This window comes from Buteo buteo, chromosome 26 (genome assembly GCF_964188355.1).
Source record: "Buteo buteo chromosome 26, bButBut1.hap1.1, whole genome shotgun sequence".
NCBI lineage: Eukaryota > Metazoa > Chordata > Aves > Accipitriformes > Accipitridae > Buteo > Buteo buteo.
In genome coordinates this window covers 5364857-5436945 of record NC_134196.1, presented here as the reverse complement: position 1 = coordinate 5436945, position 72089 = coordinate 5364857, and the positions used below count along the sequence as shown (strand labels likewise).

At 39.9% G+C, this 72089-nt stretch overlaps 1 long non-coding RNA gene across 1 annotated transcript; it reads right to left on the bottom strand.

The window, feature by feature from the left end:
• Positions 1-34620: 34620 nt before the first annotated feature.
• On the bottom strand, positions 34621-46279 carry LOC142045048 (uncharacterized). Its single transcript, XR_012654509.1, has 3 exons — positions 46161-46279; positions 43890-43994; positions 34621-35331 (listed from the first exon to the last, which is right to left on the bottom strand). It is a non-coding gene; the product is annotated as an uncharacterized LOC142045048 (long non-coding RNA).
• Positions 46280-72089: the final 25810 nt, after the last annotated feature.

Below are 72089 nucleotides of genomic sequence, written 5' to 3'. Positions count from 1 at the left end.
TGCATATTGATGTAGTCTCAGAGCACCTAAACCAGAATCCTTTAGGACAAAACTAAACCAGAAGCACCCAGCACTCTACTCTATGCCAACTGGTACTGGGTATTCACTCCATGGGAAAAACTAACCCAAAGTAAAATCCCTGTATCCCACACAGTATGGGCATTGGTTCCTCTGTATCTCTGTTTCACTCTGTAGGTTGAGATCCATGCTCCTCCTACTCCATGCACCATACTACTTGTAAATGTAAATATAGCCTCTGCAATATAAAGAGCACAGGCCTGAATCTCAACTGCTGTTAAGTCCAGGTTCTTTCTTTAACATCAGTGAAGCTGCACTGATTTATATCACTTAAGGGTCAGGGTCTAGTGAAATGTTTTTGAATGAACTTGAAAGATATCTCAGGAAAAAGATGTTACAGACATTGAGATGGCCATTTCTGTTTTTTTACTAGGCATTTCTTACTCTTCAGATAGCTGAAGAGTAACTCCAATGAAAGCTGCAAAGCAGGTGCTGATCACCTCCTCAAAAGCCTTCACTGTGCTTCAGTAATTGCAGGGCTTCTTGCTAATCTGAAGCTGTGAACCTTGAGGATTTAAAGGCTGAAAGTAAAAAAATAAAACAGATCAAAGCCATGTACAGATAATGAAAACAAAAGGTTATCTAAAAAATTTACATTATTATCTAGAGCAAGGCCTTGGCCATGCCGAAAGACCTTGGCTTCCTAAATCCACGAGTTGGGCTTTCTTCCATTTTATCATCAGACCCATCAAATACAGGGTCAGCTGGCATCTGCATGCATAGTTTTAATTTAAACACTACTGAAAATGTAGTTTAATGTAACCACCAGATTTCATACAGAACCACTGCTGAGTTCCTGAGAAGAATGAAATGAAAGGAAATCAAGTATATTTCACTTGCTCCTGGTATTATTCATTATTGTTATTATTAGCGAGTAGCTTGGGGTTGCGGAATGAATGCAAAAAGATTCATATTCTCCTTGTTAGTGATGAATGACTCTGTTATGTAGGAAGCCATTAAACTCCTTCCACTCTATAGTTCACATTTGCTTCCTAAGCAAGCAGGACATGGATCCTCCTAAATCCTTGCCATTTTGTTTTGGAGATCAAAGTGAGTGATTACAGTGCACCTTCCAGCTTTCAGATAAGTTACTTGTTTGTATTACAACACCATCAAGACAAAACCCACTGTGCCAGGTCCAGTAAAAGACACATGATAAGAGACAGTCTTTGCCCCTGGAGGACTCACCATCTAAAGAAATATATTCATTTTGTACTGTAGAACTCAGCAGAGAATTCCCCTGAGGCTAAGCACAAAATAGTCTGAAATACAATTATTGTGAATTGTTAAATAAAACAGCACTGGATGAATGTGAAGTGTCACCGTGATTCAGGTATGTTTTGTAAGGCTTCTTTTTAATTTGTCTCTTCTCGTGCACCACTTGCGTTTTCCAAGCCATTAAAATACCCCTGGCACAGCCTATTAGTGTTGCAGAATGAAATGTGTATTTTCTCTTCAGCATTATTCTTTTACAAACATGGGTTTCCTACCAGCTATGTGAACTGGATAGACATTAAGTACTGACATATTTTCCCCTATATCTCCTAATTTGGAACCAGAACTGACTAGGTCCTTGTCAGTCAATGTGATGGACTTGTATCACTAAAGTGTTAGAAAGGGCTTTGAAATGGGTAAACAAGCAGGATATGTAACTCTAAAACTGATGGTGTCCATCAACTTCTCCCGTAAGGCATTTTTTCCATATATTAGACTCATTTATTGACCTTTCACGCTGTGTGTTCCATGCTCCTGCCAACTAATGCCAGCCAAAATTTTCAATTAGAAATGCAGACCATCTGAAGAAAAGGCTGTTTCTTTTCACTTACATTTCTTCCTCATTTAATTTTGTATTTATTCAAGGACTCTGGAGAACTGCAAAGACTACATTATGCCCAGCTAATTTACAGCCCTCATTTTTATTGGGTTACTGTGAATTCCAGTTTTTAAATCAGCATCGCTATGTCACAAAAAGACATGTGTGTACATCTTGTATGCAGGGCTAATTTTGTATGAAAGTAAGTGCTAGGATGAGGTGCTAGAATGCTAATAGCATATTTGTAAGTTATATAGCAGCAGAGCTGACAGGCAAACAGATTCTGGCATGCCATTTCAGACTATTTTGTCACAAAATTAGCTTTGTGAAAATGTTGTTTAGCGCTTTGGGGTTTTTTGTTTTGTTTTGTTTTGCTTCTATTATTTTCCTGAAGTCTTCTAAATTGAAATTCAGTATGCTAAATTTTCAAGTTCTAATGAATCCAAATCACTTTTTCTTAGTTTCACAATTGTTTCCTAAGTGTGAAGGACTTGGGAGGCCAAGGGAGGTCAAATTCACAATACAAGATATTTGATGTACTAATTTGTTGATCATTTATACCTAATTTCTGCTTTGATTGTGCCTAGTCTCCAGCTTTTTTTTTTTTTAGCTTTCTCTCTGGAAGATCCCTTTACTTTCTCTCTATGCAATACATGATGACTAGTCCTTAAGCAACCATAAAGTTTTGGTCCGGTTATTAATTAATTTTTTATCTATTATGAAGTCCAACCCAGAGTCACCTTGTATTGGATAAAATACTTTTTGTCCAACAAAAACCAGACAGGCATTTCACAGACATATTAGCCTGGAGCCTGGACGAGCACAAAAGGTTGCATAAAAGCAAGTCTCCTCAGCTGCATCGTGCAGCTCTCTGGGGTCACTGAGGAGTTGTATCCACAAGCTTATTCTCTCTTTAAATTGCTGAAAGCACGTCGGGAATTATTTGGAAAAGTTGTAAGTGAAGACAGAGCAGCCAGCACAATTACATTCCGTTTCAGAGCAAGGAGCAGAGCCCAGTGTCCTCTTGAAGCTAATAGGGAATCTCATGTTGCCTTCAAGAGGGCTCTGATGTCTCCCTTGGTCACCTACTTCTCTTCCCATTGCATTCCTCCCTTCCACTGGACCATTCTACTTCCTCCAAAAGGTCATGGGATCCCCTTGATTCGCCCCAGCCAAATGTTTGATTTTAATCAGGTCTGGGCAAAGGATTCAGGCTTGGTTGGTTTGTTTATCCTGTATCATTTTACTCAACCCTGGTCAAGCACAAAACTGAAAATTAAATAGCTGACATGTAGCCCTTATTCTTCCAACCCATCAGTTACCATAATATTAGCAAAGTTACCATAATATTAGCAAAGTTGCCTGAAGCTGTAGTTCTGAAGCGGCGATGGGGACAAGCAGCTCAGATGAGGGAAGCAAACTGGTCGACAACTTTACCAAATGGCTTCTCCTCCCTCATCTGTGTGCCATGGACTGGCCCTTGCAGGAGAGTTGAACTGTGCCTAGTGAAAGAAAACATTATGCATGCATAAAAAATGAATAACAGGCCCAGGATATTACCAATGAGATAATAAAGTAAGAAAAAAGAATTTTATGACAGCCTCACAGAAAAACATATTGCATAGGAACAAGGTCTGACCTCTTCAGGGCACATTATCAATATTTCATGAAAGTGTGATGAAAGGAAACATTTAGCAACACAGAGTTAAATTTCTGTCTGACAATATATACCCATGGCAGGCAACAGAAATATTAGCTTGGACTCTGAATCTGTGTAGTTTTTCAAGGAATTCAGAAATTACCTGTGTGAAACTTACAGAAAATTGAGACAGAAAATGTAGCATTTAAAGTTACTGAGTGGAGTTCTATTAAATAAAAATTCTTCAGTAATGGCTTAAAAAAATATTCACTTCAATAGCTTTCTGACAAGGAGTGTGCACAATGTGCTAAGAAATATTATAAGTATCTCTAAGTTTAACCAAATGAAATGTGTCTGGGACTTGAGCATTTCCCTCCAGGAAGAAAAGATTGAGCAATATGCTTTCAGATTTAGCAAAATACTGAACAGGGGTGATTAAAAAAATGAGGCAAAGTGTTTCCATTGGAAAACACAATTTCATTGAAATGGAAATATTTTGAGTGAATAAATCAGTTCTACTGAAATCCGCTGGGGTAAATCTTTCCAAGGAGCTGTTCTGATAACATAAAAATACTTTATTTTTACTTCTAACTTCTTTTGTTTAGACTTTTCAGTCATATTAATATATCATACTCTATACAATATACCGCAATATATCATGTACTCCATAAATTAAGATGACTGCTTTTTCCTGGAAAATAAATGCTTCAGTAATCCTTAGTCAGTATTTATTTTTGAAATTCATATTCTTCTGGAAGTTTCTGATGAGGAGTAAGGTATATACGGAAACATTAAAATTTCCCAGAGAATTCTATTTCGTGACTCCCACTGTCTTTGATTCCACATTCAGTCTTTCCTTAGTACTCTAAGTGACATGTTATCCAGGATGAAGCCTGCTGATTTTTACAGTAAATGACTCTTTGAAGATACCTAACCACATTTAAGGACCTTTTCATCATTAATGGGAGAGGAGAAGAGATTGGAGAGAATGAGGACTCAGCCAACTGAGATCTTTATTTGCCTGGGAACATAATTAAACAAACACGTTGCTCATGACAGTGGATGGATTAACAGCCTCTTAGCCTGAATGTATTATGTCTGAAGAGGTACTTTGCCATAAAAAATTCACCACGCTACCCTTATAATGTGGTCTGGAAAACCACCCTCAGGGCTAAAGGAGCTGGTCAGTTTTTATCTCACCACAAATTGCCCCCTCTGCCAAGGTTACAGGATAGGTTAGAGGAGTGAATCTGCGATGGGAGCAGTGGGCCACCAAAAAAATGTTTAAAAGCAGTAGCCTGTTTCATATAGATTACTACAAACTCCCAGGCATTCGGCTGCAGGGATTCGTAGTTGCTGCCAGCCAAGAGCAGTCAGGGTGGCGACTTCAAGCCCTGCACCGTGCGGTTTTCCAGGAGAGCGCTCTGCCAAAGAGGAGTGGCACTCTTATCAGTAGTTTGGGATTTTTTTTCCCGTCTGCATGTATTTTCATAGCTTTTGCTTAATTTGCATTTCTTAAAAGCCTATTTCACAAATATACTGCATCTGCAGTGATGAGTGAAAATGCCTCATTTGTTCCTGAAAGTGGATTGTGGGATCCCATCTAGCAAAAATGCTAATGAAGAACAAATACTTCCTTTTTTCCTGAGGGCAAATTTAATCATGGAAGTGTAGCACTTCTAAGTGCATTAACACCTGTAGTACAGTAAAGAGAAGTCGGTGGTATCCAATATTGCCTTCTAATCAGTCATGCAGAGGTGTTTTCATTACAGGGAAATACTGGCTGCATTTACCAAAATCAATAAAGTATATTCTGATTAGAACTGAGTGAAGTATGTGTGTATATATTCATATATATGTATTTGTGTGTATATGTATGACTGAAGTATATATGTATATTCGTATTATGTATATGCGTGTATATAATCATATGCTCACTCTCATGTGCTCTCTCTCTCTCGTATAGATAGAGTAGGTAATAAGACCATACAATATCTTCCTATTCAGGTGTCCCAGTGTTAATTTTTCACAATTACTTTGCATGTAATCAGTTCATGCAAAGGGCTTCAAAACCTTGAACTGGTTCCTGTCAGAATCAAAATCAACTTGGACTGCTATAATACAACTTCAGCTTTTACTGCTGAAGTCCAGGAAGAAGTTCTGTAAGCGTCAGTGCTGCTGGATTTTTCATGCTTAAAGGGGTCTTGTGGTTATTAAAGAAATTCTACTTTGACAGGAAAACAGAAACTGTAAGACAATCTAGATGGACCTGGGGGAGGAATTAAAGAGGGAAAACAGGAGTCAATGTAATAGAATTAACAAGGGCTTGTAAAACACTTGTCTTTAAAAAGATAACTTTGGCCACAATAGATAATATAGAAAATTGGAAAGTAGTGAATGGAATAAATGCTGTGACTAAAGCTGCAGATCCACAAAGGGGATGAATTCTTAACCACAGAAGAATTTGATTTGGGTCAGGAAACTATCAAGGCCAGATATATGTATGGATAAAAATGTTAAAAAGTGTTTTTTAGGAATGTAGCTGAATTCGCAGAAATTCACAGGTGGGCTAAGTATCTCATTCCCACTGATTTCCTCAGTGGAGACAATCTTTGACGTCTTAACATTATGTCGTTTAGAACATGGTCTAATTCCCTTTGAAGCCAGTGGGAGAGTAGAGGGAAATAATCACAGTCTGGACAAACAGCAGCACTGATACAAAGGCCCAAAGTGGGAGAAAGTAACCGAAGGGAAAGAAAGGGTAGCAATCTTCCCAGCTCCAGAGACAAATTAACTCTCGCTTTGAATCATGTCAGTGTGGAATCACAGAACGGTTGAGGTTGGCAGTCACCTCTGGAGATCATCTACTCCACCTCCCTGCTCGAAGCAGGGGCAGCTGGAGCAGGTTGCCCAGGACTGTGTCCAGCTGAGCTTTGAGCATCTCCAAGGATGGAGACACCACAACCTCTCTGGCAACCTGGTCCAGTGTTTGACCACCACCACACTGATTATTTTTCTTTTTTTTCCCTCTGTTTATGTGGCATTTCCCATATTTCCATTTGTGCCCATTGCCTCTTGTCCTCTCATTGGGAACCACTGAGAAGAATTTGACTCCATCTTCTCTGCTCTCCCCCATCAGGTATTTATGCACACTGGCAAGATCCTCCAGGCTGAACAGTGCCAGCTCTCTCAGCCTCTCCTCATACGTCAGATACTCCAGTCCCTTAATCATCTTTGTGCAACATTACTTGTGGTAGACTGGATGGATGCTCTGAATGTGATCCATGCCAGTTTTCTAGGATCTACAGATGTAAATCTGTAGTTGAAATCTGGCCATTTGTACTCATGGATCTCAGCTCTCCTCACTGCAGCTCAGGTGTCCACCTGGGTTGGACATTGCCGTGACTACGGCATTGAGCTCCCTGGAGAATAACCAGTTAAGGGAACAATATACGGAAGAGTACTTTGTGCTGCCCTTCCAAATACGATACTTGGTCCACCACTGTGAGCAAAGTCAATAACTAGTATTTTTAAACAGCCACCACTAAGCATCTGAGCTTTCATCCTCTGGCAGTGCTATCCACACTTCTTGGAGATGTCAATTCTTGGAGTCTAAAATCTTGAAACTGTCATGTTGGTGAGCTACAAAGTACACTGACAAAGTTTTCTCCACAACCGGAACAGTTAGAGACAAAAATCTGGCATTAGCAGTTCCCATGTCATTTTAATGGAAGATAGAGACATGCAATTGAACATTTTGAACAACCTGGCTATCACAGCATACTCAGTTTCAAAATTTCATGAGCTGCACTAAGTGGCCATATGCATATGCTTAACCAGTCCCCTTGTGAAGCAAAATGTGATCAGCTAAACTTCAACAGAGGTGGTTTAAGCTGATGCATATTCCTTTGCAATTGTGACAGCTATGGCATATACAGGGTTTATTATACCAGTTTATTAAGCTGCCAAACCCTATAGGTTTTATTTCCCTATATGCTGAAATCCTGGTATTTTTACTAATATAGCTTGACTAGGATGGGCATAGTTCAGTACCATAAATATGCTTACTCCAGTAGTTTATTCCCCTCCCAGTATAGGAATATCTTTTAGTGATAAGTATGTAAACACACATTTAATCGTGTTCACATACCTCAGTGCCGCTGTAACCCTGCCCAGACTGGGAAGGGCTGCTGCATTACTTCAGTTCTATCAGTATATCACTCTAATTTTTGCCCCCTCTGGTTCTTTTTGTAAGAAAATGGTGAGGAGAATGAGAAAATGCCAGCAACCTAAACCACTGTCTAATAGGCCAAATTGAGACCAGTCCGTTCATGATTAATAACTGGTGACTGATAGAAGAGAAGTGGATTCAATCTATGCCTTTGGCAGCTATATTAATTCATATATGTTCTCCATATGTGAGGACATGCGGCTGTTTCCCAAAACTCCACTGCATCCAGCCCACGAACGGCAAACCGTCGTCATAATATTTCCACAAGAGGGACCAAACGTTTATACGGAGAATAAATATTTTGTGAAGGTGGTAAATGGCTGGTGCATGGGGAGCTGCTGTCACAGCGCGGCCATGGGAGAGGACCGTGTAGTGTGCAGTTGTAACTGCAGAGCACAGACCCCGTCCTCTGTGAGTAGTGGTACGGCGAGGAGAAGGGACAACCTCACTTCTCATCAGCGCTTCTGGGCTGGGACGGGTGCATGGGAAGTCCATGAGAAATTCAATGGTAACTAAAATGAAATTATGGATCAGTAATTTAAAACAAAGAGAACAACATGCTTTCAATTTCCTTGCCGCAGAAGGTATCAACATGTACTTACAAAAGAGTGAAGTAGGAAAGGGCAGAGGAGAAATAACAATCAGAAAGTAATGAGCTTTTTCAGAGAAATTTCTCTTAAATATACATTTCTTGCCTTACTCGTATTTGTTTAGTAACATGAATTATGCTAACTGCTTGTATCAAATGACTTCATATGAAAGCACCACCTTTTGCATAATGCCCTTAAGCTCTGATTGTGCAAAGATTTATGTATGTATTTAACTTAATGTACCCTGGGCCTTATTCCTAGTTAAACTGAGGCCTTTTTACATCATTGTAATGAATGTAAATGTACTTGATGACTGCTTTCAGACCAATCTTGCTACCAGACCACTTTAGAGAAACCACAGAGTAAATAAGTCATAGACCCTGTGAGTAGGCCCATTGATTTCAATTATGCCATTCACAATGGTTGTGTGTGTCCGTGTGCCTGTGCGTGTGAGTATTTACACATACACATCTCTTTGCAGAATCAGGTTACTCTCACATGTCTGACCTCTATTATTGGCTGAACCTAAGTGAGAACTCTTGGTAATTAAATCCTCCAACCCTTCATATTAACCATTGTATAATGAGTTGTTACTCCCCTTCCTTAGTTATTAGGGATTATTATTGTCTTTGCATTGCATGATGAGATGATTACTTTTTATTCTGAAATCTGTAATGTATGGTCATTACATGTAGTATGAAAAGCCCTGGTAGTCTACCTCTGAGTATGGATTATCTCTTTCTGTGCCTAGATAACTACAAAAGTTGAAGGTAATTCTCCTCATATGTAACCCTTTGCAAAACACTGAATACACCTTTTCATCTGCATTTCCAGTACAGTTAATCACATCATGGAAGAGATTACACTAAATATATTATCAAGACCAAACCATTAAGCAAATGTCACTCAGATGTGTCAGTAAACAAAGGGTGGAATCCAGAGATGATGAGTTTAATAGACTTTGAGCTTTCAAGTCAATAGTTACTCTGATTCTTCCATCCATCAATATGGGCAAATGCTATATTTCCAAACAAAGCTCAGATCTGACAGCTCAATATTTGTATGTGATCAGAATTGTAATTATTTTAATTTGAATGTTAATTAATTTATTTGTTAACTGCCTCTTGGGCTGGTGCTCCATCTGGCCCGGTTTCATGTCTCTTGATAACATTTATTTGTGGTCTGATGATGAACACAAGGTGTGTTTATATACTTTGAAATAATACCGTCTAATGATGGGAGATGATATTCTTCAGAATTCCTGAGGCAGACTGCCAGGTATTTAATTGTGAATCTATTAATTTCATCATCTGAATCTGCATCTCTGTCATTCTTTTCATATGCAGTGAAAATCTGAGTCAAGAAAGTTTCCCATGGATACTAGCACACATAGGTTTTTAAAATGCATCATGGGTCAGACTCGGATTATTACATTTTACTGTTTGCGCAGGCATTTAAAGAAAGCAAAGCATATGTGTATTAGTTTAAATAGATAAAATTCAGTACAAAGGAAATGGACTCCTGGGAGGAACAGTCTGAACTACTCGCACATGGCTGACTGTTAAATTAATGGCAAGCACTCGGGAGAAGTTCTGGAGTCATTGTGGGCAGCTCAATAGAAACATCTGCTCAGGCACAGCACGGGCAAAATAACCGAACAAACGATCATTCAGGCCAGCTCCCCACCTTTCTGAAGTTGCGGAATCGAAATGGGATTCAGCTCACTAACCTCAGCAATTTAAAAGTTAGACATCTAGTGGGAAGTAGTTACTGAAGCTCTTTCTGTGGTCAATGGAGGGAGACTAACCTCTGGAGGACAATCCAGCTAGGTAAAGTATGTCTGAAGAAAGTGGAATTAAGTGCCCTTTTGAGGTGTCATCTTTTCCACCAGCCGTAGAGAGGCAAAGCAGTTGCTTTACGCTAGAGGCCGAGCTTTCAAATAGATAAAGCTCTGCAGAACGTTACCGCCTCCAGGCTTTGCCCTCAGCCCTTGATATTGCATTTATTTTCCGGAAAAACTGTGGGGCTTGGCTGATAAGGTTCTTGGCAGGTACAAACAGGTCAGAGCATGGTCTCCACATGGCTGTTACGGATACTGCACTTATCAGACTTTCCCTCCCAGAAACTGTAGAAGGAGCCAAGACTTTGTTGTTGTCAACCCCACCAGCTTGGACTCTCCTGGCCGAGAGGCTCGTGGCCACGGTACGCCAGCACTGCTTTCCTCCGTCAGTTGGCATTCCTGGTTCTGCCACGTTTTCATAGTTTAATCAGTGGAAAACCTGAGGGCTGACTTGTATTTAAGTGGTTCAGTTTATTATTTGGGTTAGTTGTGTTCCTAGCTCCTCATCTGATCTGGTGGATGAACCTAGTAGTAATTCACAGGTACAGTATGCAATTTCGTAAGCAGGGAAGAAGAGTGCACTTGGTATAAGACTATGTTAACAGAGAAACTCTCACAAAATCCGCTCATAATATGGATTATGAATTGAGTCTCCTATAGGTCATTCCTCAGTGAAAGTTTCAGTCAGGATCAGTGGGAGCTCCTTCCCCCAGTGGCGATGGTTTCTCAGTGGTGTCCTAGCAATGAGCACAGAGTATTCTCCTGTTTTCATTTTGAATATACACTATTTAGAAGCAGCTTTGTAAAACTTTGAAGTAGGTGCCTGGAAAAAACTTATACAGGAAGCAAACTTCTTGGTTTCTGGCTTGCCCATTCCCACTACAGACAAAAAGATTTACAAGACTCATGGGAAAAGAGATTAATAAGTATTTTTTAAAATCTTAGGTATCTTTAGCTGTTAACAAATGTGATTTGAAGCTCCTTACTTTTAACATGATTTGTGAATATACTACATGAACATAACCAGTGGCACACCTTGTACATTTTTAAACCTAAAACAAATAAGCCCAGTGCCCTGTGAATATTGACAAAGGATCAGGCTATTTGTTCTAGTTAAGCTGTAAAAACTGTTACACAGTACAGTGGTTTGCATTGTTCTTCCAGCTGCTAATGGCTGGTTTGTCTTCAAAAGGTTCTGCATGCAGCCTGTAAGGATGGATAAATACACAACTCCGCAAATTCTGTCTGGGTATTTTCAATAAATTGGAGGGTAAATGCAAATAGGAATGTGAATATTGTACCTCCTGATGTCCTTTATGAAGAAACACCAGACTGTTCATTTGCATACATTTTCATTCATTTGCAGAAGGCCTTATAAGTACCCACATGCTTGCTTTAAAGTTACAGTGTAATGCAAAAAAAACCAATCAAAAAACCCAAAAACCCTCAAAGAAGAGAGATAAATTCTATGTAGTTATGGGTTTGGGGACTATTTATGATAAATGCCATATAACTAGGTATGATTCCGATACAAGGAGAGGAAATTTTCATGAAATGTATACAGTTTCACTCCCATGATAGCAGGATACATACTGCATACTGGCAGTTCTCAGCTAAACAGGACAAAGAAATAGAAATGTCTGGTCAGATGAATTCTAATATAAACTGAAAAAAGATATAGGACAGCAACACTACAGAGTTTCATAGATAAAAATTAGCTTATTTTGTCTTCTCTGCAGTGGAATTTGCTTGCTATCTTCAGAGAACAGCTTAATCAGCTCTGAAGTAGCTCCAGAATAGTCTCATAGCAAAATTAAAATAAAAATAAATTTAAATTAGAATTATGTCTCACAAGGGAATCTGTATTGAATAATCTAGAAATAAAGTAAATAAGAAGAACGTCTAAATAGCTCTGCCGTCAGACTGCTTTTCAGTACCTTCTTGTAGAATGGCAGAACAAACTTGCTTACTTTCATCCTCTGCAGAAGACCCTGGAAATTCAGATTGACCACCTCATATGTCATTGTCAATTCTTCTTTTTAAGGCCAGGATTAGTAAATATGGACGTAAAGACTGACTGCTTGTGCAAATCCTAGATCACACTTATTCACACCCAAAATCTGATTCACCAAGAGCCACCACGCCTTTGTTGTGAATTTTAAGCAAAATCATCCTTCCTTTAGAAGAAAGACTACAAGCTGGACATGAAAAACAATTCTTCTTTAAGCACAAAAGCAGATTAATTCTGGAAAATCCAGGTGAGCTTTATGGCTAGCACATTTGTGTTTTCACTCATGGCTGTAACTATGAATGAGGTTTGAAGGAAGAGCATTCTGCCTCGTCAACACTGTGGGCAGCACAAGGGAATCCTCGCTTTTTTGATATTGCTGGTCCTGACTCCAGAGGCGAAGATGTCTTTCACAGCAGTTATCTTGCATTGCACTGTTTTTATAGTCAGAGGTGATTAAACCTTTGGTCTTCTGAAAATGAAGTAGTTAATTTTCTGGAACACTGGAAAATAATGTGGAAATATTTTAACAGTGTATGTTGTGGCCTTGAAATGTTTATTTTACTCAACAGAAATGCAGTTTCACCCAAGGACTCATCTCCAATGTGCAGTATTCTTTGTTCAATTCATATGGATGTTCTCGCAGGTAGCAATGTCAGTCGTGAGACAAAGGTAACGTCACATAGCAGGAGATGACACATTGTGCAGGATGAATAACCATGGCAAAGTGTCAGTGATATAGCCAAAAAAAATAGTTCACAAGCGTGTCCTAAGTTCAGATTTGGCCACAAGTGAACTGCTTGGCAAATTGATTTTTTCACTTGCACAAATGTGAATCGAGTTGCTGAAGATCTGCAGACTAACAAGACAGTATTTATGATGAGTAATTCAGCTGCCCTACTAACCAGTAGTCTGGTTAATGTACCAATTGAAAAAAATGGAAATGTTTTGCATCTGTTGACATATATTATGTGCAAGTTTAAAAAAAAGGAGGGGACATCATGGTTGTGACTTAGACAGGCTCCAAGAGTGTAATACCCTGGGAAAAGTTTAAGACAGTATCTGTTGAATTTATTAATCCTCGGCTGAGTATCGTGGCTCTCATAAACTCCACATGGGCAAGAAAAGAGTCAGGTGGTGTTGTGCAGCTGCTGGTGTCTCTAATCTGCACTCTGCTGCAAGCTCTTAAACAATTAGCTTGATTTTTGTAATTAGTTTTGATCTGTGGTTTGGGGTCTGCAGAATATTAGGAGCTGTTTCAACAGGCATCCATAAAAGGGGTAAGCAGTGCTATAGCTGGAACATATGACTGAATTAATTTTCTCTCAGAACACCTGGAATCAATATTATCAGCGAGAAACATGTTGTGTCCTGTATTTTTTCCATTATCTCTAAATTGTGCTTTATGAACCCTGGGTGGTATAATGATGAATATTGTGACAGGAAAAAGGATTTGCTGGGTTGACGTGACACTGTACAGCACAGTGATACACACGATGCTTTTGTGTGGAGCTGGGAGGTATTATTTATTCATTCATTTATTTAATTTACTGAATGTATATGCACTGTAGTGATACTGCATTAAACTGTAACCCCTAGTGAATAATATTCCAACAACTGTTTCTAATTGGTGGAAATAAATTGGACCAAAAGCTCGTGTGCTAGAAACAGAAAGAAGATATCACAGCAAGGCTGGACTCTTCAGCCACGGAGAAAGAGAACAGAACAATTTATGAGTAATTGGATTAATGCACCAGCACATTGATAATTCGCTCAAGATGGTGCAGTGCTGGGCACTAATCACGACTGCCTTTGTGTGAACTGTGACTGAGTCAGCAGGTATCACCCCCCAGTTTATGGCGTTGGCCCAAAATGAAGAGGCGGTTGGTGCTGGTCAGTAGCACTCACGGTTTTCAAGAACGCCTGGTGATTCCAAGCCCAGGAGGGTGATTCAAATGATTGAATTATTCCATGTGTATTCACTCTAGAATGAATTCTGTTAAAATATTTGGAAAAAGCCAAAATATGGTATTTAATTTCCAATATTTTCCTAGCACGAGAATCAGTTTCCCCCCAAAGGTAGGGGAAACTGGAAAGTGGGGAATTTCTTTCCCAATTCTTTTTAAATTCTGTAATTTCAAATCTATAAATGTGAGAGATTTACAGGCTTTTAAAATGCAAAGGTTTTCCTCAGTAATGTTTTCCGGACATCATGTCAGCACAGTAATTCATAGAAGAAAAACAAAACAGGAAACCTTATTCAAAATCAATTAACAGCAAGATCTGAAAACATTCAACGTCCTTTCAAATTGAATTCCCAAATTTACATTGGACTAATTAGTTCTACAGAAATACAACAATGGACTTAGCACACTTGTCTGTCTCACCCAGCATCCATTCCCCATTATGCTCTTTGGATTCATTAGTTGTAGAAATGATAAACTAATGCTGTAGAGAAGCACAGGATTTGTAATGGTTTGGAAGGTATTTGATGAGTACACACATTAAAAAAAATTGTCAATGTTTACGTTGAGCCCCCTACCTTTTAAAGAGCTGTAATAGCATTAGTTGTTTGAAATGAAAGCTATTTGTTTTCTAAAGCTACAGGGAGATTTTTGAGTCCATAATGATGGATGTATTAAGCCTGCTTTTAATTAGGTTTTGAATATGGAAACATATTTGCAAGTAAAAATCACAGTAAGTCTTCATTAAAATGCATTTTCCAGTGCTTTAATATGTCAAACATGCTTACCTGCAAGTTGACCATGAACCGTGCCAAGGGTAGTGTGTGCCTGGTCCCAAGCTAGCTTTCATTTAAATTTACTCCAGTGAATTTACTTCTAAATAGAGTGAAGTTACTCTACCATGTCTGAATCACTTCTAAGGCTGTCCTAGTCACAGTTTCCTGGGAGAAATGCTCATCCCAAGAGGATCCTCATCCATATTAGCACTATACATCCTCAACGGGAGGACCCTGTGAGTGCTCTCCACGGTGCAAGCCCACCGTCATCTCTCAGGGATGCAATCTCACAGTGGTACCAGCTCCAGCCACATGCCTGCCAGCCCTCAGAGCCCTGAGAAGACTGCAGAGTCCTGCTCTCCATATCAGCCCTGTTGTATCTTGATAGTACCCTAAGTTCGCCTGTTGGCCTCCATGTCAACAGTGGGCTGCTATTTTCTGGGTACAAGGTTCAGGAATCTGTTCACATGGCTTTGTTCCAGCAGTTGGTATGGGGTATGGAGCAGCAGTACCTCTTTTTCTAAGCCCAGCCTATTTCAGAAATCAGTATCACCCTTTGGGTATTTGGTAGGCCAGACCTGTATGGGAATAGATGAGCAGTTCAGTACTGTTTAGTACCTTCTGCTGTTGTTAATGGAATTTTGCAAAATGCTCCCCAACATGCTGCTGTCCATGACATGCCAGTTATCATCACTGGAGTCTGGAAAAATGAGGTGTCCAGCTGTGCTGAGATTATTAATGGAGTTGCTCACAGTTCCTGTGATTATTGCAGCTGTAAAGGTGCGGTTCCACTTCAGGCACGTGAACCCCAGCTGCAGTGAATTTATGCATGACACCCACACCTTACAGGGATCTGTCCAGTTCTCCTGTGGCAAGTAGAGCACCCTTTCATTGCTCTCTTCTTCCACTGGTCATATATGCTGACATTTGGGGCATCATCAGCCTCTGCTGCCGCAAGAACTCATGGGGATGGCCTGACAAGCACAGAGCCTAAAAGCAGTTCAGCTGTACCCGTATGTCCTGCCAGATGCCTGGGAAGGGCTCTGCCCATCGGAGCAGGTTGGTGGAGAACCCAATCTGATGACCTTCACTGCCCGTGAAGAGAAAGTCTCCCTGAAGGAGCCCACGCACCCTCGCACCCACACCTCAAGCAGCATCCTTGTGATCTCTTGTGTCAAAGCCATCTACCACTCGCCAGACACGTGCTCAGTGGTGGCTCCCCAGCCTCAACTCAAGTTCCTTGTAATGGAAACATTTCCACGAGGTGCCCCAGCAGCCAGCTGTGGTTCAGATATGCAAACTGAGCTGCCCGTCTCCCTCTTCTCCCATACATCTGAACCTGGCTCTGACCAACTACAGCCACATATTGTTGCCAGCAAAATTCTGAGTTTAAGTTTGCTTCCTGAAAATATTGACAGGGGTCTTAAACGTCTTCTGAGCCCCAAGTAGCTCCCCTATGGAGAGCTGACGCAATAGAGAAATGACTCATTAAATAAAATGTAATTACCTTCTCTTGCGGTTCCCAGAACAAGGATTTTCTGGGGAGCCAGCCAAAGGACAGAAGAGGACAGTGGGCAACATGCTGTAATCTCTCAAGCCCAGAGCATGGGGCAGTCCCAGAGCACTGTAAAACCATTCTGTGCATCCTCTCCCTCCCTTAGGAGGTGAAGCACTCAACCTGGCTCCAGAGATTTTTTCAGTTCCTTCAAAGCAGTGCAACGGGTGACTGTGTATTCTGCAGCCTTCATTCCCTGTCAGTTATGTGGATTGAAGTGTCAAGGAGGCTTTTGTCAGAAGCAGGCTCATCCTGAATTTCCTATTTGGTATCTGAGTAGCCTAATGAAGAAAAATTCAGCACAATGCCATAGGGTAATATTGGAGAGTAAAACTGTGACAAAATAACATGAGTGACTCACGGACTGCAGTAGGAGGGTTGTTTTTTGGTTTTTTTTTTCTGGGCTGTTATATCCAAGGTCTGAATACTGCAGAATAACAATGCAAAAGAGGAATTAAATAAATCGGGTATTGCAGGCTTTGTGATTCACCACTAAACAGCTCTTTCAAAGGTCTTCTTGTTGTTAAAACTGGTGTTGCCACACTAGTGCAGAAATTATATACTGTAGAAATAAATCAGGCCCTGGGAAACCAGGTCAAAATTCTAGATTCCAGAAACAAAAGGATAGATCACTATGAGTGGCTAACGCGCTCAAAGAAAAAAAAATCCTTTATGGATTCTTGACCTACATTCAAGTAAAATGCTACTTTTCAACTGCTTTAAATCTTTTTTTCAGCTTTATTCTAGAAAGGGTATTGCAGTTCATAAGAAGCTTGACTGCTGGAGCACATCTGCTGCTTTAGTTTTAAAAGGCTGTGATTGCAGAATTCTAGGCACTTGACAGAAATTTCTGTCTGAAATGGTAAAAACATTCTTAATCTAGAGAACAACCTTATTTGTGTCAGTCCTGGAAGAGCTGCTAGACACAGAAAAATTATTTGCAATTAAGATCAAGTAGCTGCCTTGCCACTTTAATTACAGTACACTTTTTTGCTTTTCCTTTTCTGATCAATTGCACATTATTCCTTTTTTCCCTCATGTCATCTTTACTGGGACTTTTTCATTGGATTCAGTTTGTTTTCTTTGAATGCTGTATGTTCATTCCTTTCCATGTTTCCAGCTTTAATGACTCTTAGTCCAGGATTCTGGAAAGGAAATGGCACATATTTACCTGTATATTCTAAAAATCTAACTAAAAGAAATTACTTTTCCATGTTTTAGGCTAAATCTGAATGAGTTATTTTCTCTGATGTTAAAATTTCTGACTCATTCACTCTTTTTTTTGGACTTGCTTGGTATGACTCTTCAGAGTCACTTTGAATTTATCACCACTCCTGGATATTCCATATTTAATATTAAAACTTCCATCCTTTGCCGGACAGGAAATGACTTATTCAGAATCACAGAGCAAAGTAGTTATTCAGCTGTGAATAAAATGCAAGAATCCAAGGTTGCTAACGCTTATAACTGTACTGTGAATCTTGCGATAACAAGTAGGTCTTTAAAAGTCTCTGATCTTCAAGTCTTGTAAATGTGTGACAGCACAGATCCGCGAGAGTCTCACCCTTCACTCAGTGTGAACCCACCTCGGGAAACAGAAGTGAAAGAGCCAGACACCCAAATGTACTTTCTATTGTATTTAGCAATGCTGTTTGAAATCAGTTTTATTATTTTGGGGGACCTGACATATGGCGTTTAGGTACCAGGTGTGTGATGATTCTGGTGGTGCTGATTTCAGTTCCTTCTACTTTTGAGAGCTTCAGTGTTTGGGAGCCAGTGGTTTCCCCAATTCTTCCACTCCTAATTAGGATCTGCATCCATTACAGGAACTGTGGGAAAAATCAAGACAAATTCTCACTCTTAAATGTTTTCTGTTTGAACTGCAGATTTCTTCATATGAGTGAGGCTTTTTTAATGCTTGATGGTGATTTATGAAGCCACAAAACCATTCGGCACAAACTTGTTCAAGCATCATAGCAATAACTAATGTAATTAGCACATTTGCAGACAGTGAAAACTGCAAAATAAGCAGGCATCAGTCACTAAAGCAATAGATTGATTTTTCAGTGTGCGTTCCAACACTTTTATCAATACCATGCGTTAGTGCTTTTGGACTATGTCATTCTCCAGTCTGCTCTTTGCTGGGTAAATATCAATAGAAAGTATAATATCTGAACATATTAGTGCTTTTAATCAACTGTAAATAACATGCTACTATTACCAGATGCTATTTGGCAGTCAAAGGAGTACAGGCAAGCATGGAGAAATGGAAGAGGTCAGTGATAGAATGACACAGGTTATATTAAGTAATTACTTTACCCCTTTCTGGACCTTTTTTCCCTCCTTTTGGAGGCGCTTTCCTTTCATGTACTGCCTTCTTTCCTTCCCAGAAGGGACACGGAAATAGAGAGATTACATACCTATACATCGTTTCCTCAACTTGCTCTCAAACCTGTAAAATGTTTCTTTGAGCATTGTAACTCTGATCCACCAAGAGATAATAAATAGCTTTTGCTCTGAATACTTGAGTAATGTCCCCTAGTGTCGGTACGTGGCTAAGTTTAACCAAACCTAAATAGGAACTGAGACACCCAAAATAAAATTCTGCGATACATGAAGCAATTAATTCAAACATCCGTCTATGTTAAAGTTCAGGATGGTGGGGTTTTTTCTATGTTAAGACTAGAAATGTTATCAAGGGGAAAAGCTGGATTTAAGGTCTTCTGTAGAGCATAAACATTTTCATAATTTGTTTTGCTTAAATGCTCCATCAGTAAAAACACAGATGAGGGTCCTCCACTCATATAAATATCCACAGTTTCTTTGGTGCTTGTGCACTGCTGAAAAATTTTCCCAGGTGAGGAACATGTAGCTTGTTAGCCAGAACTCTGCTCCATCTGGATATGAAGAAAGCTGACCCAAAATTGGGATAGTACATGCTGGGATTTTTCATCGAGTGAAATCCACATCTTAGGACAAACACAAGATGAACGGAACAATCTGTTACAAGTCTTTAAATCAAACTGAAATAAATAAAAGCCTGTCTTCACAAAACAGAACTTTTAAATTAGTCTTCACTGTGGAGGATTCTTCCTACGAGACTATGATTTTCTTGTTATAACTTTCCAAAAGCACGAGGAAACATTTTTATATACCATGAAGTAGGCTTTAAGATAGGTAATATTGTTGTATAAATTATTTGTAAGTCTATGAATTATAGAAGCATTTAATTACTTTCCATAAAAAATAAAAATAATAAAGCAAAACCTACTTAATGAATGAAGACCTAGGTAATAAATCTTACTTAAGATAGGCCAGAAATACTCAAAACACATTATTTACTGACTGGCTGAGCCAAAGAATTATTCTCAAGAGAATGTTTTGCCCTTTTAGTAGAGTTAAATAAGTAGTGGAAATAATATTTAGAACAACCTTTTGCACAGCAGAGCAAGAAGATGACTTTTGCTTGGTAACTGTTTAACTAAGCCCAGCTGCCTCCGTCACTTGGGAGCTGGGTTGCGGGAGCGTAGCAGTAGCTTCTCTTTGAAGTACGGCCAACAGGCCTCGTCAGGGACATCTGTGGGACTCAACGAACCCTGAGAATGCTTTGGGCCAGCTTAAACTTTACCCTTATTATAAAGGACCTGAAATAGGAGCTCTTTGGGGGTTCCCGAATTAGTTTCCGTGTTGATAGTTAATCCACAAGGGTCAGGCAGGTAGCGTTGCTTGCAATGACCGGTTTTGCTCCATTTGTACCTTCCTGCCTTTTTTTGGCCTCTAGTTAGGCTCTGGTGCTTGGATCACCTTTTTGTTACTGATCCTCAGGCCATCTCCAGCAGTGAAGTCCTGGCCCCAGATGAGGTTCTCCGTGGCCGTCATTGCTGTTTGTTCTACTGGGACCAAACCTGCAAATCTTTCAGAGGAGGCGGACGCTCTAACGGGCTCTGTGGCTGAATGTTAGGCAGGGAAACCAAAGGATGAAAAAAGGGTGCAAGAGAAAAGCTGAAGGCAAACCCCAGGTGGGTATGATAGAGAGAGAATGTAATCTAGCCTTGGGTGGAGGACAGGTAGTTGATGAAAGACTAAGACTTTAGTAACTTGCTTCAAGCTGGCAAGGGAATATTATTGTCTTTATCTTTGTTGAGGAAGAGTACGAGTGAGTTTTGACTATAAGAAAGGGGTTTGGCTCTTGAACTGCGACTCTCCAGCGTTTGTGTGGGGGGCATGTCCCGTGACTGTGCTGTCCTCCCATGGCTCCGGTGGTAGCCTGCACCCAGCCGTGAGGGGGAGTGAGCTACCACCAGCAGGACGTCTCAGGGAAAGCACGCGGTTCTTCGGAGGAATTCTCTAGGAGTCCACCTGGAGAAGGTGTGCTGGTGACCCTGAGTGGAGCTGTTTCATGAAGCCTGAATACGCTCAAGAGAAAGGAACGCTCTCAAACATACTTCTCAGGTCTGTGCCTGAACGGTTATTCTTATTTCCTGGCTCTAGGCAACTCAATATGTGGGTTTGATTGGATTGCCATTCTGAGTCACCCAATTCTCCCTCTATAATGATCGCAGGCATCTAATTCTGTATTCTCAGCTAGGAGCTGGTTGTTAAATGCGAGGTAGAGAAGCGCTTAACTCAGAGACACCTCCATCCCGTGCTGGATGTTGCTAATGGGAAGAGCAGTCCTACCATTCAATCCCTGTGGGGCAGGCCAATAGTTCAACCATGCAATTCATTTCACAACCGTGTAAAGATCACCCCTGCGGGGCTTATTGTAGACTAAAAGCAGAGATTAACCTTAAACTAGCTTGGCCAAATTTGACCATTTAAGCAGCAGTAGTTTTTTAATTGTGTTTGTATTTTGTATCAACCACCCACTTTGATGGTTAACTTAGGTATAAAAGATTTTTCTTTAAAAAAAAAAAGTCAGATAATCATATACTGACTATGACCTGTATGTTTACTGTAAATTTTGCCAACCTGAGTGATGAAGACATTTAAAATATTGTGACTAATCTGTTTTACTGAGGAATCCTCTGCATTTACAGCATTTCTGCAGGGGAATCTACTGAGAACTTTCCAAGGTTTGGCCCCAGTGCAGTGTCAGTGAACTCTGGACCGGCACCGTCACACTCGCTGTGGCGGTGAGGTTGAACTTTTGCTTTATTTATATTGCCTTTGATATCAAGAATGATGTTTTCCATTGTTAGTTTCTCCATACAGGGAGAAATGAACCTCCCAGCCTATTTGCATCCACTAGCAATAAAGCCCCATTTTAATGAGAAAATGAATATTTGGACTTTACACTTTAGCCAGCAATGTATCATTTCTGGCAGCTGTGCTTTTTATTCACTTTTACTCTGACTGAAACAGCTTCAATGACAGAAGCCAGGATCCTCCCCTTCTGTTCAGCTTTTCCATAGAAGGCAAAATGAAATAGATGTCTCTAAAGATAGGCCAGTACTATTTTGAGTTCTTCTTTTTCATGGGATCATGCCAATAAACAAAAGAAAAAAACTCATTCCTACCTTTATCCTTTATGAGCACTCTTTCAGGAATATCAACTATTTCTTCCTACCTGTTTCTTCAAATTCACATTCTTCCACTTTCCTTTTTATTTATCTTTCTTTGTTAGCTCTATGTTAGTTTAGGGGTTTTTTTCAAAAATAAGTGTTATTTAACTGTTCTACAAGGTTTTAAAGCTAATGGTGCAACTCACAGGTAGTAAAACAACAGTGATTCATATCTTTCTTTGTAAGCAACGTCACCTGAAGGGCATTATGCAACTCCGGTTTTGATAGGGTTTTTCTTTTTTTCCTCAGGCTCCAGAGAGGAGGCAATGACTCCGGAGAGACCGAATATAATAGTGATCAATTGGGCTGCTTTCTTTTCTGTTCCAGTTTTACACAACAAAGGGTTCTGTTGATTTTATTTGTCATTTATTTATGCTTTAAGCAAGCCTGGTTTGGTAAGTATTGGCCTGTCCAGTAGACACTTCTGCTACTGATGCCTCAGCATAAACGTGTTGTTTCCCCTGTCTGAGATTATGAGGCAAGGTCATCTGTGGTGTTACTGCGCTGAAATAAGCAACAATATTGAGAGCTGTAGCCTTTTCTAGTTAAAGCTAGTGAGAATTTTGTTGCTGGGAGCTTGCTATAATGGGATACAAATCAGGAGTTAACATGTTGTTTGTTGACTTTGAGCCAAACGTAAAACGTGCTGTAATTCTGCACCAGTCCAAAACTGCAGTCTCGAAAAGCCCCATTTACGTGCGTCTGCTTTTGTGTTTGCCTGAAGTGCTGAGACATTTTTCCAGGTGGATGCAGCTGGATCTCTTGGCACCCACAAACAACCCCAGTGTGGCTAGGTCTATTCTAACCAAGCCAGAGTGTGGGACCTGGGTAGTCCATGGCCAGCTCCTCCATCCTGTGAATGCTGTTGGGGTGAACTGAAGACCTCTGGGCAGGATTCCTTGCCAAAATGAAGCTCTGGTTCCCCTTGCCTTTAAGACATACCCAAAGAAGAGGGTGGTGATGATCGTTTTCTGTCCAGTGGTGGTATTGTTAAATTATCTTCCCAGCAAATGGATGTCCCAGGTTTACACTCTTTTGTTTGAACAGGAGATTTAAGCCTCTTTTCCAAATATTTCAGGTGAGTGTCCTAATCAGTGAGCTGGCAAACCAACAAAGAGGCAGTTAGAGCATTAGGCTTGAAAGGGCAACACCTGCCTCTGATACCTTCTCCCAGGACTGTAACATAAATAAGATGGTGTTTGAATAACATGAATGCTATTCCTCTGCCACTGTTTGAAAACAGAATGAGTGAACCTGGCTCAGTTACTCAAAAGAGAGCCAGTAGGTACCTGTTCTTGGGACACTCCTCCAGGCTGGGTCTCCGAATGGACTGCAGCCTGTGAACCAGGAGCAAGGCATCCTTGCCCCATGGGGGGGATGTTTGAGACTCCCCTCCTTGTAACATCGGGCATAACCTGCAGCTTAGTTCCTCTTGGGTAGCTCAAGGCATCTTCCTGCTCTGGGACTCACAGGGTCTCCTCTGAGTCCCATTTCTATAGAGCCACTGAGCACATTGGGAGCCTAGGTACAATTCTCCATTCTCCACTGATGCCAGAACGGTAAAAACTAGGTGTCACAGTGACCAATAATGGGACAACAGGGCAGAAGGGTGCCTGTAGCTCCCTCGCCTAATAATGCCACTTACACGTAGCTGCAGAGCCCACCTCGCCATGACAGCAGCCAAATCCTGTCCTGCAAAATCCTAAAAGCCAAAACATCCTGACTGATTCTGGCCCTTTGTCCTCTTGCCCAAAATATACGTGGATTTGGTAAGCGTCGTGCTTTGTTAAAATTCTGCACATTAGTAGCACAGATCTCATTACCACATACTGGTCACAATATCCTCTTTATAGCTACAAATATCTCTGGCATAAGTAGTTGTTAATTACCTTTATTCTCCATGGTGAATATGTGAAGGCAGTGACACATACATTATTAGCATGCAACTGGAGAAGTTTGAAACCAGTGTGCTGCTGATTTTCCCCTTCACTCCTTAGGAGCGGTCTTCTAGTTCACAGCAGTCACAAGGTGTGTATTATGTATCTAAAAAGGGGACAATTATGAGTATTTTGTCAATTATTAAAAAAAAAAACCAACAAACAACATACTGTTCATTAGCTGAGAAATGAAGCTTTATGTTCCAAGAATGGTACAGTTCATCTAAGATACTGCTGACCTAGATTTGTGTTTCTGTACTGAATTGCTTCAAGTGAGTAATGCACAGTCTATTTATAGGATCATTATTAAATTGGCACTTGCATGATCTAAATCCCTTTGCACTAGATTCACTAGGGAGACTCAGGCACTCTTGTCAACCAGTGGGCAGCAAGCTTGGGTTAATGTTCACAGGAGTGGTAGTCTGGAGTAGTTTTCCAAAAGGAGTAACTGATTTTGAGATGCAGATAGAGCTTGCTGTAAAATGGAAACTCACCTGACCTATTTTGGACGAGATGAAATATACCCCTAAGTGCATCTTTTCCACAATTCATTTTCCATGGCCGGCTTATTGAGGACTGTAGGTTTTCAACATCTGTAGTTAGTTTATATAAACTCCACTCCAGGGTCCAAATAGAAGCTGGGAAGATCATCACCAAGCATTGTGGTAGTGTTGCAGTGTGGTGTCTCCCATTTGCTGAAGTTGGCAGTAGACAGTTGTGCCAGGGCGCGTTCCAGTCATCATTTCAGTATATGCAGTTTTCTGCCTTCTTTTAAATAATGTAATTGCTACAGCAGTCAGCACTGCAAACATCAAGGTGATCCTTCTGAAAGGGCTCTGGAGCCTCCCTCCCTTGGAAATGATGGGAGCTAGGTGCTTAACTTCTCTGAAAAATTCAGCGAGTAAAAGATATTTTTAAAAATCTAGCTAAGAGTATTATTTTCAGACGTAAGCTAGGCATCTTGAAAGTTTGCCAACTTTGAATTCAAAGGCAGAACCAAACAAAATCAAAGAGACAGCTGACATACATAGATTTATCAAACTAATTTCGTGGGGCAGTAGCCATAAGAAATGGAGTTAGGACGGAGTGTACTAGTCCTGGCTTGGTTTTCCTTCCACTCTACTTTTCCTTGTAAGCTGGAGCACTGTTTGAGGCAAGGGCTGTGTTTTATGTCCATGCAATGTGGCACTTGGTGTCATGGGGCTCCAACCTTGATTAAAGTCTTCCTGCTGAATCATCACTTATGCAAGTAATGGTCATACATTAAATACCAGTATCGGAACAACATATTTGCTATTCTAGCTTTGACTGTCACTTCAAATCCACTTTTACTTTTTGTCTTGCTACTCAATGTCACCTTTAGGTTTAAGTGCATTTTTCCTGCAGCGATTTCAATGCGTTAACACATTTTCAATATGAAAGAGCACAAGAAGCAGATTCAGAATATGTCCCCTAGAACAAAGTACTGTATAGGTCAATATCATTTTGGAACCTTTTTCAAGGGTGTATCTACATCCTTGAGGGAATGAATTAAAATAAATGTCCCGTAACTCTAACAGGACCCTAACTCTATCAAGAAGAAGAGGGTCAGCCTTAAGTATCTTGTGCTCCACTTGAAATTTGATTGCACTGACTTATACACTGGAGCAGACGAAAAGATTTTAATTTTTATTATTATTGTTGTTGTTATTATTCATGAAAGTGTTAAAGTTGTCACTTCAAAGTAAAAATGCTGCTAAACACACTAAGAGCAGACAGAAAGGTTGTTAACATAATAGACATACACACTTAGAGGCAGCCGCTTTTTTGCCAACATTAAATTCTTAGACGCTTTTATACGGATGAACAAAAATAGTAATAATAATAATATTATTAATAATAATTATTATATTTGTGTCATGGTTTAACCCAAACCAGCAACTCAGCCCCACACAGCCGCTTGCTCACTCCCCCCTGGTTGTATGGGCGAGAGAATTGGAAGACTAAAAGTGAGAAAACTCGTAGGCTGAGATAAAGACAGCTGAACAGGTAAAGCAAACGCCATGTATGCAAGCAAAGCAAAGCAAGGAATTCATCCACCCCTTCCCATGGGCAGGCAGGCGTTCAGCCATCTCCAGGACAGCAGGGCTCCAGCACGCAAAGCGGTCACTTGGGCAGACAAACGCCATCACTCCCAACGTCCCCCCTTCCTTCGTCTTCCCCCAGGACGTCCCATGGGCTGGAATATCCCTGGGGTCAGCTGGGGTCAGCTGTCCCGGCTCTTGAAGCTCTCCTGACTCCTTGTGCCCCCCCAGCCTGCTCGCTGGTGGGGTGGGGGGAGAAGCAGAAAAGCCCTTGGCTCTGTCTAAGCACTGCTCAGCAATAACGAAAACATCCCTGTGTTATCAACACTGTTTCCAGCACAAATCCAAAACATAGCCCCATACTAGCTACTGTGAAGAAAATTAACTATCCCAGCCAAAACCAGCACAAATAGCTACATTTTTCGATCATAAAATCCATTTTACCAACACAGAAGAGTGTGCAGAAGTATATACATTCAAGGACCTGGTTTTTGAGAGCTAGGAAATTTTGAATTGAAACACCTAAGGCAACAAATGTCAGGATGGATAGAAAAAAAACCCCTAATCTGCTACAATTCAGCTTCTTCGTCATTGGCTAATATGTATTCAGAGGTATCAGCCATTTGTTCCAGCACTATTTTCTCTGGCTGGCCAGGCTTTATTTAACATGCCCAGGCATAACTGACTTGGGTGAGGGCCTTCTTCCCTGACCTGTGAAGTCTTCCAAGGCCTGAGATGGGATATCTTTGACCTAATTTAAAGGGAGCTGGATATCTAATGCAGTTTAGATTCAGCAGAAGTCCAAGAGATAAAAATAGGGGAAACAAGATGCAGTTCTTCACAGGGAAAATGCAATACCTCATATGCCAACACATCCAATGCATTCTGAAACTTCAGTTACTGGAATTCTGCTGTGAAATGTCTTTGTATTGCTGGGAATCCTACTCTTCTGTCCAACAGCAGTCTCAGAAGGGAGTGCGGAAACAAGCCCAGAGTCTTGTCTTTGCCTCTGGGTGCAGTAATATTATTGCATGACAACATGTAGTTTAAAAATACAGTGAAAGGGACCAAGTCAATACTCCAGAGCGATGTCCGTGGGCACTGTTAGAACAACCATCAAAGGTCAGTTCTCTGGCCCGCTCAGTTTGGAGCATCTGAAATCCCTGCTGACGCTGGATGTTGTTTCAAGAAAAGATAGCAAAAAAACAGAATAGGGACTGGGTGAGGCTGTGGCCACCCCAGCAAGGTCTGCAGGCTAAAGCTGGAGCTGCCTGGCAGAGGCCAGATGTGCAGCTGACATGAGCGTCCAGTTCAGCCTTCACAGCTGGAGCAGTGCCAGTGCTAGGCTTTCAGTTCGGGGATTTTTTTCCTCTTGAAAAAATTACAACCACGATAAAGATAAAAAGGAATGTTTGTGTGCCTTGTGTGTGTGAGAGTGCATGCAACTACTGAGACTGTTAGAAAGATTAGATACAGAATAAGTACATGTTGCCCTTTTTAAAATTTCACACTTAATTTAAAGCTATACATTTCCGTTTAAAACATTTTGTTCACTATGTGAACCATAAACAATTTATACGATAATGGGTCCTCTGAAACCAAAACACTGTTTCTGTGGGTAGACTGGCATGGTGACTGTGTGATCTACGTATATACAAAGTGCTTAACAAAATAAACACATTTGGTTATCAAAATATTATGCAGAGTTATCTTCTGCAAAAGACATTCCTATTTTTTTCTTGTTTTCTGTAATGACTTAACATCAAAATATTATTAGATACATCAAAAAACACCTACAGGTACATATTGTGCGAGTCAAGAGTATGTTAAATGCATTGTGTTGTATTTACAAAAAGGAATGATTTTACACAGTTGATGCTAAAAAGATGTTTTGTAAAATACTGTGTCACAAATGAAAAAAATGAGGACACACATGATAACTGTAGCTGAGTGATTACATTTGTGCGTAAACTTACAAAAGCCAGAAAAGTCACAGATAGGACACGCTTTTCACTGCAGAATTTCCTGACTTGTTGGTTTCTGTCTCATCCTTAATGCTATCTAAATGTTGTTTCACCCTGTGAAGTGCATTTTCTTTTAATTTGAGCAGATCACATATCCATTTGTCAACACTCTATCTTCATCAGTCAATGCATTATGCCAGGCAGCTTCATCTCCTCCTGAAAGATAACCTTGGATTATGTCATGGCTCAATTCTGTATTGCCCCTACAGAGATAATGAATTCGCACATGTAAGAGGATCATTTACCAGTGGGGGTGGGATGCTGTTTTGAACATATCATTTCCATCTGCCACGGGATGATTCCATTTGCAAAAATCGATCTGCTGGAGGAGGATTTCTTAGCTATGGTAAGCACGCTCTAGGCACAGCGTAGCAGAACGTGTTGGCTGACAGGAGGGGAAGAAGGGATCCCGTTAGTGATCTGGGGGCTGCTGCCCCCCAAGAGTCAAGGCTGTGGGGTCGCGTTTGCACCTCTTCACACCGAGGCTGGAGAAAGGAGCAAGAATGGGGTAAACAAGCCCTTCTTGCTCCTAGCAAGGGATGGCAGCTCGGCAGGGCTGAGAGGAAGAACGCACACCCACGTGGCGGGGTGGTGGGGTGGAAGCCCGGGCACAGTTAAGCCACTTTTGAAAAGGTTCCGTCCCGGCTGTGACAAACAAGTGTGACAGGCACTGCTGCGAGACGACCTCCTTTAAACAGCTTTGGATTCAGCTGAATGGCTCCCAGAAAAGAATTGAGCCTATATTTGCTTAGTGTGAATAAAATGATGCGTTTCATCAGCTGTAAACAATAGTAATCACACATATCACAATGAAAAATTGTGCATTTCAAGTGACTTTACTTGCATGGGGGGGAGTTTAGCAAGAGGGAGTGGGGATGGATGTCTAAGAGAGCACTCTGCGGGGGCTCCCAGGGTGGACCAGGAACAGAAGCATACCAGTCTGACCACTGCAAGCCTTAGATTGCCATAGGCATCAATAAACAAGGTGAAGTAAATTTTGCACATTACATCAGTTCTCGTACGCCAGCAAGACCAAATTATGCACAAGGCAAAAGGAATCACAGCGAGAGCTGAGCAATTTAGGGGCTATGAGTATTTGCATCCCTGGCCAAAGTTTGCCAAGATTGCATCCCCTCCTGCTCCAGTGCTCTCCCTCCTTAGTCACGAGAGGAAGAAGACAGAGATGAGCTTGCAAAAGCAGGACGGTGTCTCTTTGAGTAGCCTGGGAGCTGCTGAGTGGAGTTGCCCAATTTCCAGAGTGGCGGTGTACAAAAGTGTAGCTCCAAAGTTATGGATTAAGTACGGTTTCAAGGAACTCACCAAGTCCTGCCATTTCTATCTATTCTCAGTGTTGCGGAAAGGACAAAGACTCATTCAGCATATTTGAAATCATAAACTTTATTTGCTATAGAACTGCACCTCCACAGACCTGTAGTCTGTTCCCTTGGTGCAGCCGGCATCGTACTGGCAGTTCGTCTGGATCCTCCACTCACGTTAATTGTAACAGGAGGTTCAGGTGCAATCCTGTTCATGCGATGGGAGGAGGACAAGGCTTTTCTGTTTAATGCAAATTACTGATTACAGGCAGACATTTTGTCCAGTGTGTTTTCACGTTCATTTTTGGAGAAACGTGTATTTTTTTTCACGGGGTCTACCTTTGTTGTCATATTTCGGTATATTGCATGTCACTGTTCGGTGTGCATCGTGTCATAGTGCGATCTTATCAGCTGTCATAAAGGATAAGCTAATCTGACAGCTTGTGTCCTGATGCAGCTTGACAAGATGAAATTTGCAAAAAAATAAACACGATTCCTGCCAATACCCACTGGTCATAATGACTTCAGGTGTACCTCCCTTAATTAATCACTAACTAGTAATAGTTTCCTGATTAGCTGCCAGAAACAGGGCACAGTATGGGTATTGTGTATCTGTGTGACATATTTCAGGCTGGCATACAGACTTACAGAGATATTACCTGTATACCATGCAGTTCTTAATAGGTTATTCTGATTATTTTTTCTGGTTCTTGCAGGTAGGCAAAAATATGAATTCACTGGAACAGCCTTTTCTTTTTGAAACACATAAATCAATCTGAATTCTTTGAAATTGCATTATTTTAAAGAGTGTTCATAAATCTTGGAGATATAATTTATTTTTCTAAAGATCTATATTTTATGAAAGACAGTTTAAATTTGCACCTGAGACCATTATCGTTTCCATGAAAAGAGAATGGATAACAAATTGAATGGATGGACTCTCATTAAGCATAAAATTACTCGACAAGAACCATTCTGAATCAATTAATCATAATGTAACAGGACTCTAATTTTCTGGCATTCTCAAAATCGAAAGTAAGTATTTGCATCATTTTTCATCATAACAAATCTGATTACTTTTGTTTACAGCTGATGAAATACATAATTTTAGTCACAGTAATTAAATACTGGCTCCATTTTTTTTTCTGGGACCATTAAATTGAATGCTAAGGTTGTCCAAAGAAGGTTGTCTCACAACGGTGCCCTTCCATGCTTTACCCTCCTCCCTCCACACTTTCCATAAGCATGTGCAAAAAGGATCAGAAAATCCAATTTATATGACATAGCATGATACTATGAGACATAACTGCAGTTTAAAATAAGATTTGGTTCCAGGCGCATTGCAGGGAAATTGCATCATCCCTTCCATTTATCATACTTCATGTGTGACTGTTATAAATGGACATTTTAGCTGAATATTTTGTTAATCATAGAATGGTTTGTGTTGGAAGGGGCATTAAAGATCATCTAGTTCCACCCCCCTGCCATGGGCAGGGACACCTTCCACTAGATCAGGTTGCTGAGTGTGTTTTGGATGTGTCCCCAAGATGCTTCATTTAGCATTACCAAAACAATCCAAATTCTTGACACCTGGATCTGCCAGCTAACAGGACAGCAGATTATTCAAGGACAGGCAGGTAAATTTCCCATGGAACATTAGTCGTGGGATTGGAGGAGGCTGCCTTGACACCAGCAAAAACATTTTACTTACATTGATTCACCCAGCAAGGACTGTTAATTATTAGGGCAGGTAGAAAGACGGTTCCTGTTTATTGTCCCATGGAAACAAATGTTTCCAAAGCCTATTTTGAAGAGAATTTTCTTCATATTGTTTCAGATTCCAATTAAATTAAAAATTTGAAATGTAAAATAGAGAGGAAAGGGTAAAGAAATAAAACACTAAAGCTAGCAATTTATTTCAAATTATCTTTTAAAAAAACCAACCAAACCAAACCAAACCAAAAAACAGTTCTGGTTCTGACCAGCCTAACTTATGGCATTTACTGTAATAAATAAAATGTAGTGAACAACACAACCCACTCCCTCAGGCCTGGCACACACACTGCCAAGGCAGCTTAAGGAAACACCAAATGCAGCTCTGAAATCTCTGACCAAAACATGATTCTAATGCACTAAGTGTTTAAAGCCCTCTAAATTTGGAGAATTTGGGTTGTGAGGCAATTGTAATGAAAACCATGCCTGGCTTCCCAAGTAAGTGGATCTCTCTATGGCAGTACAGTGATCTGTTTCATTAAAGAAGTAAGGCTATCCCTTTTCGGAAGCACAGCATTGCTTTAGAGAAACTTATAAGGACACCATGCCAGTTACATTATCAGTGTTTGTATACTTCAGGGAATGTGACAGAAAGATTATTTGCTTATTTAAAGCAATCAGGAAAGGCTATTTTTCTCTTCTAGTACGGCTCATGCAATAATACAATTTATATATTTAAATCAAATTAATTTTCTGTCTCTTGCTAACTTCTGTTGACCTCTTCTCTTATGGTGTAAATTGTTTGTTTTCATTTATTCCCAAATTCTAATATACAATTTCCCTTGTACAATTAGCGTGTACACATAAGGCTGCCTTTCGATAGGTCCTTGGTTTATCATAACAGGGGATCTCTTACATCACAGCCAATTTCACTGATTATATACAGCTTACAGAATATGCAGGTCATCCAGGCTGGATTAGGCTGGGTTATGACTATATATATATATATATGAGCACTTATTTCTCTTTGCCTCTGCTGGCTACTTTAACAGAAACCACATCAACTCCTCACTAGCTAAATTATAGACTTGGACCTAACTAGATACCAAGATATGCTCTGTGCCCCTTATGATACTGCTCTTTGGAGAAATATTTTAGTACCTTTGGAATTGGTGAAAGCAGCAAGAAGATAAAAACTAACGTCCTTTAAGCTTGAGAAAGTGTGAAAGAAATGCTGATGTGTACAGTAGGTTAAAATTAACCTGGGTACTTACAATGCTCTTCCATCAGCACAAAGTTCTTGATTTAGGCGGCCTTGAGGTAGATGGTTAATTACTTGCTGAATCAGGGTCAGAATGCTTATGCAGAAACCTTTGCTAATTTGGCGGAGCACAAGTTCAGGGGGAAATATGTCCCTAGCTTTGAAATGTGTATGAAACTTTTGACAAAATGAATAGGGTAATCCCTCTATCAGTGGGAGGTACCGTGTTTTCATGCCTGTGGCCCACAGGTTATCAGTGGCCTTTTAAAAAACATTCACACGCTGCTCCTCCACCTTTAATTCTTCCAAAGCAGGACTGTTTGTGGGAGGATAATACAGGGAGCTTGCCCGCGGGGCAGGCAGGTGTGGATTTAAAAGGCGTAGAGCCATGAGCTGCCGTTCATCACCCGCTTGCTGCAGCTCTCGGGCTGTCTCCAGACGGCCAGGTTTGGGGCTGAGGGATTAAAAAACCTTCTCGCCATCATCGCTGTAGATCCCAAGACCTGCTGTGCCAGGGTAGTCTCAGTCTTCTGGGTGGTTGGCCCCATCTGATCCCTTCCATGGCCAGCCAGGTGTCACCAGAGCCTCATCCGAGGCACCCAGTTTGCACTGGGAAGGGAGCAGCTTGGCTTCTCCTGGGGCACCCGCCAGCCCTTTGCCCAGGCGCAGGGTCACCGAGAGGCTTTTTCGTTCCCGTGGGGGCTCTCAAGGAGCCGGCAGCGAGGGTAGGGGAGAGGGGAAGGCTCTCAACCCAGTCAACCTGGGCTTTCCCACTTGGGCAAGAGCTCTTTCCCTGCAGCGGGAAGCCCGTGAGGCTGATGGACCAGGTTCTCCAAGAGCTTGCTTTCAAGGAACAGTAAATTCAAAGGAATGTGGGTTTTCTGAATTAGCAGTGGTGTATAGCAGAGTGCAGCGCTTCTCTGCAGGTAAGTGACTTAGTAAGTGAGAGAAAGGCGCTAGAAAGATGCCAGAAAGAAAGGCCTGGTACCCGCACGTGTCTCCTGCTAGCTCCCATCATGGGTTAAGAGGTCCCAGTGCTGCTCCACATCATCTTGGTCAGGAAGGAGGAGCAAGGGAAGGCAGGGGAGACTGGATCGAGTGCAGCTCTGACCCTGCTTCGCTCAAGAGGAGTTTGGCTGCAGAGTCCAAGGAGAATTTCTGCCCTAGGGAGGCTGGTTAGGTCGTGCTCAGTGCTCAGCTGATAACTCAGGATCCAGCGGGGTCTTATACTGATTAGCAGAAGATCTAATTTCACCCTGATTAAGAGAGAGCAGATGAAGAAGGATGCTGAATAATCATATGGGCATGTATCAACTCTTAGGCAAACGTTCCTTTTAATCTACTGCGGTGAACAACCCATGCACTCGATTTTGACTCCCTTGACAATTTTTCTGAAGGGGTCTTCTCCATATATCTCCCAGGCTCTCGTTTTTTATAGTGACATTGTCCCAAGTGCAGACAGAAAACAATGTTGCTGTTGCTATTCATTAGAATCTATATTTATTTCTTTATACCATCCAACCAGCTTTGTTTTCTTTTGTAAATTTCATACAAAAATATCCTGTAAATATGCTTTTAGTAATGACCAACTTGATTTTTAGGAATGCAAGTCATAAATGTTAGTCATAAAAAAAAATTACTGTTTTGCTAGTTTTAAATAACTGTGCATATTTTAATACATTGAGTCATATACAAATGTAATTAAAAGATATATTATCTTCCTCTTGCTGGAAATTTCACTCAGAAATGAGAAGGGTAACATTTGCCTCTTGTGAATAACTGTTCAAAAGATTAATTCATGCCAAATGTTGGCTCTTCTGGGGTTGCCTGCAAGAAGCTGAACTCTAACGCGGGATGGCATCCATGTGTGTTTACACATTTCCCGTTCCCTAGTCCAGCCACTGCCACGAGAAAATTGCTGAAATACTTCTGAGCTAACATACATGTGACAGCTGCTTCCAAGGGTTATAAAGGTATGTACTAGTTTAAGGAACACTTTATTAGACATAGAGCTATAGTTTGAAAAGTGAAGGAACCCACAACTTAGAAAAAGATGTGAACAGCTGCAATGGGTGGAAGCTGCCAAACAACGGGCTGTTCTCATGCAACATTGACATTTACCATGAATGTGGAGACTTTAAAGATTTCTATCAAATATTTTAGAACGTTTTGCTGGAAGTGGGCTCATAGATAGATACAAGAGTTTATATATTGTATGTGAGTATAATCAGAACAATGGTATAGAGACATATTTTCTAATCAAAGAGAAGTATACATAATGTAAAGAGAAGAAACCCCAACAGATTGCACAATGGGTTTTGCAAGAACTTTGACAAAGTTAATGCTTATCATCATGCTGATTTGTAAAGAGCAGTAGTTGGGTCCAAATTTAGCACCCTTGTGTCTTTATTAGATACAGGTACATTTCCTGCATGTCTTAACAAAACAGTAGGAGGACAACTTCCAATCTAGTCCATAAGGACTACAGAAAAGTTCCAGAACATTTGGAAAAACATTCCTAATTTCCTCCATTTACAGTCATTTCTTTAATTTTCCTTTTCTGTTATCAGAAGAAACATAAGACTAAGGAACACGTCCAAGTAGTAAATACACACCCAATTTATGTTAATGGAATCTTCTAGTGGAAGGTCTCCCTACCCAGGGCAGGAGAGTTGGAACTAGATGACCTTTAAGGTCCCTTCCAACCCAAACCATTCTATGAATTTATAACACCAGAAATAGTAATATTCACTGGCTCCATGCAGGAAATCTCACTCAGGCAGATGTTTGAGCTGTTTGGTAGACTATTTTTGTTGTTGCTGTTTTTCTTCCTCTTCAACTTTTCCCTTTAACAATGGACTTTTCTCTTCATTGCCTTCCTCCTGAACTCCCTCCTAGATTTGTCACATAGGAATAGCTTGTCCATATTCAAGATGCCAGACCATCTGGAGAGTTACACCTGGAAAAGGAGTAAAACTCACCTCTTGACTTCAAGCAGACAGAAAAACACACTTTCATCTAAGTTTCTCTCAGACCCTTTTGGGTATAAACCAGTGTGACTCCACAGTGGTTGCTATCATTACACTTCTCTCCCAGTGCTTTCCAGGTGGGGAAGGAATGCGACTAAGGTTCTTCGGGGAAGTTTCTTCTCAGCTAGACAAGGGGAATAGGTATACTAGTCGTATAAAGCATTACTGCGTCACCCACGTTGTGCATCCCACAGTCGGGACCAACCCGAATATATCTGGGGGCGTGAGGGAGACTTCCAGCTGGACCGATTGAGGACCTTCTCTAGCACAATTTCCCAAGTATTTGCAGGTTCAGGAAAGCTCTTTATTAGGGTCCTCCTCCCTGTTTACTTCTCCTAAACTAGCTAAGCCCATTTGCAAAGACAAGTTGCTGCTGGTTGGAGCCCTGACGCCAGCGAGGGGTGGAGCGGCTGCCATGATTTTGCAAGGCTCTGCCCCCCACGGCAGGGACCGAGGTCACCCCCCGTTCAGCAGGGACGAGCCTGGGGGCCAGACCAGCCCCACCAGCCAGGGGCTGCAGCCCGCGCTCTCGTTTCTGTGAGTCGGTTCAGTCATCGTCTTCTCCCCTCCTTCTCCCTTCTTAATTTAATACAGAGGGTGAGGTTTTTGGCTCAAAGTCAATAGTTTTTTACCATGGATTTCAATGTGGCAAGAATGTCATCCAAACCCTTCATGCCTCACTGAGGACAGTAACACAAAGAACACTATTTTGGAACAGAGAAAGGCGTCATGTTTGCCAGCAGCTTTGTTTATTGTGTTTGGGGGCTTCATGATGTAGTTGCCTACCCGCTTCTTTATTAAATGTTAGTTTGGCTTTTGAAAGTTTTATAAGCTACAATATAATAATAATTAAAAGTTTCGATGCAATTTCCAAAGCTGGTTTTCATTCCTTAGGGAGTATTAATTCGGGTTTAATTTGTTTTTCATCTTCATTGTGCAACAAAACACAGTTTGTTTTTAAAAGGAGGATCAAACTGATACTGAAATATGTGTACATGTGTTGGCAAGGCATTTCTTGAGGAGGGCTGCAGCCCATGAACTTGGACTTCAAACAACAAATGTGCAGAGCTCACATGAACTTGAAGTTGCCCTTTTATTTGTGACATCCATAAACATTTATGATGCTTTGTTTTTAATCCCAGTAAGTCTATGTCGTTACTCTAGGTCTTTTAATAGTGTCTATTTATATTGTGAAATCATGACAACTGTGTTGTCTTCCTGTAAAGCCAAAGGTCAAGGGTCTGTTACAGCAAATGTTAACACATGTGAATAACTTCACTCATATGAATAATCAGACTGATTTTAACAGGGAGGTGTTTTTAGGGTCAGGCTCCCAATATTTTGACATACTTCCTGAAATGTTTTGTGGATAGGAGCCATTGACTTTCATATGGTGATAAGATGCTCTGAACACACAAAAAACTCCCCTCCAAAAGATAGGAATATGTTTGGGTTATCGGATTTTAACAATTATAATTTTTCTTGTTAGCTTTCTTTTCCTGGATACAAGTAGCATTGGAAGAGCATTTACAAGAGATCAAATAGAATTAGTGTTGATGATTTCTGTAAGTCAGTGTATATAATATTCCTCTCCCCTCCCCTGCAAGCCTGTGTGTAACTACATGCTTGGAGACCTTAATGTATTTTTTTGTCTTCATCTTGTGGGAAAAAATGACAGAATTAATTACTATTACAACAGTGACGTATTGCATTTTATAATTTATATTGTCTACAGATCATTGCTATGATGAAATAGGCAAATGTATATGAGAACACTTTTTAATCATAAGAACTATAAAAATTCGTGCTTCCTATAATAAATATTATTATATTTTTAAGGCTATACCTAGCTGTAGTGCCTCTGTAGTGCATGTGCTGTGAAAGAAAATAGAAGAGAGACACAAAATTCCAAATATACAAGGCATACATAAACTTGAAGGTATTCAGAATAAGCAGCCTGCTTTATAAAGGGAATTTTCTAGTTTTCTGTTGAAATACTGCAGTGATCCTTGGAAAGGTTTTTATGAATATACTAATCCAGTTTTTCCTGCTGTTTGCACAGATTCCAGCTGTGTTAGAATGCAATTCTTGCAAAAACTTGCAAGAAAAGCATGTCAGGAACAAATTGGCTTTCTGCTTTTTATTGGAATATATTCAAGAGTTTGCCATGTTGCATTCTGAACCTTATTCTCAAAATACTTATTCTATGCCTGTGACTTAACTCTTACTGTTAAATGAGGGAGAAGCTTTACATACGTTTATTCATCGTATAAAGGCGGAAAAGTTTTGGAAGAGCAGGAGTGCAGATGAAAATCTATGAACATCAGTATCTTAAATTTGTAAACATGTATTATTATTTTCTTCATATTACCTTGCTAAAATATCTGGCTTGAAACATTTTGTTAGGTAATCGTGCCACAAAACTGGCAAAGGACCTGCAGTCTAGGTGTCATAACCTTCCTGATAGTAAAAGGAACACATTTTCCATTAACGTGGAGTCATGTGTATGGTCTGTCCACTGATACACAATGTCATTTAAGACATTCCATCATTCCCTGCTTGAGCACTCTTCTCTAATCTGATGAGGTACCCAGGGAAGAAACAATGATAGCCAAGGCATTAAAATGTAATCAAGATATGCAAATTCATATCTAAATGTGATTTGCTTGGAAAGAGAAATTAATCTAGGCATGGTCAAATAAACAGTGTGTAATATGGATAATTAATCACCAAATTAGCAGCTGTAGTCCCATGAGAAGATTATGCAAATGAAAAAAGCCCCCATCTACAGTCACAATTAGACTACTTAATACCAAACTCTAAACAAAACACAGCCCTTGGGAGCACCATAAAACAAGCGAGTCAAACTTAGTGGGTCATCCTCCAAATTCCACAGACAGATTTTGGAAGTACTTCATTCTTCCTTAGTTGCAGAAACTGATTTATTTTCCCACCGATATACCAGGCTCATTGAACAACCTGCAACCCTGAAATGCCACTAATGTTGCTTTACGAAAAGCTAAAATTCCATTCATACAGGCTAAATCAGCAGTTACAAGAGGTAGGGACTAGAGGGTAAATCCTCAGCCCTTGGGCCCAGTGCATGTGACAGGGATGGATGCTGCAGAGCTATGTTAGGTGTCTTCTGTGCCTGTAGAAGGTTTCATCTCCAGCAACTTCACTTACTGCTTTGCACTTGCATTTCAATAATAGATCAGGGTTTTCTCTGAACATGGTATTTTTCCCATCTTTCTAATATTTCCTGAAAATACTTTTTATACCATTTCTGAAAATCTAATCAAGACATTTGCTTTCCACTGGTTAAGCCAAGCCAATGAGGCCAAGGATGCCTCACGTGGACTTGGCTGGGATATGGTCCTACCTGGCCCACGACACCCCATGGTCTCCCCTGAGGCTGTGCATCGCACTAAAACCATGGCCCAACCTGGAACATGTAAAAAGTTGTCCAACTAGGAAACCTGACTCATGGGTGAACAGAGCTATCCAGCATTTGAAGCAGAGCTTCCTTGAGGTGCCTCAGTAGCTCAGATATATTCAGCTTAACTCTGACTCAACACAGAGTGAAATATGTTGACTTTTCTGAATACAAATTTTAGACTTTTTTAAAGAAAAATTGTAATATACTGACTCTTGTCTTCATTTATGGTGAAAGCAATTGTTCAAATATCAAAATTGGCAAGGGGCTTGAATTTCCATCTCCTGATCAACTCCACATTGCTAGTTCCATGGGAATAGCCTGGTTTGGGAATGACCTTTGCACAATGCAGTCAAGAAATTCCTCAGTGTATCCTCAGCCAAGAAAAGCAGAGCTTCTCACTTTGAGTCTCTGTGTACCTGTCGACATAAGCACTTATAGGTGGAACACACATTTGAAAACACAATATTGTGACAACCTAGCTCATGGTAGACCTGTCCTAAACTATCACTGGGAGTGAATAGAAGTTAAGTTTGTAAGAAAGAGGAATTTGCTGTTATTCTGAAATGTTTGTGTTGGTCTTATGATGCTCTGGACCATGATTGGCTTTTAGTTGCTTTTTGTTAGTTCAGAATAAATTGCACTCCTTTTATTTCATTTAAAGTTTTAATTCCTTCTTGTGAAGCTATTTGTGCACCCTTTTGGTAAGATTTTCAATAACTTAATTTAAACAGCTACATAACACTTGTGTTTTAGGGCTCTTAAAGCTGCATGGTAACAATTGCTTTCAGCGTAGAACAGCCTACCCTTCTCCCAGGCAGTTAGTTGACACACTGTGTGCAATAGATTTCTGTTGTGTTATCAACGCAGTGAGGTACATGCCTCTTGCAAATTTTCTTGTCAATGTAGATGTAGATTTTGTCAATGTAGATTTTGTCTTCATACCTGAGCAAATGCAAAGGAGAAATAACCGCAGAGGGGAAGCCCCAGTCACACTATAAGATCAGGATTGCAGAAACTACCATGTAAATTTTTGTCTTCACTGATGTTTAGCCCCAACCAAGGGGTCGTTTCTCATCAGTCCAAGTCACATGAATCCCATGATGTCATTTACCCTGCACCAAAGCTTCCAACATTGCCTTGGATGTTTTTGCAAGTGCAGCACCAAAATAGACTCAAGGTTTCCACACGCCGTGTCAAGTCAAGTATTCTGGAAAATTGATGGGTGTGCAACTCATCTCCTGTATGCTATGGAGAAATTGCAGAAAATCACAACGCAGGGAGAGGGAAGTGTGGGACTGCAGTTGGCAAACTGCTTGAGCTTTCCTGAGTGTAAAGCCAGGATGTGTTTTTAGATGCTGACCAAGATGTAACACAAACAGACAAGAAAGTAAGCAGTCAGCTTCATCCCTGGAAGTTCATTGGGCTTGGGCTGGACTGTCCCTGGGGGCTAAAGTACAGATGGCTGATGGCTATGGGCTCGAGGGCTGTTAACAAAGGTATTTCTTAAAAGACCACAAACAACCGTGAATCAGACTGGAAGAGTACAGCAAGGTTTCGGAGCCCCGTCTGTGAGCAGCTCCGCTGAAGTTGCAAAAGCCATTTGCTCAGTTAAGTTATCACCCTTTGCGGGTAAGGCATGATGCAAATCCATTTCCCCTCAAATGGAGAATTCAGGCACTGCTGAAGCTGCAGATTTATGGGGCAATGGAAACCAGTCACAACCAAGCTGTAACCCAGTGTTTCCTGGCCTCTACCAGCCCCATTGAGCTTCCTCTTATCTGGGGAATTCTTCCTATCTTGTGACAAACTATTGGGGTCACAACTGCATGCTGTCCTTGGCTGACTTTTGAAACTAGTAATTTCGGAGAGGGAGTGCCAGGGAGTCCTGACAGAGGCACTCCTTCAACCGTCCATCTAATATGACAGTTCCCAGTGCAGTTAATCAAGCAATGCCCTTTTCTCATTTAACGTGCCCAGTGTTGGTGCAACTGTCACATGTTAGCAATTACACTCTTAACTACATAGGTATATGCTAACTATATGATGAGCCAAGTTCTGCTCGCTCTTACAACTGGTTTAAATCTGGAAGAATTCTTTTTGTAAGTGAGCCTACCCTGCTACAGAGAAAGAGAACCATTAGTATGCTGGTTATACAAACACCGGCAACTGATCAAACTGAATTACTACCTTTTATATAACTGTTTGCTATAGTTCAGCGAAACGTAATTCCAAATGAAATAAGAAACCTGCAATAAGGACACAGGGGAACAGGCAAAGTAGATTAACTGGTTAGACAATGATATTGACAGCATTTTCTTAAATTATTATTAGGAAGATAATGTCATCCAGCACATCTGAGCAGTGTTTTGAGGGAAAATGACTCTCTCCAGGGAAACATTTTAATTAAGATAAAATTGTTAGATTGCTCTGAAATTCTTGGATTGACAGTCTTTGTCACAGTATTATTTTTCTACTAATAATGTGTACAAGTTCAAAAAAAATCAAGCAATAATTACTTATGTGAAGAATACACTACCTTGCCAAAAGTGCACAAGTAGGAGTTAGTTGTTTAGTTTATATTTTGTATATCAGAAATGCCAGCAGGAATGGGAACACAGCAAGAGGAACACGTTTCCAAACAGCCTGATTACTGAATCTGATTACTAATGCACATTGAGCATTCTCATCCTTCCAGTGCTCCCATTTTACAATAATAAAGCATCAGTGCTTATAGGAAAAGATTGGACCTGACGTCATATCTGGAAACTAATTTAATGGGAAATTGGATAGTGACAAAATGATGATGATTTATTTTTAATGGCAGATGCCTCATTAGTTATGATTTATTTAGATGACCTTACCAGTCCTATGGTATTTTCCGCTATGGTATTTTCCTCTGTGCACCCCGGCCCCTCCAAAATCCTGTACACTCCAGAAAGAGCAGCACTAAATACTGCTGACCAGGTGCCTGATCCTGCAGACCTTTACTCCTGATGGTTAGATCCATTAATTTCCATGGTCCTGTTCATGTATGAAATGAGCACAAGACAGGCTCCTGGATCATTATTACAAATCTCTATGTATCCCTCACAGGATGCTTATTATCAAGTATCCTGAGGCAACAAAAGAAATTTTGTTCCTTTTGATTCATTTTTTTTCACTTGACTTACTTAGATTTTCAGATTGGTGGTGAAAGTGACATTTTGTTTTGCCTGAAATGTATTGAATAATCTCCCTGGCTCTCACAGGAATTAAGAATGCCATGCTTGAGTCATTATTTAAAGTGCACAGCTTTTGATATTTTTGGATTTCTTCTTCCAAAGAAATCAAATTAATGATTGGTTGTTTAAACTAAGAGTCTAAGAAAACAGCCCAGAGAGCAATTAAGCGAAAAGAAGAAAAAGAACAACAAAGGTTTAGCATCTTTGTTTCAGGAGCAGGGCTAGCAGGCTCACAGGTAAGCAGAGGCAGAAAGGGTCGGCTTCTCTTCACTGATGTCCCAGCCCTCTCCAGAGATATGAATCCCGGCCACTGCAATTCAGAGAAGTAGCTGCTTCCAGTGCCAAAGTACATGGGGTCCTTCACAATCCAGTTTTCAAAATAAGTCTAGTTTTAATGGTGTCTTTCACTATTTTTCTGCATCTACTGGTCTATCCTGTTAAGAGAATTAAAGTCAATTGAAGTGTGAGTGATTTTCCTTGCTTCCTCACGCTGAATTCAGAGATCTCTCCGAAAGAGGGAATTCTTGCTGTATCAGCCATTGCAGTTTTTTCAATGCTGTGCTTTATGTTTCGTAACCCGAACAATTTTGCAGCCTTCCTTGAGCAAGCCAGCATTAAAGTCCTCTGAAATTCAGTTGGTTTCTTGTTTTGATTGCAGAAATAATCTAGGCAAACAATTTGTAACACGTATGAGGGAATCTCTTTTTTTGTCAAAAAGACAGCTCTTTTTGTATAAGCCCCAAATCTTATTTTTGCTTTTTCTTGTTGGTGTCTTTTTTAGCAAATAACTCTTCAGTTTTCATTGCCAGTTTCTTATAGATATATTTAGTTGAACATTTTCAAACCTCACTAAGACTCAAAAGCAGTCGTCACACTGTTACAGAGGGACTTCTATCCCACCATGTTAACCAAATACAACCTACTTTATGTTCCTGGTCCCAGGGGTAGAATTCAGATCCCTGCCCTAAATCACCGCAGGCTGCAGCAAACGCCTTGCCCCAGCTTTAGGTCTGGAAGCTCAAGGCTTCCCTGGCTTCACATAGTCCCCAGTGAGCTCAACCGGTCGCTCGGCACAGCAGCCGATGCGATATTAAACATGTTGCCTCCTGGTGTGCTGCTGGCTGTGGACACTGGTGGACCTTGACCTCCTAATCCTGAGTGCCAGCTGGGTTTAGAGACAATCCGAGGATTTCTGTAGGAGAAAGGTAGGCACAGCCTAGAGCTGGATGAGAAGAATGATGCGTCCTAAATCTTGTCTCCTCTAGCCACTTAGCTCCTTCCTACATGCTACAGCAAAGCGATACTAAGCCGGTCTCCCAGATCTGCCCCTGAAAGTGGGATCGTAAATTCTTCCTTTAAAAACATGGAATAGAGACGGTGTTTTCTCAGATCAGTTCTTGCAGGTTAAATTTATGCAGCGGGGACGGGAAGCCAGGATCCCTTTTGTCCACTCCTGCCCTTATACACCAGGTTGCAGAGCTGTGCTTCTCTCTTGCACTGACAGTTTCAACAGATATGAGCACCCTTCCCCTTACCGTAATGTTTTGAGCAGGAAAAATCGTTAATAACAGAGAACCAAACTCAGATTTTCCTCTGCCTTGGTAAATGTTTGAGCCGTTATAGGAAGGAACAGCACACTTTTGGTCTGTTAAGAAAATGACAAGTGCATTTTGTATGCGGCCTGATGGCCTTAGATCGAGATCTCAAAGCAATCTGAGTCGAATTCCTGAAATCACATTAAAAAGACTTCGCCTTTGGATTTTGACTTAGGTAGGATATAAGACGCTGGCTGCTTTCCAACTGTTTTTTACTAAGTGTCAAAACTTACATGTCTTTCATTGAAATGTTTTCTTTTGAAAGTTTAGCCTTCAGTGTTTGGCTTTGCAGACAGCTCGTCAGATCTTGCCAAAGAAAGATGACCCTTTCCAAGAGTCTGCAAAAAAAAAGTAGAAAAATGATTACTTGGAGGTATTTATGTCCTCAAAGCCCTACAGAGAAGGAATTTTTTAGTTCAAGGTGTCCGATAACACAGACTTACCTCCTTTAAGAATATTTGTGCCTATATTTATTTGCCAAAACCCGATTTTCAGATTCTTTTTTTCCTGGGGAACCATTGATGATAGCATCTCTTACTTTCCCTGAGGTACTGGTTCAACAGGTTTCCCTGTTTATCAGCAGTCCTTTTTTTTCTCTGTGATTGCCTGGGGTTGCCTACTTCACAGCTCAGGACTCACCTTTGCCACCAGAGAAACACCCAGGAGCAGCAAAATGGGAACGCATCCCCCAAGCAGGAGCAACGCTTGCTCAGAGTGGAGCTGCGTGGAAATTTCCTGTCCCCCCCCAAAGAGCGTACCCCCCGTCTTTCTTGAATAAACCTAGCCAAGTTATTGAGAGTGCTGCAGAAAAGCTCTACTGCGTTCTCCATATGGATTGCCCTGGCCTTTTTTCTTAGCTACTGTTTATTAAATCCCCTTGCACAAACGGTAGTTCCAAACAGAACTCCAGTCCTTGCAGTTTTTTTCCGTTGCAATAGAAACAAAGAAATGTTTAATATCATTTTGCTATTTTGAGATCCAAGGTGTTGAAAGCACAATGCGAATGGGAAAAAGATCATTCCAACGTGCATTTTTTCCAAGGATTTTATGTTAAAACCTGAAACCAAACATGAACTATCCTCTGGTAATTTAATATGAAATAGATTTAAAGGTTGGAAATATTGAAAATAATCTTACCATTCTTTATCACTAGAGAAAATGGAACAACATAATATATTTATGAAACAAAGGAAAATGAAATGTCTGACAGCACTAGTTCTAGCTGCAAAAAATCCATCAGTATAATATAAAACCAGCCATGCCAGACTTGAAAGCCAAATTGGTTTGCAGAGCATGCTGAACATTAACTATTAACACTTTTTTTTCTAGCTAGAGCCACTTTTCTTGCAAATGGCAAAACCATTAGTGAGCTGCCAAACTATATTTTCCACTTAATTTCAATGTTGAAGAATCTAGACATGACAAAATTTGGGTTATCAATGGAATATGAGGAAAACAAGAATTCAAGGCTCTCGTGCCATTTTTTCTCTCTGCAAACTCCATAATCTTGTCTAATTTGAATAATTATAAGCTTCACATGGCTGACAAGGTTCACACAGGTAAATCACCATGTTATCTGCTGCATCTGTGATCAGTTAAAGCCTTAAAGGTGCACAACAGAACATCAACTTTTTGTCCATTCCCCACTTCTGAAAATCACTCAGTTGTGTAGTTCTGCACAAATATAATCTTGAGGAAAATAGTTGTGATGAAAAAGAACCAGGGATATTTCCAACCGTGAGTTAAAATTTCATACCCAGAAGATTTGTTAAGAGATCTATTTGACAATTTCTTCCAACTTGATCTTTATTTTAAAAGGTAGAGCATTTTTTGAACACATCGTTATTTTTTGATAGCTTTTAGGAGTCTCGTCTGCAGTTAATTCATCTCCGTCTCTCTCTCACAGCGTGGCTGTGTGGATATAATTGCTTATCTTACGAAGTCATCAGGCAGTTCTTTCTATCCTTTCAGCTGGATGTATTAGAAAGCTCAATTTATTATATCAAAATATAAGATCTTTCCATCCTCCAAAGATCCTTGAACAGCACGTAGAACTTAGCAGCCAGAAGACAGCATTCAAGATGAGTTTTCAAAGGTGGGGAATATCAAAACCAGCCTCAGATTTCCTGGAGCTCAAGCTGATTTGATGATTATGTTAATCTTTTGCATTACAGAAGTAGCTAAAAGACATGATCACATTTTAGGTCTTTTTGTGCTGAATATTAGAAAAAGATAAGTAAGGACAGAGACCTGAGGAATTTGCACTATGCACAAGAAACGTCTCATTGAGTGGAAGAATGCATCTGCAAAGCCGTGGGCAGAAATGCTGATGTTTTCGCCTATGTTTTCTCAAAACAAGCCAGCATCCTATTGAATCAGCTCTCAAACTTCCTGGAAACAGTGGGAGGACTCCCACTGACTTCAGTGGGCTGTGGCTTTCACTTCTAGATGCGCATATACAAGTTTTACTTAAATAAAGCGAATCCGTAGAGACCACCGCTTACCTCAGAGGCCCCCGCTGAATGCATGTTGTTTAGCAGAGTGGGCCCAGCACCAATTTTGTCATATTCTGAATCCCCAGAAGGAGACCTCGGTTCCAGCTCCAGCTCCGCACTACATTAAGTAATGGGTCACAGCATGGGACTGGCTGCTTGGCTTTCTTTAAAAGAATTAAAATGGTTGTGGGAGGGCTTCCCACAGCCAAGGATGTTAGCCAGAAAAGGTCAAGTTACAAACACTACCAGATCTGCCAGTGTCCTCTAATGTTTGTCCAATTGCCTTTTGCCAATTCTTATATATTGTTTTATTATATCCTGGAGAAAAGGCAATTCGGTCTGGGAGGCTGAATTGGGAAAGGGAAAAATCTTATCTACAAAGTCTTCTTCTGGAACTTTTCATGTGAAGTTATTTTGGGGAAGGAAGGCTTGACTCTGAGCAGGCTGTGGGAAGAAATCCACTAATTTCTGGGATCTATTTCTATAGCTTCTGGAGGAAGCCAAAAGCACCTACAGAGAGGGTCTGTCCCCCCCAGTTTGGGTGGGGACATAACCCAAAGCAAGCAAAACAGATCTATTTCAGGCTGGCCAGTTCATCCTCCCTATCCCCTAGCAGATGTCAACCAAACGCCCTTCCAGTTTTGGGAAATATTCAAAGTTGGGGTAGTTGTTTTCATTTTAGACCTTATCCAAAAGCCTTACAGATGCTTTCCAGCCCTCAAAGGAATAACAATCATAATGAAAACCTTATATTCACTTCAACAGATGTAGGTCTAAGCATAGGGCAGGATTTTATTTCTAGATCCTGATGTTGATGTTAATTTCATTTCTTTGTGTCTAAATCATTTGGGTTCTTCTTAGGTAGCTGCGATTTGGGGGGGGGCAGGGAACATGATACCTCAGATCAACCATTGTGGAGGTGGACTTTCTGTATGTTTTACTTGAAATGAGTCCATCAAGAACACCAAAAGTATTTTTGGCATCTATTGTACTAGGAAGAGTTAACTGTTCTTAAACAGAAAACTCAGATATACTAGGCAGGAAGGCCAAAATAGAAGGGATGACTGTCAATTCTCTCTCTGCCCAGCATCTCCCTGGAGAAAGACACTGTTTTTCCCTCCAATCTGCTTGCTCTCAGGCCAGCAATTTTTCAGTAGCTTCCTGCACTGCAATAGCCACTATTTTTCTCCTTCAAATTGCAGCAGAAATCTTATTTTTACTCTCCTGGGAGGCTTAGCAAGGTGTTTCCTCCTTTGCCTGTCTCACCCTGCACTACAAATAATTCCTCCAGCCTTGACTCACTTAGATGCACGTTCCCCTGCTTTTGGGAAGCTATTTGTGAACTGGGACAACAGGACAAAGCAAATGGGAGGTCTTCTCTTGCCTACCATAGGGCACTGCATGCTGTCCACAGCAGTACATGATGAACAAACCAATATAAGGTTTATATAAAAGGTATAACCAAGACAGATTTATTGAAATGCTTTTTTACTTTTTTTTTTTTGAGTGTGAAAGAATGAGGTGTCTGGAAATGAAAAGTACAATGCTTCATTTATTATTTCTGTTATTTCTCTTTGTCATTTATATTATGATACTTGAATACCAGCAATAAGTATCACTGACTGCTTGATCCATTCTTATCCCCTTCATCATACACAACTAGCTGTCACTGGAGGTATAGAGTACTAGTTTTGGCAGTCATTTTTGTCTCATCAAGTATGTACGCTCATATTCATGGCCAGCATAGTAACTTCCCACTCTTCTTGTCAATGTATGAACATTCAAGAAGCAAATGTCCTTTCCCAATATGTGTTTCTATGGTAGTAAAATAAAGCAATACAGCAATTGCTAATTAGAATCACAGAAAGGATCCCTGGAGGTCATCTGGTCCAGCCCCTCACTCAGAGAAGGGCTTTGTCATTAAACTGTACTGCTCAAGGCCTTGTCCTTGCAACTCAAAACTATTGCACCACTGTAGGGTTTTCCACTTCTCTTTCTTTGCCCATCAGATTGAAGAGACATGTAGATCAAGTCTTTGGAAATTTATTTGGAGGATGTGTTAAGAGTATGATTGGGATGGTCTTGCACTTGGTAGAGGATACAAAGGTACTTCCATATTCCCTTCCTCTCACAGTTTGGTCAACAGCTTTCAGACACTCACTGTCCCCTTCACCATGGTCAACATTTGGGAAAAGAGTGAGTATAAACATAGAACAAAGGAAATCAGTTTACAAATTGTTATACTTTTGTCTTCACATTCCTCTTCTGTTGTTGCAGTCATCCTGATTTGCCATATAGGCAGTTTTAAGTGGAAATGTAGTCATTTTAAGCCTTCCTTCAGATAGGTTTACCTGGAATTTATTCCATCTTTGTATGGATGGCATTTTCATTTGAGTTTTTTTACCAATGCTAACTTTTCTGCCAAAGTCCTCTGTGTTTATATCAACTGCTCCCATTCAAGATTGGCAAGGATCTGATGCACTGGTTTTTTGATTTAAGTCAACTGTTTTGTCTCTATCTTTCTGTTATGCTGGAGTCAGTAGGAATACATGGGGTGTGCATCTTATGACAATCATCATAAACACACACCCCCAGAGGGACCTTTGCATTCTGATTTTTCTTGTATTTTTTTAAGTTTCTATAGAATCAGGTTCAGAGATCTCCAAAATCTGACTCAGGTTATGCAAGTGGAGAGGCAGACTGGACATAAAATTGATGTAGTTTAGCACTTTCCAACTTCAAAGCACTTGACAAATTCTAAAATCTCTGGTTTTGGCACATCAAACATCAGGAATGCTGGGAAAGAGTTGTACCACTTGAGTGGTAGCAGATGGTGATGTTAAGTTTGCAGATCATACTGAGCTAGCAGTGAGCCTGGTGCCAGAAACACGGGGAAAGCAATACAGATCCAGCAGAGACAGTTCTGTTACCAGCTCAGCAGATGAGTCATTGGGTGACCGAGAGAGTGACCCACAGGATGATTTCAATTACTTGTGTCCCAGTTCTTCTAAAACAAACAAACAGAAACCTTAGGAATGAGCTTAATTTACAGCAGCCCATCAAAGCCAATTGAGTTCTTTGCATGTTGAATTTTTAACTATCAGCATGTACATTTTCTGGATCAAAACTATGTGCATTCATTTTTGGAAGTGGCAGCTAATTGTGATGTTTTGGGGGTTTTTAGAGCATGAATCTCTACGGAGACCATGATCTAAACAGTTGAGTTCTAATCTCCATCTCTTCCTCATATATGTGAGGGTATTTGCCTTTAGCCTTTGATTGCTTCAACTTTCCATCCATATATGTAATTGCACACCTAGACTTGTTAGCGTCCTTTAAGAATACCGAATAAAACATTAACCTGAGAGTTGCAACCATTAGTTTTAAGGCACATGCAAGGTGTTTCACTAAAATCTGCAGGACTTTCCCTGGAACAGTTCAAAGGCAGGAAGCAGGGGTTTATCCCATGCGAGGAGTTGCTTGCCAGAGACTTTAATATTGCTGATGTATAGATGCTTCTATTGTTCTACAATGATTTTGCTAATAGCTAAGGGGATATATCAAGCACTTATCTTTTTTCTAAGAGGAAATTGTGAATTGGGGTTCTAGAAATACTGTGGTGAGCTCCTCGTGTGAACTAGAGATTAAAGAATTCTCGTAATCCAGTATTAAGAAGATCTAGCTTTTCAAATAATTTTGAATTACATAGAATGTAACCTCTAGAAAACATATTGTAAGTCTAAGTATGGAAACACCCATGTACTTTTTGCTTTGCTATTCTCAAGCAAGAGCATGTGACAGGTATATACCACAAAAAGATACCAATGAAGTAAAAACCACACTGAAGGATATAGATTGGTCTAATGGCATCTTATAGGCCCATCATTTGTTCATGTCGGTAGGCATTTCAAAGGACAGCATGGGGGAAGAAGACAGGACGGTTCCAAGGCAGAAATACATTTTTGTAGGGTAGTTTAGTCAAGGAGAGGGAATGGGAGAAGTTATTAGGAACTTGACCGTGTTAGTAGCTCAGAGCATCCAGAATAACATAAAGGTTCTTCAAAAAAAACCAGGTTCAAACTGGAAACAAAGGATGAAGCAGTATCTTTTTTCCTGTATTACTCAGATCTGCTTTGGTTTTAAAGGTCACAGTCCACCAACACTCATGCATGTATAGCCTTTCTGTTCACTTCACTGGAGGTTGTAAGCTAGTAATGTAACTGGAGAGAAAATTTGGCAGTAAAAATCCAATTTACTTCTCAGCAACTTATGCCATTTGTAGTCCTCTGAACATATTAGTTATCCAAGCAGTGAAATGACAATGCAGTCACAAAGTAAGTTGATAAGAGGGAGATTTCCAAAAGGGTTGGACAAAAGTGTGCAGGTGTTTGAACCCAGGCTGCATATGCAGCGCACCAGGATTTGGACTTGCAGCCCCGCATTTCCACAGTCTTATTTGTATATGTGCGTATGCAAATCAGCTTCTGCATCAACATGAGTCAGACATGCACAGGCTTAACAGACACTGTTGCAATTCTATCATAGATATTCCAGCTTTCATACTGTATATGGAAGCAAAGCAGCCTCCCTTTGTTGCAGGTATTGGAAGGAAAATATAAAATATGTACAGGTAAACTCCTTGACTTGAATGCTGCATTATGCTTTCCTGAAAAAAGTCAGACGTCTGTAACTGTTATCAATGGTATACATACAGAAATGTGTTTCAGAATGACTTCTTTCTAGGTAGTATCTTGGGGTTTGCACTGTGAAAAATAGGAATATTGCAGAAATTCCAATTAAATACAGTGTACATCTGCCGAGCAACGATGTGGCTAGAAGCTATTGAATCAGGAAAAAAAATTCCCAGAAGAATAAACAGAAAATCTTACCAACTGTTTTTTAAATTTGCCCTTGCTTCAGAACTATTGCTTGACTAGCACCCCAGACAATATTATAATGACTTCCATTTGAAGCTGCTCCAGTCTTTTGAATATTAGATGCATTCACTGTAGAAATGAATTAGTGTGTAGAAGACAGATGAGAGGTTAAAAGTTGTGATAATTTGTCATATGGATATTGCCATTGTGGATTGAAACTGAAAGATACGTTTGCACAAATTTCCTTTTATGGTGAAACCTCTGAATTCCATCAAGTACTGCATGTAATTTCTGTGCCTCTCCTTAGTGAACGTGAACCATAGTATTGATTATTTCCAGTACTATTTTAATATTGTCACAGGCACTAAAGCAACATAGTTGTGGAAAGCAAACCAACTAACCAATGGAGTACTCAGCGTCAAGATTCAATTCTCAGTAAATCTAAGGTTTTAAAAACATAAGTACCCAAACAATCAGAAATCTGCTTCTATAGTAATGACATAAGATGCAAAAACATTGGCATGCTTCTCTTGTAGCAACCTTTCATCTTATCAGTGACTACAAACATGAGCAATTTTGCTTACTCCTGCAGAAATTCTGTAAGTATTGACCACTTTAAGCCATATATTGTTTAAAGGAAAAAAATATCTTGCATAAAAGTATAATAAAACAACAAATCTCTTAATCTCAATAATGTAAGCTGAATCAACAGTGCTATTTGCAAAGAAAATTGGAATTGACTGAACAGTTGGAACACCATGATGGCTGTACTGCAAAGCATTTCTTTAGCAGAACCACAGACTTCAGTTAAAGCCAGTAAAATAAAAGGAAGATTGTTACCAAAAAGGTCTCTAAAAAGTCAGGCAATATGAACTTCATCATTTTGGCAGGTGAGTGGAAGGGAGAGAAGATCAGGCATAAGCATGCTGAACATATTTGAAGGAATGTTGACCTGAAAAAGCAGAAAGAGGAAAAATCTTGTGTCTACTTTCTTGAAAAAAACTATACTGGATGATTTAAATCATCTTGTATGTTCTGTAATCCTATAAAATGAGGACTTAACATATTTTTTCTTTTCTTTTTTTTTTTTTCCTGGAGATCATATAAAATGTCTGGCTTCTATTCCTCCAGACCTCTGTCTTATAAGATACTTATATTCGTTGTGTTTACTTTTTTTTTCAATGCCTTTGAATCTCATCTATGTGAGCTCTCAAAGATAATGCTTAGTTGTTGAAATCCTGTTTTGGTGATTTTTCTGAAGTGAAATTCATCAGGATATTTAGTCTGAAAAATCTAACTCTCCTAAACATTTTTTTTTTTTTCATAATTCTGTCCTGTATGAGGGTAACTGTTCTTTTTGAGATTTGGAATAAAAGGTAATATTCCACAAAACATTTGTATTTAAACCTGCATATGGTTCACAGTTTGACTCTCTGGCAACCACAGATTTCTCTTCTACAAACTCCCCAATGCTTATTAGTTTACTTATTTATATTAAAGTCATCAATGTTGGTCATAGGGTCTGACACAGGATTCTGATTAAATAATACTACCCTCTATTTTTCTTATTGTCTTGCTTAAATTGACGGTCACAGCTAAGCCTTTATTTTGGTTTACAGAAATGCTTCATTATGAAGACTGAAAAAAAAGTAGCATTAAATACCTCACCCTTCCTTGGGTCATAAGTTGTTTATCCTCCTTCCTCTTTCAGTGGTGGGCTTACATTTTCTCTTATCATTTTTGCCTTTGTGAAACTTTGATTTTCCCTTTTATTTCCTTTGCTCATTGTGACTCATTTTGTGGCTTGCCCCTCACTCGCTGTATTCCAACACGTTTTCATTTGCAAGGAGAACTGACCAATGGGTCATGTTTGTCTTCATTGCTTCGGAAGACAGAAGGTTGGCAGGTTTTAGTGGTTTGTATTTTATAATGAGGTAATAAAAGCAAAGTAGTTGTTTTACGGTTCGATCTAAATGGGCACTAACTCTACATTTATCAGCGAGGTAGCTAGACAGAATTAGTTCTGTAAGTGTGCCCATAATTGTCGTTATTTATTCTACCTCATGGTAATAGTCTATTGCTCCCAATAGGATTTTACAATAACACAGGAAAAGTTTGTGAGCTCTCATACAGCAAAAATATATGTTTTGATGATTACCAGAAATCCTGTGCTACCCAAAGGGACTTTGCTGGTCTCCAGCAGATACAATTCCTTTGTTACTCTGCCTTTGTTTCCATGTTTGATTGTCTATAACTGATGCCGCCAGATTGCTTCGGTCTCAGTTCTGGTCCAAAATGTGCAGATGAGCGGAGATTTTCTCATTCCCACTTGCCTATTCCCTGCACAGGCTGGAGTGAAGTTACCTCAGGTGGTCATGAGAAATATGGGGTGTCCATATTGGAGTATCAAGAGGTTGCCTTTGAGAAAAAATCTTGAGGCCTTATTGCTGAAAGGAAGATATTTATTGAAGTTAAAATGGATAAGGTCATAAAGTCTGCAATCAAGGTGAACACATTTTGCACATATATTAAAAAGCAGTATATGCCTTAGACATATATACACACAATCCTCACCTCAGTATTTTCAAATGTTTCCTGAAAATCTGGTGCTTAAAGTCTGAAAAACAGAAGTGTAAGTCACATTCTAGTAGCAATGAAAATATTAAAAAGCTAATCATAAAAGAATGATTGCCCTACCAAAATAGAGTAACTTCTTCTTATATGTTATTGCCAGGTCTAAAATTCACAACTTGGAATCGAATTCGATATTCAGCCTCAAGTAGAAACGAATTCCCTGGTAAAATATTAATCTTCAGTGAATAGTGTGCTACCAACAGAATAGAAATCTGGGGAAAAGAAACCCAGTAACAGCTGGCATAATAGCCATATGTAGGTCGGAACTGGAAATGCTGAGATTGTATATTACATTTGGTCTGTCCTAATAATCCCTGTGTTCTCAGACATGAAATTCATCTAAATCTTTTTTCCAAAATGATGAATTTGGCTTAAAATAGCAGAATGTCTATGTGGGAGAAGGCTTCTAAAGATAGAACTAATAATATTTCAACATATTTATTTATCAGAAATGTTATTTGTGACTTTTGGGGGTGCTAGTTGCTAAAAATATTCATTAATTAAAGAAGTCTCTTTTTCTGCAAACCATCTGCTGTTCTTTTTCAGTCTGCCAATGAAGTCATGGTACAGAAACAGCGATATCACAGGTATTTTGTTGCCAAGAGATGATACCCTCAAAATTGGATATTATGGCATCCCTGAGAAGTTCGGTCAATAAGAAAGATGTTTATTCCTATAGTTTGGGTGTTTTCCCACATTTTCCTACTTATTTCTTTAAAAGCAAGCAGAACATTCAACTTTTCCATAGGCACTGACAAATGTTTTACATTGTATGTACATAGAAGTCCCCTTAAAATTATGACCACTTAGATGAAACTTTGAAAGGAAAAGTATTATGTGCTGGAATCTCATCTGCAAAAAATTGGTATAGCTGCATCACATTCACGTGTAATTATGTGGGTTTACACTATCTGTTAAATTAATCTGCCATTAATCCAAATTGTCAAGCATTAGTGTCACAGGGATACTTTATAAACAAGAAAGTTAAGAAATGGTGCCAAAATCTCATTTTGTTTATGCGTGTAAATTTGGGGTAGATCCATTGGCTTTAACCCTATTTCAGCAGTGAAACAGTAACAGAATTTGGCTCACAAGTTTTGCTCTGTTGCCCGTGCAAGCTGTGTTGGACCTCACAAGGCAAACACCAACGATGAAGGCTGCTGACTTCAGAAGTCCAGGTAAGGCAGCCTGCGTGGAGGAACTGCCATTCAAGGGTAGCTTTTAATAATCAAAATTTATTTAGTGCAGAGGAACAGCAGAAGCCAGCTTGCAAACCATGAGGAGAGATGTCTGTTGAGTAGGTCTCATTTCTCCTTTCCGTATACTTCGTAAAGACTAGGTCCCCCGTGATTTTTCAAGATAATCTTTTGTTTATTTTAAAGCGGTTACTGTGAAGTCTGTTGCATGCTCTTTTTTGTCTGACAGCATGAAGATGAATTTCAGTGACGTATCTGAGACTTGTTTTCTTCAACTTCATGATCATGGCATATATCATATGAACGTGTGGAGTTGCCTCCTCTTGTTCTTAGGTCATTTCTATTGATGGTAAGAAACAAGTAACAAAGTCAAGATCCGTTGCGAAGAAGAGTTAAAGGGTTGAAATATTTATTATGCTTAGCTCCTTAAATTATAAAGCAGGCACATTTATATCTCCGTGCTTCTTTTTTTGCTTGTTTTGCTTTTAATTGTAGAGGTTTTTTCCACCTAAGTAAGTGCTTTTCTGATTGACTTAAGAAGCACCTTCTTTCCTGAGCAGGCTAACTGGTTTTTATTGCTGAGTAATTCACATAAAAAGTTAATTAAGCCTTTGACCTGATGTCCCAGCAGCTTCTTGGCACAGGAGGAGTCTAGGCCACTTAGTTTCCTAGGAAACCAACAAGAAAGTCCCTGTTACTGTTCCAAAGAATTTAATTTTCCTTGATTTTTTTAGTGCAAAATGTTGTGCTATGGTAGCCATATTATTTTCTGATGCTTTTGCCTTTCACAAAAGCGGGGAGAGAAAATTCTCTTTGCCTCTTTCTCTTGGGAGGTCATAGTCAGCCCTCAGAGACAAGATAGGCTTTTACACTTCTAAGCTTTATTTAACAGCCAAAGAAATGCTGCGTGATTTTCTTGGTCCTGTGGATAATGCAACTTGCTATGCTTTTCTTTGCAACGTGCCTTTACCCACTGGAACAGATATCTGGTATTTTGCTGAGTGAGTCGATGACATAGCTGAGTCAGTAGACATTAGTAAGACATTCAAAGAGTTCACTTTTTAAAACCTGTGTAAAGTAGTATTTTCCGAGGGCAAATTATTCTGTGCTGCATTTCTGTGAACCTCTGAGAAGGTTGCTCTGGAGTATTTCATGCTTTAGGTGAATGCTAAAGGAACTCAGCAGAGTTATAACAAAAGTAGATCACGGTATATTTTCCGTCAACTTGCTGGGTCAAAATCACAGCTGTAGCAGACAGCACCATTGAATTCTGTAGATACCTTCAGTTTACACTAGCTGAATTTAGCGTTCCAGTGTCAAAATAACAGAAGGAAGTTTTTCTGAATATAACATCAATGGGATAATTTATACTTTTTATCTGATGATAGCAATTAAAATAGATTCTATTCTGGATTTCTTTTTAATGCCAGTCAACTAGTTAGAGATCATGGCTCACCACAAAAATAAAATGTATATTCAAAGTTCTCATGTCTTTAAGATAGCCATCCAGCTCAATTTTTTTGCCAAGTCTGCCTTCAGCTGGTCCTACCATATGGATTTAAATACTTACTATTTGTCAGCTGAATCTTATCGCACAGCTGCATGTCCCCTAATTAGGTTTATATCACCTATATATGCACATAGTCACAGGGAAAAGCTGAACTACTAGGAGAAATAAAGCAATTGCAAGTAAAATGCATTTTAAAACCATTGCATTTTAATGAGTTTCCAATTACAGCAACAAATCAGAAGAATTGGCATCAGTGAATACTGCTCATATGGACTTTGATCTCTTCCAGCAGATCGCATTTCTTTGATTAAAGGACATAAGAGAAGGCTTTACGTCTGGCTCTGATGAAATAATTAGCCAAAGCTTTATTGACTCAAACGGGCCAGGATTTCATGTGTTAATGTCAGAAAGAAAAGAACTGGTCCTCTTGAAGAACTGATGCATTTACTTTATAGTTACAGGAGTATACATTTCCTACTGCAATTCTAAACAATTCATCATCAGAATAGCATTAGGTTAAAAGTTTGTGTTGTGAGGAAGAACTATCACTATTTGCTACGTTTAACCCTATTTATAATAGCCTAGCTCTTTGATTTAATATATTAGATAATGACATGTATAAAGTCTTTTTACTTGTACAGAGTCTTTGATCAGTTATAGACAGGTATGTAACAAGGAAAACCTCTGTTTTTCTACACACGCTAGGAAAAAGCATCTGCTCGATAATCTCTTCCACAATTAATGACTTCAAGGGGTTCTACAATGCAATAAAGTGTACATCCGAGTGGAGGCTTTGCCTCAATTCCTTGAGATTGCAGCACTACTTGAAAGAGAGGTGGTAGGAAGGGAATCTTTATGTTGCTAGTTTTCATGCGAGGTGATTTATCTTGCATGTAGCTGTACTCATGGTCTTGGGCAATTGGCACATGTTTTCATACACAAGTGAACAGGACATAATGAATGGGACAAGTGCTGGCATCTGAATTTACGGTTTGTGTTCTCAGACATTTTCTTTCCTCTGTGAAAGTGTCTCCCTTTTCCCTCCACTGCTGTAAACTGTGTTAGCTCCTAAAATAACTTTAAAATAAGCAGGATTATTGTAGTTTTCATCTACTGCTATAAATACATCATTCTGGGAACTATATTCTTGTGATTTACCACCACCATGAAATCTAGGATCTTGTGAAATCTCTGCTCACTTTTCCTTGTATGGTTTAAAATACTCTCAGCATATTCTGTTTAATAATAATATAATCTGAGGAGAAAATAGACTTCAGAAGTGCATGTATTCTTTAGCCAGTGGTCTACCTTACCTTTTCTTTGCTAATTGCATGTAAAATCTCCAGATGCTCTGATTTTTAACTTTGACATATTCTTAGTGTTACTATGTGTTTCTTCCCCTTCACCCTGAGCACCCAATTGGTGTTTTATATTCTAAAGCTTCATATTCCAGTATTTATATTTTGTGTTTTATATGGAGACAAGTGGGGGTGGGATGTTTTGTCTTGGTGCTGAGCCCTGCCACCCCAAACAGTTACTCAAGGTTTGTCTGGCTCTGCCGCTGTCTAATCTCACATTGAAGCTGGAATGTGAAACAAGATTTAAAAGCTTCATTTTCTTCTTCTATCCCCCAAACACACAAACATCTTTGGTGAAGTTATTAAAAAACCCCACAGTTCCTCAACTGTTGTTAAAGCATCATTGTCTGTTCATGCCAGCAATAAAAGAAGTGTGGAAAGAAGAGTAAAGCACTATTCTTCAAAACTGTCTTAAAAATTTGTAAAAGTGTATCAGAAACTGATCCTCAATACTTACACATTATGTATGATAAGCATTTATGAAAACCTTCACAAAGCTCTATTTCTTCAAAAATGCAGATTTTGAGTAAGCTTTGATTTCATTTTTTTAAAGAAAGTTATCATTATGGAAACATGTTGAAAAAGATGTTGCCGCTATCTATTACCTTTCATGAAAAATGTATAGCAATAGTTCATGATACGTTCTCTCACAAAAGGCTTAGTTTTTAGACACTTGTACTTTTAATATTAACTTAAATAAACCAGATATTTAGAGGGTTGAGCATTTTTTTCTTTCATTCTGTTTATTTTTCTCTTCCAATTGCATTAACAGCTTCCAAGTTCTGGGGTGCCAGGATAATAGAATGTGAATTTTGGCAAGAAATGAAACAATAGTAAACATAGTTTGGACTCAGTGCGAGTGATGTTGTTTAATGTCAATAGTGACTAAAACTGCCTTCCAAGTGACTGAGGCTTTGTAGGTCTGTTCTCCTTAAATTAATCTCTGCTTCTTAAAGGCCATTAATTTAAATTGCATGTCATATAACTAGTGACTCCTCCTTCTAGCTCACATCACCATTTCCAGAGCAACCTGATGATGCATATTGTGGATGGATTCACATTTCAGGGCCATTTTCTATTCATTTCATGTCATTATGCCTGGCCTATCCCTTTTATAACAAAGGAATCTTAAAAGTCGTAATGCTACTACATCTAAAAAAAGAGACTGCTAGTTTAATTTTAGCCTCTGTGAGTATCTTGGGTTTGAGCACCTCATACTGCAGAGCTAGTGACTGAGTACATTTCAGTTTCCATATAAGCTGAAGCCAGGGAAATAAGATACCTAGCATTTGAAAAGTCAGTTAACTACAGTAAGTGGAGTGTATACAGACGCAATAACTATTGCCTTCTGATTTCCCTATTCCCATGTTTGTAGAAAGACTGTGGGAGATGAGAGAAGGAGGGAAAGTCGGAGCTCAGAAACAGTAACTGTAAAGAAGAAAAGCCATAGCACAGAGGTCGTCTGCTCTTAGTGAGTTAAGATTTCATATTCTCTTAGGCAATGCAGTTCCAGAGGTGATGGGTTGCAAAATTCTCAGATCTGCTTCGAGTTCTCCTCCGTTCTCAGGAGGCTTGTACAGAAACACAACCCCAGTGTTTTGCATTTATTTACTTAAGCCTCCCTTATTGTCAGAGATGAACTTGAGATGAAATCCTGGCCTGAGTGATGTCAGTGAAATAACTCCTGGCAGCTACGTGGAACAGGGTGACACTCTGTTGCTTTTCTCCTTTTATCTTCAGCACTATCAAAATGTAAATATTCCCCTCTCTTTAATGAGTGCAACTTCCTGGTACAAGTTGTATAATAGTATTTGCGCAAAAACAATCTATAACAAAATGTAATACACAGGTTCAAAGACAAAGGTCTCCAAGAGTATCTATTACTAGATGTGGAAATATATCGCTACCTTAACGAGGCTTTACTTGAATGACAGGAAAAAAACCTTACGTGGTGGTCCATCTAACCTACTGAGCTTCCATGTTTAAATTTGCACAAAAGCAGCTTCAGTTTGCTAGGGATTTGAATCCAAAATCTCCTGAAGGTTAAAGCCTCCATGTATTATTGCTACAAAAGGAAGGGAAGAGGACATGCTAATGATGGTTTGATAGCTTATTGGAATATTAGAAGCGTGAGATACCACATTTCGCTAAATCCCACCTCCTGCTGGGATTGGAAATAGAAGTTATCTGTTTCAATAGGTGGTATATCTAACTGTCCTGTCTCTCAAACAGAGCAACCTGCTCTCTGCAGCTGCCACACTCATAACTGGAGCCCGCTCGGACCAAAAAGCCCTTTCCCTGAGGAGAATGTATTTGCTTTGAGCGTAACGCTACTGTTTAGAGGGGAAATCTGTTGCTGAGGTTACTTTGAAGGCAATAAATCTGTGAATCACCTGAACTGTCCCCATCTTCGTGATATCTGGGTCAGGGTTTTCCTATGCTGTGCCTACTTGCAGAAAAGTTTGAGGGTTTTGTTTGGTTGTTTTTTCACTTGTCGTGGCCACATTTCTCTTTAAACATGCTGGCAAAGTTCAGATTAAAGTTCTTGTTGACTCCAATGGTTTCATTATGCATGTGCTGGTCTTACTCTCTCATGTAACATCTGAAGCCTAACACATATATTCTAGTGAAATTAGGCTATGATTCCTGTATCAGTCAAAACATTGGGAAAGAATTAAAGTTTTCAGTTCCCAGGGGGGATCAGAGAATAACATTGAGCCACTCACTGCCTGTCACTATCTGATATGCCAAGGATTAGGGAAAACTTGAAATTCAGGCTTTTCCAGATAAGGCAGGCTACTTCATGAAACAATAGCTTCTTTCTTTCTGTGAAAAATGAATTGAATATATTGCCTTAATCTTAGGCAGGTGAAGGGGCTGCTGTACACAGCCCCCACAAATTCAGCAGAATGAGGACAAAATGTGGTATTTCCCATCCAGTTAACTGGAGAGCAGTTGGAGGACAGAGTTTAAAATCAAGAAATTGCAACTGCTTCACTCCTGTATCATCTTCTGCCTTGTTTTACTTTGTCTTCCTGTTTTGGTTAGCTAACCTGCAGGAATGCAATCTCTGTTTTTCTCTTTTTCTTTAAATCTAAAAAAGGAAACCCTGCAATAACCTGTCATGACCCCATGAAATTACCCCTTTTTCTCTCTAACTAAGATAACACTGAGCAGTGATAATACGTGGCCGCTGTTTTGCCAAGAGGCAATGCTGGAGACTGAAGCAGGCATAAAGCAGAAATTTTAAATGAAGAAAAAAATCAAATAGGGCTGGAAGAGACATCGAAGTTCTCTATTCCACCCACCTGACCTAAGGCAAGATTGTGTATTCTACGGTATTTTCATCCCCAGTAATGAAGAATCTACAATGTTAAGTAATCAACACCCACATGCCTATTAACCCTGTTAGCTCTACTAATATGAGCACTGATCACCTGAAACATTATTTGTAGCAAATGGGCCCAGTATGATATTTAAAACATGTCAGATGACCCATCCTTGGCCAAAAGTCCTGCCTTTCTGTTGTTCTCCATGTTGAAGTATAACATCCGTGCTTCAGGTCTCATTCACTACGGCTGCTAGGCTGGAGCCGGCATTATGTTAATTCACCATTTATGTTGTGACTCCTAGTCAATGAACTTTCTACTACACAGGCCTTGACACATGGCAGTAAATCTGTGTGGTTTTGCCTGTCTGCAGTCCCACAGTGTTTATGCAAAGTGTTTTATCTCAAAAGGAACCTCAGCCTTTTTCCTTTCCTTTCACCCATGACATGAAGCTTACGCCTGCATGGAAATTAATGTTTCGTTGGAATAAAGATGACACTATTTCCCTTGGGAATTAAGCTCTTAGGAAAGACAATTACGAAAAAGAGTTGTTCATTTTACTCCCAAAGAATGACCTGCAGTATCTAGGAAGCCTGGCAGAAGTCCCTCCTATTGTAAACTTGGATTTTCAAAAATCCAAAATTTTCAAAAGATCATTGTTGTCTTAACTTTGTTCTGCTGAAATCAGCAGTAAAGGTCATACTAACCACAGTGGAAACAGAGCTAAGCAAACCCTGACCGTTCCTGCAAATCCCATTTGCGACTGTTATCACCCTGGAACAATAATGGATAGAACCCAACCACAAAACAATGGGTTGGGAAGGAGGACACTTTGGGGACTGGAGGCCAGAACTGAGGGTACTTTTCTCTTCTGCCAGGAAAAAAAAAAATTTCTTAGCATGTCTAGCAGTAAAATTTTCCCTGTAAGCAAAATACAGAAGTGCATATTCAGGCAGAAGGCCTTCTGAGTTCAGCTGAGATCTGATTCATTACAAAGTGATTATGAACTTTAGTGTTTTACCTGTTGATCCTGATCAGCCTGCTTAGGTACTACACAGAGCTGCACTATTGGGAAGTTTAAATGCCAAGCAGAAAGGCAAATATTCTTTTCTCTGATGCAGTTAATTTTGCATGCCTGCAAGTTTACATGTAAGCATTTACTTTGACCAGTTTTATAATTAAATCCTGGACATACCAATATTCTCCAAAAGAGCTAATATTTTGTATGCAGCCTATTACACCCAATATATTTGTATTTCCTCACATTATAATCTCTCTAATTAGGATCCCTTTCCAAGGGTCTGTGCTATGGTATGTGCAACCTGTTTGTTTTCTGCTGAGGCTTGTTAAGGACGGCACTTGGTCTATTTGCCTGGCAATATTTTTGCCCCTGATCTGGTATCTCTGACGTAAAATCTGCTTGTGTATATGGCAAAAGAAGTAAATAGACTCCTCTGCTTTCCCTGTTCCTCTGTTTAAATGATATGCACCTCACACATAGGATTTAGGGTAGAATATTAAGAAATTCTCTGGTAGAGAATTGTCAAATATTGGCAGTGCTGGACCGTTGCTATTGGGAACTGAAAAATCCCTGGGCACTAATAAATCCTGAGTTGAACTATTCATACTTTCTCTGTAAGCTCCACTAACATTTTTCTGTCACCTGAGGTTTCTCTGGTAGGCTTCTTACTTCTTTCCCTTCAAAATTTTTTGCTTATTTGTTCTTTAAGCATACTTTTTTCTTAGGGGCAATTAATTCCTTCTATGATCCCATTACAAATTCAAATCAGTTATTTTATGCTAGTTTGCCTTATTTTATGCTAAATTGCATATCTTAATTGTGATTGTGCAGTCAGTCATTTTAAATTGAATCGGGTGCTTCGCTCAGTGCCAGGGTTACCAGGCTTCACAGACTCTGAGATTTGTGGCAGGAAGCCTGGATCAGCTACCTATACAGTCGGGTAGGCTCAGGTTCAGGTCTTGGCAGGGTATATGTTCACATCAGAATACACTGATTGCCCAAATATGTTGGCTTTTAGCCTAGTTCTGTCCCACGCAGAGGAACTCAGGCCCATGGCAACTCGGAAACCCATGAAATAGGAAATGGAAAACAAACAGATTGTCATTTAAATACAATGCCAAGAAAGGACCCAAACCAGCAGTATATCCACTTCTGCACAAATGGTAGAAGAGATCTAGGAAAGAGGATGTATGGCTTTGTCCTGGTTTCAGCTGGGATAGAGTTAGTTTTCTTTCTAGTAGCTGGTATAGTGTTATGTTTTGGGTTTAGGATAAGAAGACTGTTGATAACACACTGATGTTTTCAGTTTTGGTTGAGTAGTGTTTAGACCAAGTCAAGGATTTTTCAGCTTCTCATGCCCAGCCAGCAAGAAGGCTGGAGGGGCACAAGGAGTTGGGAGGGGACACAGCCAGGGCACCTGATCCAAACTGGCCAACGGGGTATTCCATACCATGTGACGTCATGCCCAGTATATAAACTGGGGGGAGTGGGGCTGGGAGGGATCGCTGCTTGGGGACTAACGGGGCATCAGTCGGCAGTGGTGAGCAATTGCATTGTGCATCATTTGTATATTCCAATCCTTTTATTATTATTCATGTCATATTATTATTATTATTGTTATTGGTGTAATTATTATTATTATTATTTATTTTCTTCCTTTCTGTCCTATTAAACTGTGGTTTATCTCAACCCATGAGTTTTACTTTTTTTCCAATTTTCTCCCTCACCCACTGAGGGGTGGTGATGAGTGAGCGCGTGGCTGCGTGGTGCTGAGTTGCTGGCTGTGGTTAAACCATGAAAGGCTTCCAGTCAAAGCACTGGTCAGACAAAACTTGGTAGGGGAAGAAAATCAACAGGAGAGTGTATTATGAAAGTTGGAAGGAACTGTGCCAGTGGCAGCTTAGTATTATATGCTAAGGAGACCTTAAAGTCAAATCAAATTAATGCCCTAGCTGCTTCAATGGAGTTTGTATGGGTTCATCTGCGTGGAACACCAAATCTGTATGGATTGAAATCTGGGGCCTCAGCAGGGAGAATGCAGTGCTGGGTCTATATCATTGACGGCCCAATCGGGACAGCAGCGCTGACTGTAATGTGCAGAGACAGATCAGGTCAAAGAGGCAGCAAGGGCAGAAAACACAACTTTATCGGATTACTTCAATTACCCCCACCCTAACTGGGCAAATGTCCCAGGGGAGCATGAAGCGGAGTTGAGACATTTAGGTGCTCTCTGTGACTGCTGATTGGGCGCACGAGAGGAAGTAGCATCCTTAACTTGATGCCAAGATATGTCCAGGATGAGGTCCAAAAGTCTGGGTTTGGAAGTGCTGCTTTGTAACAGCGGGCATGAGGTTCGTAGGTCACTATCCCAATGGGGTTCTCTACGGATCAACCGCAGCCATGCTCAGCTTCAAACACAGCCATGGCGAGATGAGGGAGTTTGTTTAAAAGCAACCAAAAGGGACAGCCAGATTAAATCTTACTGGGCGGCACTAGAAGGACATGGCACTGTTCAAGGGAGGTACAGAGAAGTACTTGGAAGGGAGATCTAGGGCTGCTTCCACAGAGGGAACAGCTAAGGACCTTTCACAGGGGGCTTAGAGAAGTGATGGTGTCGACCAAAGCATGTCAGCACTGAGAGGGTGGAGGGAGGGCGACTGTTCATCAGCCCTCCCAGTCAAGAACTACTGATGGTCAGATGGATCTAGCAGAAACCAGGTTCAAGATAAACAAAAGGACATGGCTCTTCAGACAACAGAGAGCCACTCTGTCGGCTTCCTCACCAAAGGGGTTTGTGGGTGCAAAAATTTCAACACAGTTCATGAGGAGACCAACTTCGGAAGAGAGAAATTTTGTGGATTACCAAACATGCAAATCATAGTAGGCTCAGGAAATCTCCTTAGCTGAAAGTGACTCGAGATGGGAAAACTGTTAAGGAGAAATATCATCTAAGCTTGCTCTATTCTTAGTCTTCCCTAGGCATCTGTTTATGGTTACCATTTTTTTCCCCTCAGATACAACATTTATTGTGCCAGGGAAAACATTACTTAGTTCAGAGGGGCTCAGGGGAGGACCAGCAAGTCACAGGGAGAGTTTATCCTGTCCTGTTTTCATAGGAGGTAGTTATTATTAGAGACAGAACACTGGAGTAGATGAAAAAGAGTTCACAAGGTCTGCACTCCCCCAAACCAGCACGGCAATCTATTTTCCAAGCCCATAGGGAAACCAGTTGCAAACGAGCTTAACCCTGTGAGTACGAAAAAGCAACAAAACTGAGTCACCTGCCTCTGCGGCTGCCAGCTGAGACCTGGCCACAACTGTCAGAGGCACTTTGGGGTGCCTGGGAGCCCTGCTCAGCCCAGGTTTTTGAGACCCAAATGATACAAAAGTCAGAGAAACGGGCAAGGCAATGAGTGATGAAATCCATAAATTTTTGCAGGAAAAAGTGTCCTTTTGATAAGTCCACAGTTGTCGTGGGAGAGAAAGGCAGGAGAAAATTGCCGACCAGATGTACGTAAGTCACTGGGCAGACTTTCAGAAAGCAGAATTTCTGCAGCTTCAGCAAAGTGTGAATCACACGGTGCCAATCTTTGAATTCAGGGCAATAACATCAAAGACGTTGGTAGTCCCTCAAGAATATTTATTCAACTACAGTAGGAAATATGAAGACTGCTTCGTGCTGTGTTTCAAACCAACTGATATCAGTATTGCTGCTTAACACAAAAATTATGTATAGATTCCATTAGATTTGCCTTGAATTGACAGATTTATCAGCATATATTGTCTTACAGGCCTGCCTGCCTTTGAATAGAAGTGAACTTGATAACGCAGGTAGTCCCAGTCTTGCTCTTTGCCCGTAGTATTTTTGATTAACCATATAAATAGAGTCAGCACTAATTTGCATGCAACCTAAGAATCTTAGCATGTTTTTAAAAGGATGAAATTAATAATGTTCTGTAGAAATTAAATTTTTGGTTAGAGATTGAGGGCATCAGTGTCGATGCTACAGTGTTCTATATTCGTCTTTGGAATTCTAAAGAGTATAATTATCTATTAAGTTTAATAAGAGGGTCCAAAAGTCCATAGAAAAGCTCTTTCTTCTTTTAAATTGAAACCTGTTGTGCTTTTCTGCAAGGGATTATTTTACTCACTTTTCAAATAGCAGACCACACACTAATTTGCTTTCTCAAAACCCCATCTCATGTTGCATGGCCTGATGAAACAAACACTGAAAATGAGTATCTACTGCTTGTATATTTTACTTAACTGTTTTGTAAGAAAGCAGCCTGCATAAAAGCTTGACCTTTTGAATTAGTTCAAAGACTCAATGGACAAGTTGTATCTGATATTTATGCACTTCTGAGAGCTTGCTCCTTTAGTAAGTGAATCATTAAAAGTTACAGAAGCATTCAGCAATGAGATTCGGCATGTTCTCTTGGTAATTATGTCATGAATATAATTATCAAACTCAGTGAATGCACACATTTACATTCCCCTTTATGAGAAGGCAAACATCAGTGTCTGGCCATACTTCATAATGTTATCTGCAGGGCTCTTTTTTTGTTGTTCAATGCTGCTGTAAGTAAAAAGACCAATTATTACAGATAACGCATGGCAATAATTGAACCTCTCAAGAAAAATACTTCTTAATTACTGTACGCCTGAACTGGAGAGAAGATAAAGAAAACAAAGCTCTAAATCTGTTTTATGGTACTTTCATCAGATGAAAGGAGATCCCTATAAAGACTATGACCAAAAGCTCCTCTGTAGTGTTTATAATCCTAGTCTTCTTGGAGGTACTGGTAAAACTCACTATAAACTCAGTTACGTTCCTGCCAAAATTCTGTGCCAGCAAATATGAGATTCAGCTGGTAATGGCCAAAATTACACTGATTTTGCTTATCTGTGTTTTTAAAGTACACCAAGTACACAAAAGAAAAGATGCTATCTTTTCCCTCCATTCCAAAGAAAAAACACAATTAGTTTTTAATATACTTTCATTAGGACTAATCGAATTCCCACGGAAGTAAATGGAAGTGATTTCACTAACTTCAAAGAATTTGGACTAAATTTGTGGTTTGATGTCACTAATGTAAATGTCAAAAAAATTTCCAGCTATGAATAATAACATGATGCAACAAAATGGATGTAGATTAAAAAGACAAATTTGTAAGGTCCAGCTTCCCTCCCAGTTACTCACACTAATTAAAGCCTTATTGTTGAATAGACACATTCATTTCTTTGAGACTAGTCAAGCTGTTTACAGTACTCCTCAGCAATAAAGGCAGCAGAATCTCCAAATAAAATTAGCCCCGAGAAAAGAACCTGCATTTTTGCTTTTATCGAATTAAGTTTCCATAAACATTTATATGAACAGCATTTTGTTTTCAGGGTTGCCAGCAGGAAGAGAGAGTCTGAGGAATAATCATTTGGCTGGGCTGTCCTGTGACCATTTTATGTAGGCAAATTTTGCACTACATGAACAAATGTATGGACAATACCTATTTTGATTCAACAGCAGTTCTTTCAAGGACAAAAAGGTGCATTCATGGCTAAACGACTAGATTTTGTTTCCCCAAATTTCATCAAATTTCATTCAACAGAAAAATTGAAATACGTTTGTTAGTGAGGCAAATGCTGTCCTTTAGAGGTATGCATTTGTAGTGAACTGAATTTCAAAACTAAGTGGGTTTTCCAAATTCTTAAATTCAACGTTTTATTCCAAACTCATCTAAGTGCAATGTTTACTATTAAAAAAAAAAAGTAAGGAAACATTTTCTGGCGGAAGCAAGTTGTAAAACTCAATCCACCTCAATCTCACTAAAATAACGAAGACTAAAATAACAAAAAAATAAAAAGAAAAATGCAGCCAAGGATTTTTACTGCTACTTCTTTCACACAGCTAGCTTGAAAGCACTTTACGCTAGAACCCCAGAGGACCAGACACGATTTAAGAGACTTAGTGCTGCTTTCAAAATTTGGCTCACAAACACTTCTTTCCCCGCTGCCACTGAGGCTTACTTACAAATGAGTGTTTCTGCGAGGATGTGTAGAGAGTCTGGGGGGAGTTTTTAGGGATCCATAAGCTGACTCTGGGCGAGCTTGTACATTGGGCCGATGCTGTGCTGTGAAGAAGCACCGCGGGATGGGGAGGCACCCCCCTGCCCTCAGCAGGGTTTGGTCCTTCGAGCACACGGTGCTCAGCCACACTAGAATCATAGAATCATTTAGGTTGGAAAAGACCTTGAAGATCATCGAGCCCAACCATCGAACCACTACTCCCAGCTGGGCACCGGTGGTTGCCAGCCTGGGGACCTCACCGTCCCGCTGAATGGGGTAGAGTGGGCTAGGTGACATTTTTTGGGTGGTGAGGAAGGGCCTGTGCCAGAACACATAGGAAGACTTTCTTAGGTCACTAGAGAAAAACTAATACGTAAGTGAGCAAGAGAAAGAGCTCTCTGTGTCCCATGTCTGTAGGTACAAGTGCCAATGGAATTCATGAACAACGGCTGATTTGAAGCAAGATGTCCCAGCCTCTCACCAGTCCATTGACCTTAGATCTACCCTTTCCAAAAGACCTCTGTGTTCATTATGTTGTAAGCTTTTCATTCTTATTCCAACCGGTATTCCATCCATTCAATCTCTTTTGAGCAGTGCCCACAAATAAATGCTGAAGAAAAGTCTCTTAAATGGTCGTGGAGCAATGCCTTGCTGCAGGGTGTGCTACAGAAACCTGCATCCATGTGGAAAATGCAGGCATGCTTACTCTGCTTCCTTAGAGGGACAGGCAATCTTGTCTGTGGGCATTTGCATTAGTTTCTTGCAGATGCAACAGTTCTGTCCACGGGGTACGTGCTATGATCTCTTCCACACCAAGTGCATTCTGCTTCTTGCAGCCTCAGTATGGCTGCGCTTCTCAGATTTTTCTCTTAATGTCTTCAGCGCATTCTTGTTACTGCGTGTTTCTGTAAGTTTGTGGTTTAGTAACACAGACCATCACAGAATTGTCTTATTTTATCTCTAGAGCTTTCATTCTTCTGTGGTTCTGCTGTGTGGCCTCCCAATCACCATTGTTTCTTCAAAGCTGAAATCAGAGTCTCTGAAGAATCTTTTTCCCAAGACTTAAATCTCATGCTATAAACCGAGATCTGAAACTACAGAACACATTTCTCTAATAGGTTACAGAGGTTTCAGAAATGCATTTTGGTTTCTTTCATATGCAGCTGATACCATTCAAGACACCATTCTATAAAGCAGTGCTATATTTTCATGAATTCATTATCATAAAAACAAAATTTTCCTGGCCAAGCAGATTTTTTTCAGGGAAAAAACCAAAAAAACTTCAGTTTTTTGTCCCTTCACTTTTTCTCACCATCTTCATTTCTTCTCAGTTTTTACTCCTCCTGCTTCAACTCCTGCTTGTATTCACTGATCTTTCTTAACAACACCTAGCTGATACTATGTCATGTTCTTCGGTGGGATTTAAGAGCTGTTTAAACTACAGCCAATAGCCAACATGACTCTACTGTATTAAAAAGGAATTGAACAGCGAAGTAATAAAAACTCTTGTCCCACTTAGCGGTGCCAGCACCAATGAACTTTCCCAACAGCTGCTGGCTTGAGGCAAACTCTTCTCCTCTTGTGTAAGGCATACAAGGCTGGCAAACTTTTTTCCTGAATTTTCCTGCGTAAGTTCCCTAAAGACCCGGGTCTCTCCTAGCCTTGGCAGTGCTGATCACCCCAGGAGCTAAGGACTTTAGTGATTTACAGACCACATGTACCTCCACCTTAAAGGACGCATTGCAGTAGCCATTTTCAGAGCATGTCTAGTGGAACAGACCCCGCAGCAACACACACTTCTTCTTGGATTATGCTGAGGAAACAAGAAAGGAAGAAAAAAAACCAAACCCAAAGCTACCCTAACTTTCCTCATATTGACCAAATTAGGATTCCTCTTCTGTGTCACATAACATTTGTCTCTTTTTATAGAACAGTGACAATTATCTGGCTTTTCCTTTGTCTCGTCCTGGCTAGACTATGGTGATCTGCAATGAAAGGGATGTTTATGTATTCATTTTCACTCTGAGAACAGACTGCTGCTACGTCTGAGAGAAATGTTTAAACTACTTTTGGTTTGCTAGTTGTGCTATTGTTCCTTTTGTTGCCTGTGTTGTCCTTTATCTGTCACACCAGCTCACCACTTTAGTTGTTTATTATTCTTTAGACTTTTTTCCCCCGACAACGTATGATTTCATCTCTGATGGCCTATTTTACCACAGTTTCTCTGTAACAGATAGATGTAAAAGGTGTATTTTCTATTGTCATCTTAAAACATCTTTCATAATTTAAAAAGCTAAAAGTTTTGTTTTGATTTTAGTTTATATAAGTGATACATCTCCCCCTTTTTTAGTGATGTAAATAAATCCAACGAAAGGGTAGTAAGCAATAAGGTCATTTGTTGATTCAAGTGTTAAAAATACCCGCAACCAAAATGTTAAAACATCACATCATCTGGTTTAAGGCACCTAAATTTTATGATACAGATCTGAAAAGTCACACCACTTAGTAGGAAAAAGTACCTAAATATTTGCTGAAACATGTAATATATACATTATATAATATATTCATGTGTATATACTCTGTTTATATGTATGTATGTGTATGTATATGCTGAAACATCCTGTCTGGCTATGTGTGTGTGTGTGTATTCTCATGCTGGGTAAGCATATTTTGGCAAATTTTGAAACTGTTTGAAAAACATAGACTGCAGTTCATGTACATAAATCCGCCATCTGAGATGTGTGTTTTATCTGATTTTAGGGAAAAAAAAAACAACAAAAAACCCAACAGATTCTGAGCTGCACGTTGTTTTTCTTAGAAGGAATTCATTTTCTAGTAGTTTTCTTGTCTTCAAAACACAGGCTCCTATTCATGTTATACACATTTGAATTTAGTTCAACTCTGGAAAAAATGCTTGAAATAAAGGCATTTTCTGCTTAATTTGAAATAAGATTTTTTGCAGCCACAAATTTCTAGGACATACACTCATGCCCACATGCTCCCAAGTTTTTTCTTTTTCTTTTTTTTTTAATAATAGTATAAATGCACATGAAAAATACATATCCATAAATATATAAGAAAGAAATATGCCTTTCTATTACAAGCAGTTGGACTTTCCTCATAAGAGACAGTCTGGAAATATTACTTGGCTGTGTTTGAAATGTATTGATTAAATTACGTATGTCAACACATTCTGAGGAATATATGCAAGTTACTGAATGCTTGTTTTGTTACTAGAAAACCTCATTAACAGAGGAATAAAATAGCTCATAAGTGAATCTCATTATTTGTCTGTCTCCTTCTGCCATGCCAATAACATTTAGATTTTTCAAATAACATATTCTGATGTGAGGCACGCAGCAGGTGTGTGTGTGATGGGACTACTTCTGTTGGATGTTGATTACTCTCTGTGTAATGTGAAAAGCTTCCTATTCCCACAGCTTTATGCAATATATCAATGGTAATGGATTCATAATCATTATCAAGCTTGATAGAGGCTTGACTACTGTGACAGATGTCTTCTCAATTTTCCTGTTGCATATGTTCTTTTCCCTCTGGAACAATGCTTACATAAAATTCCAGTATTAATGTATCTCTTTTATGTTGTTTTGTATCAGTCGTTGACTGCAGTGATCAATCTTTTAATTCAGATGAATAGGTAATTACAACCAAATGCCAAACACATCAGCAGAAATTCAGTAACTGTCAAGCAAACCATAGTGACCAGAATTATTGGTCTGTGCTAAAGATAGCGCAGGGATGTTATTGCATGTTTATGCACCTGAATAGTGTTTCCATTGGCAACAATAATACTTATCTGGTACTTTGTCTTAGCAAAAGGCAGTAAGTAAATCTATTCTTTTCCACGCTTATCATGAGATTAACGCAAATGAGTGTGCAGTAGTGCTAACCAAGTGCTGTGCCACCTTTACCAGGGTAAATGTCTTTAAATG